The sequence below is a fragment of the Ranitomeya imitator genome, chromosome 8 (assembly GCF_032444005.1).
Source record: "Ranitomeya imitator isolate aRanImi1 chromosome 8, aRanImi1.pri, whole genome shotgun sequence".
Classification (NCBI taxonomy): domain Eukaryota; kingdom Metazoa; phylum Chordata; class Amphibia; order Anura; family Dendrobatidae; genus Ranitomeya; species Ranitomeya imitator.
In genome coordinates, this window is record NC_091289.1 from 22616810 (window position 1) to 22688898 (window position 72089).

Here is a 72089-nt window from a genome sequence, read left to right on the forward strand (position 1 = left end):
ATTGTACTAACAGAAAATGTGCAATCTGCATTCAATCAAAATTTGACAGGTGCATAAGTATGGGCACCCCACCAGAAAAGGGACATTAATATTTAGTAGATCCTCCTTTTGCAAAAATAACAGCCTCTAGTCGCTTCCTGTAGCTTTTAATGAGTTCCTGGATCCTGGATGAAGGTATTTTTGACCATTCCTCTTTACAAAACAATTCCAGTTCAGTTGAGTTTGATGGTCGCTGAGCATGGACAGCCCTCTTCAAATGATCCCACAGATGTTCAATGATATTCAGGTCTGGGGACTGGGATGGCCATTCCAGAACAGTGTAATTGTTCCTCTGCATGAATGCCTGAGTAGATTTGGAGCAGTGTTTTGGATCATTGTCTTGCTGAAAGATCCATCCCCTGCGTAACTTCAACTTTGTCACTGATTCATGAACATTATTGTCAAGAATCTGCTGATACTGAGAGGAATTCATACCTCCACCAACTTTTACTGTGGGTAGCAAGTGTTTTTCTTGGAATGCTGTGTTTTTTGGCCGCCATGCATAACGCCTTTTTGTATGATCAAACAACTCAATCTTGGTTTCATCAGTCCACAGGACATTCTTCCCAAAAGAAATTGGCTTCTCCAAATGTACTTTTGCATACCTCAGCCGACTCTGTTTGAGGCGTGCTTGCAGAAACGGCTTCTTTCGCATCACTCTCCCATACAGCTTCTCCTTGTGCAAAGTGCGTTGTATAGTTGACCAATGCACAGTGACACCATCTGCAGCAAGTTGATGCTGCAGCTCTCTGGAGGTGGTCTGAGGATTGTCCTTGACTGATCTCACCATTCTTCTTCTCTGCCTTTCTGATGTTTTTCTTGGCCTGCCACTTCTGGCCTTAACAAGAACTGTACCTGTGTTCTTCCATTTCCTTACTATGTTCTTCACAGTGGAAATTGACAGGTTAAATCTCTGAGACAGCTTTTTTGTATCCTTCCCCTGAACAATTATGTTGAATAATCTTTGTTTTCAGATCATTAGACAGTTGTTTTGAGGAGCCCATGATGCCACTCTTCAGAGGAGATTCAAATAGGAGAACAACTTGCAAGTGGCCACTTTAAGTAGCTTTTCTCATGATTGCATACACCTGGCTATGAAGTTCAAAGCTCAATCAGGTTACAAAACAAAAAAAGTGCTTTAGTAAGTCAGTAAAAAGTAGGTAGGAGTATTTAAAACAAGAAAATGATAAGGGTGCCCATACTTATGCACCTGTCAAATTTTGTTTGAATGCAGATTGCACATTTTCTGTTAGCACAATAAACCTCATTTCAAGGCAGAAACATTACTGTCCAACAGTTATTAGATATATGAAACTGAAATAGCTGTTGCAAAAAACAAACAAACAATTTTTATAAAACATTAAGCTTAAGATTAATAGGGGTGCCCAAACTTTTTCATATAACTGTATATATTCTGGCTGGAGGGAAAGTAGTCAGTCAGTCTGTGAGAGAGACAGAGGAAAGGGGCAGTGCAGACGAGAAGATCTGCAGCTCCTGTGAGGAAAGTGTGGGGCCGTGCAGCCATGTGAGGTGCTGCTGCTCCTGGAAAGGAGAGAGAAAAGGACGGAACAAGCCGTAGGGAGCATGAAGGAGGAAAAGGAGCAAAGGAGAGTGAAGAGCTGGAGAGAAAAGCTGCGACTGAGCTTCCTCCATGCTGAGCACAGATAGACCAAGGTTGTGGGAATAACTCTACGCCCCACGGCAGAAACCAGCTGACAGCAGATTGCAAGTTAAGTGTCCACCATTAACACCAGAAGACACAGTAGCAGATAGAGCACGGGTTGTGATAGAGATCCTGTAAAAAGGCTCGAGTTACCTGTCATGCGGGTCATTGTCCTACCTAAAGGGTGACTGAGAGAATGTGAGTACCTTGTGTGAGGCCTATGGCAGCAAGGGGCTACAACACCGCTCTAGAAGGAAGGCTTCCAACCCCACCTGGTTAGGGGGATTCCAGTCTCGCTTCCAAGCCGACCGGACCTTACCAGCAACTGTGATCCGATACCCTGGACTGTGGCCGTCTACCATCAATAAACCAGGTAAAGAGACTGCCACCCTGTGTCCTCCGTTTATTTTCCGGCACCGCACCATCCTTGCCAAACACACCGGGAGCCGTAGGGACCCAGCTTCACCTGTGGGAAGCCATGCCATCCCTGCTGCCATAACATCACCCCAGATGACCCCTTTAAGCAGCGTCGGTCACCCCTGACCGAGTACCACAGGTGGCATCACAAACTTTTATTATTTCACAAACACTTTTTAAGACCGGGACGGGCACCCAGGGCCACGGACCGGGTCACTGCCACCATGACACATCCCTTTATGTACCAAACCCGGTGCCGAGTACCCTACTGCCCTGGCGGGCGTTCCACAGTCCTTTGCTCTGCTTCTCGTTTCCCCACCCAATGCAACTTGATTGACAGGTAGATAGAAGCTTTACTACATTCTAAAGTGACCGTAATCAGTAGCCCTGACCGAGCTCCTGCCTCCCATCGCCCCATTCGTGTCTCGGTTCCTATGTAACAATCCTAGAAATGTTAGCAACTATGTAGATGCTAAAAAAAAACATGTTAAACATAAATCTAACACTATGTTATACCTGGTTTAGGTGGACCTTGTCACAAAGGTGCGTTCTTTCATGAACTTAACACCTTGTATCATGACCTTGGCATAAGACAAGTTCTTCACCACACAGTGACTATAACGGTTGACTCATGCCATATGGGCAAATGATGAGAATCCAGCGAATAAACCATAAAAATAGGACCCTTTATTGACAATAACATTGTCCTGATTGAGTAGAGAAGATACGATGTGCCATACAAGGCACGTATCCGAAAAGCCCAATATAACATGTGTTCAGTAGGAACACTCAATTATCTAAATGACTTTGACCCTCCCAAAAAATATAGTATTGACCTAGTCTTGGCATCGCTGGCCGGCATAGTGCCAGTTCTCACACTCCTCTACATACTGGTATGTGCTGTAACAACTGGAATCACATCTGTACATTCCATTGCAAGAACATGAGATGTGTCCCAAAAAAAGCCACGAACTACAGACACACATCTATAAATTTCGATAAACTTCTGAATTTTATAGTTGAGCGAGGAAAAACGAAGAATTATGTTGTAATATACCGTCATGGCCTAATGTGTTAGCACCCTTAAATACTTAATTTTCCGGAACAATTTTAAGGTTGCCGAGACTTTTCAGCCATGACTGTATGTATGTGCATCTTTCATGGGCTCAAAAATAAATTATTTCACATTTTCGCGACAATTTTTAGTGCAAATATTTTAGTGTAAAATTATTGATTGTTGTGAAAAATTTTAGTACAATTATTTAGTACTTTCTAGTGCCTTCCATTTACACATTTTTCAAGGTGTTTTTGGAGCTGAAACTGAGCAGAAACTTTCCAAATCTAAAAACTCAGTTAATTTTTGCCCCAAAAACTCAAAGAAAAAGATGTCATGTGCACATATCCCAAAATAGGTAGCATTTAGTGAAGCAGTTTCTACTAGAAAACGCATAATTTTTTGACCAATGGAAATATTCTCAATGTGACCATACCCTAAAAGCGTGGCCTTCTGACCAGTAAGACTATCTGCAGATTGAGTTTTTGAGGGATAAAAAAAGGCCAAGTTTTTCAAGCAGAAATCCCTTCAGTAAATTCTTCATTTTTGGAATTTGGATATTTTCCTGAAGCATTTTGGAAGAGTTTTTTTTTTTTTTTTACGTTAAGCATTTTTTCACTACCTTTGAATTGGACAGTGTCTAATTTTGAGAAGTTTTCTTCAGCCACCAGATGTTTTTCAAAAACTCTTCAGGAAAAAAAAAGGCTTAAAGAAACTCCTCATGTGAACAGCAAAGTGGAGTTCCCGTATAAATCAATTGATACGTTTTCCAAGCGCCTTTGAAACATTTTTTGAAGAGTATTTTGTAGAGGAACGGCTCATAAGAGTTTCTAAAAACCATACTTGCATATGTAGCCTAGGGGTGTGTGCACACAAAGAATTTTTGCTGAGTTTTCAGAACGGAAACTGGTTATGTGCACATGACGTCTTCTTCAAGGAGATACTGCCTGGAATCTGCCTGAAAAAGAGCTGCAAAACCACCTCCAAAAATTCACATAATGTAATGTAAAAACGACATTGCTGTGCACATTTTCAGTCTTTTGACTTCTTTTAAAGGTTTTAGAGTTTGGAACCCATGGAGTGAGTAAAAGAAGTAACATGTTCCTTCTTGAGGTGATTTCTACTCAAAGCCCTGTCATAGTCATAGAGTGACTGCAGACATTTGAATCCTTACAGTGCGCACAATGTATGCTGTCGGGATTCTCCATTTCCGCCAACGAGAAACCGCATGTATGCGATTTGCATACTTCCGGCCACATTCCTACTAGACATGCGTGGTTCTCAAGTCCTCAGACAGTTCTCTTCTTTCTGTTCTCCATGCTTAGTGTGGCACACCCAGACAAGCAATGCAAAGATTGAGTCAACTTCTCCCCTTTTTATTTGGTTTCAGGTGTGATTTTCATATTGTCCACACCTGTTACTTGCTACAGGTAAGTTTGTGTGAGCATCATATACTTGAAACAAAGTTGTTTACCCACAAATTTGAAAACGTGCCAACAATTTTGGGGGTTTGTGTCAAATGAGGTCTAATTTGCCTTTGTTTCTCTGTTTTTTTCCCTCTCAATACAAGTGAATTGACCAAGGCCAAGCACGTCTAGTCGGAATGTGGCCGGAAGTATGAAAATCACACACATGTGATCACGTGGACGCCTTCTCTCGTTGCTGGTGCCGGAGTATCATGGCAGCATGCAGCGTGCATGTTGTGAGGATTCAAAAGGCTTTCACCCCAAACCCGGACAACCCCTTTAAGATTGCGCGTCTCTGGTTTAGAGAGTGCACAACCTAGAAGGAAAATACAATCAAGTATTATGAATAAAATATTCAATTAATATAAATCTAATGGTCACATTGACTTCATATTCTCTTCCTACCCAATAAATATTCAGGTCCATGAAGTTACAGACCGTATTTTCTTAAAATAGACAAAAGAGAAGACACAAAGCAGGCACTTTATCTGCAGCCAGTGAAAATGCAAAGACTCCATTGAAAGACCTTAGTAATCACCTTCCCCATTAGCGCCTGCGCTCCGTAATAGATAGGAACCCATTTAAGACTCCCTATTCAATTCCATCCATCTGGCAGACTTAAATGGTATTTAACATTTCTCATTTTACTGTTTTCATAAATTCATATTAGTTCGTTTTCTCGGCATTCAGCAATCTCCATGGGATTAAAATGTAAAATAAAAGGTAAAAAAAAAAGAAAAGTGAGAAAAAAAGAAAGCAACAATAATTGTGAACACTCACTGGGCACGGCCTACCGGTAAATTGTGCCGGCGTTAATACGCGGACGGTTCTCATTATTCTTCTCTTCCTGGGCTAATTTAAGTATTCCATTAAAAACATGAAAACATAGTCAAATTAAAACATCCGTAAGAAATGAGTAGAAGAGGAAACAATCAGGAGAGAGGCAGAAATGAAGTGTTTTGTTCACATCAACGAAAGTATTTCCTAACAAATTATGACAATCGAAGATAGGATACAAATCTCTGAAGTATAAAGAGGAGGGATGACCTTCTGAGAGCTGGAGATGGCAGTCCGGGTTTATTACCAAAGCTTTTCTAGTTGTAGAGTATTTAATTTAATTACTGCTCGTTGCAACGGAAATTATTTGAGTCTGAAAGGGGTTTTTCGGGAAAAATGTATCAATGTGTCTACATGCAACTAAAACCAACTTTGTAACTTACACCCATCAAAACGGCCAACCGCCGTAGAGATTTTGGTGCCTGTAACTGAAAGTACCAGCTCCCTTCCATTCCTAAGCAGGAACAGAATTGGGCTGCCGAGGTTCTGTGATATTAACTGGCGCCTAGAGGTTTTCTAGTTTTTGGTCCATAGCATTTCGGTTCCTCAATGATTCATAAGGGTGCCTTCACATTGCGTAGATGATCGGTGGCCCCGTTGGGGCATTCGTCCAAACGGGGTTTGGAAATATGCATCTACTACGTCTGAATGTCCACACTCCCGAAAGTGACGCTTGCTCTGTTGGTACCACTACAGGCTATGGTCCCATTGGGGGATATGTCCGAACACCCTCGTAAAACGGGATTCAGACATATGCATGTACTATGTCTGAATGTCCGCCTGTTGTAAGTGTACACTCCCGAAAGTGACATTTGCTCTGTCGGCACCACTACAGTCTATGGTCCCATTGGGGCAGTCGTCCAAACACCCCCGTAAAACGGGATTCAGACATACGCATCTACTGTGTCTGAGTGTCCGCCTTTAGCGCCTTTAGTAAGTGTACACTCTCAAAAATTCTGCACGACAAAGCGCAAATTCGCACCATTACTGTCTATGGCCCCATAGGCGTATACGTTCAAATCCCGTTTTGCTGGGGGTTCAGACACAAGCCCCAATGGAGCCAAGGAATGGGTGCCTGAACGCAATGTGAAAGCACCCTAAGCTATAAGTGTCCACACCCTTTTTACAGGACACACTCCTTCCACACTCCTCCATTTCCCATTTCTCAGCCCTTAATGTGCAATTGGACTCTGTCTGAGCGACCCAGCATCATGTACAAAATATCTTCCATTGCTCTTTTCTGGGAGGCTTCACATGAGAGATTAGCCAGCTCTCCTAGGAGTCTGATAGATCTCCCTTTTTTCCAAGAATCTTCCGGGTGGCCTGGAAGAGGTATAGGGGGCATTTATACCAGTAAGAGGTCCAGGATGGGGGACATATATATCAAGAAGGGACCCTGGATGTGGGGGGCATAAATACTAGGAAGAGGCCCAGTATGGGGGGACATATATACCAGGAAGGGGCCCAGGATGGGGGGCATATACACCTAGAAGGGGGCCCTGGATTGGGGGCATATACAGTGGGGCAAAAAAGTATTTAGTCAGTCAGCAATAGTGCAAGTTCCACCACTTAAAAAGATGAGAGGCGTCTGTAATTTACATCATAGGTAGACCTCAACTATGGGAGACAAACTGAGAAAAAAAAATCCAGAAAATCACATTGTCTGTTTTTTTAACATTTTATTTGCATATTATGGTGGAAAATAAGTATTTGGTCAGAAACAAAATTTCATCTCAATACTTTGTAATATATCCTTTGTTGGCAATGACAGAGGTCAAACGTTTTCTGTAAGTCTTCACAAGGTTGCCACACACTGTTGTTGGTATGTTGGCCCATTCCTCCATGCAGATCTCCTCTAGAGCAGTGATGTTTTTGGCTTTTCGCTTGGCAACACGGACTTTCAACTCCCTCCATAGGTTTTCTATAGGGTTGAGATCTGGAGACTAGCTAGGCCACTCCAGGACCTTGAAATGCTTCTTACGAAGCCACTCCTTCGTTGCCCTGGCGGTGTGCTTTGGATCATTGTCATGTTGAAAGACCCAGCCACGTTTCATCTTCAATGCCCTTGCTGATGGAAGGAGGTTTGCACTCAAAATCTCACGATACATGGCCCCATTCATTCTTTCATGTACCCGGATGAGTCGTCCTGGCCCCTTTGCAGAGAAACAGCCCCAAAGCATGATGTTTCCACCACCATGCTTTACAGTAGGTATGGTGTTTGATGGATGCAACTCAGTATTCTTTTTCCTCCAAACACGACAAGTTGTTTTTCTACAAAACAGTTCCAGTTTGGTTTCATCAGACCATAGGACATTCTCCCAAAACTCCTCTGGATCATCCAAATGCTCTCTAGCAAACTTCAGACGAGCCCGGACATGTACTGGCTTAAGCAGTGGGACACGTCTGGCACTGCAGGATCTGAGTCCATGGTGGCGTAGTGTGTTACTTATGGTAGGCCTTGTTACATTGGTCCCAGCTCTCTGCAGTTCATTCACTAGGTCCCCCCGTGTGGTTCTGGGATTTTTGCTCACCGTTCTTGTGATCATTCTGACCCCACGGGGTGGGATATTGCGTGGAGCCCCAGATCGAGGGAGATTATCAGTGGTCTTGTATGTCTTCCATTTTCTAATTATTGCTCCCACTGTTGATTTCTTCACTCCAAGCTGGTTGGCTATTGCAGATTCAGTCTTCCCAGCCTGGTGCAGGGCTACAATTTTGTTTCTGGTGTCCTTTGACAGCTCTTTGGTCTTCACCATAGTGGAGTTTGGAGTCAGACTGTTTGAGGGTGTGCACAGGTGTCTTTTTATACTGATAACAAGTTTAAACAGGTGCCATTACTACAGGTAATGAGTGGAGGAAAGAGGAGACTCTTAAAGAAGAAGTTACAGGTCTGTGAGAGCCAGAAATCTTGATTGTTTGTTTCTGACCAAATACTTATTTTCCACCATAATATGCAAAAAAAATGTTAAAAAAACAGACAATGTGATTTTCTGGATTTTTTTTTCTCAGTTTGTCTCCCATAGTTGAGGTCTACCTATGATGTAAATTACAGACGCCTCTCATCTTTTTAAGTGGTGGAACTTGCACTATTGCTGACTGACTAAATACTTTTTTGCCCCACTGTATACCTAGAAGGGGCCCCGGATGGGAGTCATATATACCAGGAAGGGGCCCTGGATGGGGTGCATATATACCTATAGGAGGTCCAGGATGGGGGGCATATATACCTAGAAGGGGCCCAGGATGGGGGACATATATACCTAGAAGGGGCCCAGGATGGGGGACATATATACCAGGAAGGGTCCCAGGATGGGTTACATTATTACGGGATGGGGGACATTACTGCATAATGGGGGGAGGAGGAACACATATCCTTATAGGATTTAGAACACAACAAAGGCCCTTACATCTGACCAACATGAGGGAGGATGGGCAGGTTGGACTCTAGTTACACCACCGGCAACAGCACCTAATCCAACCTTCAGTACCATTTCCTTCTAGACTTTCCTGGTAGACTGGGGCCCCCTAGAGAGTGGAGGCTAAAATAACCTGGTCCTGCATAGATTTACTCTTTGCTCTTGCTCTTTTATAATTATGATCTATGAGTTTTAGACGTACAGTGTGAGAAATAAAGTAGCTGAACTTCTTAACTAACGATAATGAAATCTCAACGTGACTGTAGAGAATGGCATTATTACCACGGGTGATACAATTATGGAGCACCTCTCTGACATATTGTGTATTAGTTGCCCCCATCCCGTCAGTATGCCAACATTGGGCTATTTTTAAAGTAAATATCCTATGTCACTGGGGCAAAGTCTCTTCAGATTCAGATTCTCTCCCGTAAAGGTCATTGTAGACACTCCATTATTATGCATAGATGCAGAGACTGATTATCTAGAGCTCCGTAATTTGCACTGGCATACTTTCCCATAGCCAGCTTGGCTTGAAAATCAAAATCTGCTTGAGCAGCTGTCACTAGAGCGGTTTACTCCTGAAATATCAACACCTGGCTTCCCACAGAAGAGATTTCCAGAAATGACGGCCCTGACACAAACATGATGTGTTATACTACTGTGAGCATGTGACTTTTACGACCATGTACTGCAGGGGCCACTAGGCGCCGAGGAGGGGACTTTAAAAACAACGTTTGTCATCTATCCATATATCATGGTTTTAATAATTGATATTTATGCAGTAACTGTATGAAATATATCGCTTATAAGGCTGGTTTCACACAGTTGTAATGTGCCTGTTATGATACCTCACCGCTATGACCGCTGACAATGTCTTCCTCTGTTCTTCCTGCTCGCCTCCTGTGGTGGGGTGGCCATTTTCATCCTCCTATATCTGTACTTCTAGGGCTGTCTCTGGGCCATTCACACTCACTATTGGTCAATTAAAGGGTCTGTCCAATTCCTGATTGCTATTCCTCAACCATTGTCCAATGGACTCAGGATACTTAATGCCCCTTCCCTTTTCTGAGCCTTAAGTTTCAATAGCTGCTGTCTGCGCAAAAGTGTTTTCTTGTCCTTGATTCTTGTCTGCCACCTGCCCTGACCTTCTGCAATCTTTCATTTTGAATGACTCTACCAGCATGACCTCAGCTAGTTTGACTATGCTTCTTTAAACTCGTTTGCACCTCTTTGGCCACTGTCTTATGGGCAGAGGAGAGCCAAAGAATGGGGGCCCCTGCGCTAGGACTTAAGCCCTCATACACATTAGATAGCTGTCCAACATTTGGCCGATTGGTTGGCTGGCAACCACCTTGGCCAGTTCTCTCATACACATGAGTGCTTGCTCTACGAGAGAATCTGCCAGATATCTCTGGCAGCACCTTATCTCAGGAAGAACAAAAGGATCGTTAGTCCAAAATCGGTGATACCAGATCCTTAACTTCCCTGACCACTATCTGTCCAGGATTCCCATACACATTAGACTGTTGGCCAAACCCATTGATATCGGCGGGTTCAGATGATGTTAGGCTAATGTGTATTGGGGCTTTACTCTGATCTAGCAGTTATCACCTATGCAGTGCAGAGGTGAGAACTTATTTCGACTGGAACATCCCTTTAAGCCCTTATCGACATCTGCCATACATGTACGGTGCAAGTTGGCAGTGGGTGTAGAGAGCAGGCTCACGGGATGAGTTCGCCCCATACCCGGCAGGTAATAGCTGTGTGTTCCAGCCAGGATCTGAATCCAACAATCGCGGGTGGCATTAGTAATGTGCCGGCATGGGGTCGCATCATTCAATGCAACCATCGGCGTGCCCGTTACTTGATCACGGGTCGCCGATAAGTTCTAAGACAACAGGGGTTCTACTGAAGCCCCGTAGCCAGGCTTCAAAGAAGACTATCATTTTCACTATATGCAGTAATGTGACATTGCTGTATATAGCACAATTGACCAGAAGATCACAGGCTAAAGTCCACAAAAGAACCTAACAAGTAAAGTAAAAAGTTTTAAAAAAGTTTAAAAAACTTAAAAAAATAAAAGTTAAAATCATCCCCATTTCCCCCCATTAAAAAGAAAGATAAAAAAAATACACAAATGTGGTATCACCACGTTCAGAAAAGTCTGACAACAAACATAGTTTTGATAAATAAGGCCTACTAAATTAGATTTATTGAAGACCGTTCAAACGTAAAAATGGTCTTTATTGCCATAGCAACCAATCAAAGTGCAGCTTTAATTTTGTATTCTGCTTTGGTAAAATGGAAGCTCAGCTCTGATTGGTTGCTATGGACAACAAACATAGCTTTGATAAAAGAGACCTACTAAATTTGATTTATTGAAGACAGTCGAAAAGTAAAAATCGTCTGATTGGTTGCTATGGACAACAAACATAGCTTTGATAAATGAGGCCTACTAAATTTGATTTATTGAAGACAGTCCAAAAGTAAAAATGGTCTTTATTGCCATAGCAACCAATCAAAGTGCAGCTTTAATTTTGTATTCTGCTTTTGGTAAAATTGAAGCTCAGCTTTGATTGGTTGCTATGGACAATGAACATAGTTTTGATAAATGAGGCCTACTAAATTAGATTTATTGAAGACCGTCCAAACGTAAAAATGGTCTTTATTGCCATAGCAACCAATCAAAGTGCAGCTTTAATTTTGTATTCTGCTTTGGTAAAATGGAAGCTCAGCTCTGATTGGTTGCTATGGACAACAAACATAGCTTTGATAAATGAGGCCTACTAAATTAGATTTATTGAAGACAGTCCAAAAGTAAAAATGGTCTTTATTGCCATAGCAACCAATCAAAGTGCAGCTTTAATTTTGTATTCTGCTTTTGGTAAAATGGAAGCTCAGCTCTGATTGGTTGCTACGGACAATGAACATAGTTTTGATAAATGAGGCCTACTAAATTAGATTTATTGAAGGCCGCTCAGCTGTGAGTGGTTGCTACGGACAAGAAAGACATTTCTTTTTTACTTTTTAGACAGTTTGATAAATGTACCCCGATGTTTAATCCACATCTGGCTTGTACTTTTGTCTTGCTTTTTTTCCCCATACTCTGAAGCCTTTGGCTCCTTTGCATCCCCTCCAAATGATAATTAGAAATTAAAAGTGGTGAAAGTATAATTTTATTAAACAAGAAGAGAAGCAGAAGCTCAGGAAAGAAACCAAGAGCCATCAATTTAATTACAAAGTTTTAATTTGTAGGTGGCAGTATCACTTTCTCAAGCATCTAAGTTAATCAGGCTTTTCTGACAGTAGTAATCAATTGTTCGGCGGTCTACTTTTCCTTAATTACTGTTGCACTACATTACATTTTCAAAATGTCAAGCATCCTCTTTCGGAGACGCAATAAATCATCTCAGCGTTACACCAGGAGAGAGTCGAAAACGCGGGAGCCCATTATTCCATCACATGTGACCTTGAGTGTACAAAGTAGAAATTGATCGTCGCAAAGGCCGAACTAACGATATCTAATATTTGTTCTGTAACCTGAGCGCGTCGGCTTTATTTACTCGACAATTAAATAGTTTTTTTAAAAAATGCATCATGGAGGAAAAAGGTGGTAGTCAAACAAAAGGGCGGTGTGAGGTAAAAGTGGACCTAGATGGGGCGTAGTTCTAAAAACGGCGTCGGGAACGGAGCACGGCGCAGGCCGCCAGCCATGAAACCGCTCACGATTTACTCAATAGCCTTCGCATCTGAACAAAAAGGAAAATAAAATGGAACTGGAAGCCATATTGGTCTCCCTGAATTGCGCCCCCATGTGTGGTGGAGCAATAATGCCCTTGTGCTGTCTCAGATTTGCAGGACAGAGGGGTTTTTGCTTTATTTCAGGTGGCACAGCACCTTTTCATCCTGTTTTTTATTTATTCAGGGGGCACAGTTCACATTTATTCATATATTCAGGGGGCAATGTGTATATTATTGAGATATATTCAGGACGCGGTGTATTTTTTTAATTCACTTGCGTAGTTTGTATTGTTTTTATATTCCATGGACATGTACATTTTTTAATCTTCAGAGGGCACAATGTATTTTTTTTTATATTTAGGGGGCACAGTATACTTTTTATATTTAGGGGGCACGGTATATTTTTTATATTTAGGGGGTATTATGTATTTTTTATATTTAGGGGGCACAGTATACTTTTTATATTTAGGGGGCACAGTATATTTTTATATTTAGGGGGTAGTATGTATTTTTTATATTTAGGAGGCACAGTGTATTTTTTATATTTAGAGGCACGGTATATTTTTTAGATTTAGGGGACACTGTATTTTTTATATTTAGGGGGCACGGTATACTTTTTATATTTAGGAGGCACTATGTATTTTTTATATTTAGGGGGCACAGTATACTTTTTATATTTAGGAGGCACAGTGTATTTTTTATATTTAGGGGCACGGTATATTTTTTAGATTTAGGGCACACTGTATTTTTTATATTTAGGGGGCACGGTATACTTTTTATATTTAGGAGGCACTATGTATTTTTTATATTTTAGGGGGCACGGTATACTTTTTATATTTAGGGGCAGGTATACTTTTTATATTTAGGAGGCACTATGTATTTTTTATATTTAGCGGGCACAGTATACTTTTTATATTTAGGAGGCACCGTGTATTTTTTATATTTAGGCGGCACTGTGTATTTTTTATATTTAGGGGCACGGTATATTTTTTGTATTTAGGAGGCACAGCATATTTTTTATCTTCAGGTGGCATGATACATTTTTTCTATTCAGGGGGCGCGGTACATTTTTTATATTCAGGAGCACGGTATTTTTTTTATATTTAGGAGGCACAGTGTGTTTTTTAATATATTTAGGAGGCACAGTATATTTTTTTATATTCAAGGGGCACAGTAGTTTTTTTATACTCGGGAGGCACAGTACATTTTTTTTATATTCAATGACAGATTGTATATTTTTTATAATCACGTGGTTCAGTGTATTTTTTACGTATATTGAAAGAAGTGGCAAAGTGTATTTTTTACACTCTTCAACACTGAAATTACAACACCAAAAGTTGTGAAATTATGGAAATCACAGAATGGATAGACATGTTATTAATCTGCAAATGAAGAAAAATTAGAAGTAAAACTCAATTTTTTCAGCCAAGTGCAGACATCCCTGCGCTTACAGTCTTGGCTGCTATCATTGAGGTTAATTAATGTTCTGCCACGCTGAATGCACTTGGACAAATCATCAAAATCCTCCATTGGCAGCTCCCTTTGCAATTCCTGACCACTGATGTCCCTGATGTGCTCGATGGCAGACAAGTCTGGAGATGATGCCACAATGGTAGCACGTTTAGCTCCTGCAGGATCCTTACAGTAGAACGAGCAACATGAAATGGCCGCACCACTGGTTACGTGACCAAATCAATGTGACACCGAGCTGTGAGTGCACCAGGAAGAAAAACGTAACATTTTGACTGTTATTAGATTTCGGTTCTGTTATTTTTCTGTTACTTTTTACCATCAGCCCCTGCTTTTCTTTATTAGCAGAAGCCGTTCTAACTCATTTAATTATACAATCTCTAGCGGCTGTGCGCTTGTACTGAGAGGGAACGTCTGCGAGTTGTGTAACCCGATTTATCACATTTATAGTACAAGTTCCATAACAGCCCTCATTAACCCCCCTTGTAACACCAGATACTGAGCCATTATGAACTCTTCAATATAAATTGTCGAGATCTCAATCTATTTCACACATGATGTAACTCCCTATTCTCTTTATCAGCTGTGTTACTCTTCAGGAAAGTATCTAAAATGTTGTCACATCCCTCACCCCCAGTGTATAACATCCGGCCCCTCACCTCCAGTGTATAACATCCAGCCCCACGCCCCCAGTGTATAACATCCGGCCCCTCACCCCCAGTGTATAACATCTGGCCCCTCACCCCCAGTGTATAACATCTGGCCCCTCACCTCCAGTGTATAACATCCAGCCCCACGCCCCCAGTGTATAACATCCGGCCCCTCACCCCCCAGTGTATAACATCCAGCCCCTCACCCCCAGTGTATAACATCTGGCCCCTCACCCCCAGTGTATAACATCTGGCCCCTCACCCCCAGTGTATAACATCCGGCCCCTCACCCCCAGTGTATAACATCTGGCCCCTCACCCCCAGTGTATAACATCTGGCCCCTCACCCCCAGTGTATAACATCTGGCCCCTTGCCCCCAGTGTATAACATCCGGCCCCTCACCTCCAGTGTATAACATCCGGCCCTTACCCCCAGTGTATAACATCTGGCCCCTCACCCCCAGTGTATAACATCTGGCCCCTCACCCCCAGTGTATAACATTCGGCCCCTCTCCCCAGTGTATAACATCCGGCCCCTCACCCCCAGTGTATAACATCCGGCCCCTCACCCCCAGTGTATAACATCTGGCCCCTCGCCCCCAGTGTATAACATCCGGCCCCTCACCCCCAGTGTAAAACATCTGGCCCCTCTCCCCCAGTATATAACATCCGGCCCCTCTCCCCCAGTGTATAACATCTGGCCCCTCGCCCCCAGTGTATAACATCTGGCCCCTCGCTCCCAGTGTATAACATCCGGCCACTCGCCCCAGTGTATAACATCTGGCCCCTCACCTCCAGTGTATAAAATAGGGCCCATCACCGACAGTGTATAACATCTGGCCCCTCACCCCCAGTGTATAACATCTGGCCCCTCGCCCCCAGTGTATAACATCTGGCCCCTCGCCCCCAGTGTATAACATCCGGCCATTCGCCCCAGTGTATAACATCTGGCACCTCACCCCCAGTGTATAACATCTGGCCCCTCACCTCCAGTGTATAAAATAGGGCCCCTCACCCCCAGTGTATAACATCTGGCCTCTCCCCCCCCCCAGTGTATAACATCTGGCCCCTCGCCCCCAGTGTATAACATCTGGCCCCTCGCCCCCAGTGTATAACATCCGGCCACTCGCCCCCAGTGTATAGCATCCGGCCACTCGCCCCAGTGTACAACATCTGGCCCCTCACCTCCAGTGTATAACATCTGGCCCCTCACCCCAGTGTATAACATCTGGCCCCTCGCCCCCAGTGTATAACATCTGGCCCCTCGCCCCCAGTGTATAACATCCGGCCATTCGCCCTAGTGTATAACATCTGGCACCTCACCCCCAGTGTATAACATCTGGCCCCTCACCTCCAGTGTATAAAATAGGGCCCCTCACCCCCAGTGTATAACATCTGGCCCCTCCCCCCAGTGTATAACATCTGGCCCCTCGCCCCCAGTGTATAACATCTGGCCCCTCGCCCCCAGTGTATAACATCCGGCCACTCGCCCCCAGTGTATAGCATCCGGCCACTCGCCCCAGTGTACAACATCTGGCCCCTCACCTCCAGTGTATAAAATAGGGCCCCTCACCCCCAGTGTATAACATCTGGCCCCTCGCCCCCAGTGTATAACATCCAGCCCCTCACCCCCAGTGTATAACATCTGGCCCCTCGCCCCCAGTGTATAACATCCAGCCCCTCACCCCAGTGTATAACATCTGGCCCCTCACCCCCAGTGTATAACATCTGGCCCCTCGCCCCCAGTGTATAACATCTGGCCCCTCACCTCCAGTGTATAACATCCAGCCCCTCACCCCCAGTGTATAACATCTAGCCCCTCGCCCCCAGTGTATAACATCCAGCCCCTCACCCCCAGTGTATAGTATCCGGCCACTCGCCCCAGTGTATAGCATCTGGCCCCTCGCCTGCAGTGTATAGCATCCGGCCCCCCGCCATGCCACCTGCCTTTACTAACATGTGACAGAACAGCTGGTGGTACAGAGCTCCCTGATACCAGCGCGGTCCTGTAATAGGAGCCACCGGGTTAACAAGTCCGTCCATGACATTTCTTCCTCATAAATCTTCCCCCATCACCTGTGAGTGATATTATTGAGAGGTGGAAGGAACTGCAGTAAATGAGCCACAAAGTGGAGGCTCAATAATGTTACAGAACAGGGGGCCAAATACTGAGGAGCAGAGAGCTGAAAAATCACCAACACTCTGCTGACCCCAAAACTGCAGAGTCCAGACCTCCCCTTGTATTAACATCATTCATCACAAACACTGCGCTCCCGCCAGGAGCTTCATGGCCGAGCAGCTGCATGCAGACGTATATCACCAAGCACAATGCCGAGCGTCGGATGGAATGGTGTAAAGCCAACAACACTCGACTCTGAAGGAAATGTATTCTGTGCAGTGACGGATCACACTTCTCTGGTGTCTGATGGAGGAGTCTGGGTTTGGGGAATGGCCTTCCCCCCAACATTAGGGTCTGACCTCACAAATGTTCATGTCTAAAGTAAAGTCTCCCCATCATTGTATGCAAGGATTCTTTACTGTAAGAGCAGTAGGAATATGTCTCTGGCATGCCATGTTGTGATGCTTCATTCATGAAGATCAAGCAGGACCTGGATGCCTTTCTTGAAACATGTAATATTACAGGTTATGGACGGGTTCTACATTCTGTAGATAGAGCGCTAATCCAGAAATTTATTCTGCCATATTTGAAGTCACAAGTTTTTTTTTCCCCAGTGTTCAGCCAAACTAAGATTTGCCCCCAATTTTTTGTGTGTTTTTTACCTTATAGGACGGACTTGATGGAACTCTTACAACCCGCTGTCATTACTACCACCATTGTATAGTGCTGCTCAATGGATCCATCCTGCTCATACAATGATGGGGGTGGTTGTTTGTCACCTTGTTGTGATCGATAATAACATTAGATCGGTATCATTTGTCACTAAGGGCAGGAAACTAATGTCTCATAGTAGAATTACCCTTGAATGTTCCGCTTCCCGCTGGTCAGGACTTAACCCACTGAATACTGATATCACTAGATGTGATTATACCGGTTAAAACTCAAGTTTCCAGCAGATTTTTTTTAAAGAATTAATTGGCTTTACTCTGCACCATCATACAATATATTATAAAAAATATCACAGCCGTCATACAGCCGCCTTTTACACACATCCACTCAGATCACACGCAGTGACTAAAGTATGTGTTTGCTGGAAAAGCCACTAGAGGGCAGTGTATTCACATTCGTAAAACCTGCGCCATGGGCTGAAAACTACAGAGGGGAAAGTTGTGGACTGGACGCAGGATCGGCCGGGCTCAGTGAGAAGCGTCCGCACCTCAGGGGCAATACGGAAAAAAAACGAGCTTGTATTGGAGCAGATGATGATGATGATGATGATGATGATGATGATTACAGCTCTCCCCAGTTATTCACTACACTGAGCCAACAGCCCCTTATGGTGTGATGACCCCATTTCTGCATCTCTTGACAGGTAAAACACAGCAGCCAATACGCGCCATTTTGCAGGGTTTTGGTGCGAGTTGACACGCTGCAGATTATTTTCTGCAAGTAATAAATAAGCACCGCGTGCATGACACTTAAGATTCCTCATTCACTTTGCTGGTATCAGGATTGCTTCTGGTTTTGCTAGCAAATTTCCATGCAAAAACGCACGAAGTCTGCAACGTGTGCACAAGCCCTTACACTAATCACCTGTGTGTAGAAATGGCTGAAAAGCCGGCATCTTACACCACCAGAGGTCACAGACATTTGTGATGCCTGACACTGCAGGACGCCACAGATAGATAAATATGGGATAGGATAGATAGATAATAGATAGATGATAGATAGATAGATAGATAATAGATAGATAGATAGATAGATAGATAGATAGATAGATAGATAATAGATAGATAGATAATAGATAGATGATAGATAGATGATAGATAATAGATAGATAGATAGATGATAATAGATAGATAGATAGATAGATAGATAGATAGATAGATAGATAGATAGATAGATAGATAGATGATAGATAGATAATAGATAGATAGATAGATAGATAGATGATAATAGATAGATAGATAATAGATAATAGATAGATAATAGATAATAGATAGATAGATAGATAGATAGATAGATAGATAGATGATAATAGATAGATGATAGATAGATAATAGATAATAGATAGAAGATAGATAGATGATAGATAATAGATAGATAATAGATAGATAGATAGATAGATAGATAGATAGATAGATAGATGATAGATAGATAATAGATAGAAGATAGATAGATGATAGATAATAGATAGATAATAGATAGATAGATAGATAGATAGATAATAGATAGATAATAGATGATAGATAGATAGATAGATAGATAGATAGATAGATAGATAGATAGATAGATAGATAGATAGATAGATAACATAGTAACATAGTTGTTAAGGTTGAAGGAAGACTTTAAGTCCATCTAGTTCAACCCATAGCCTAACCTAACATGCCGTAACTTATTGATCCAGAGGAAGGCAAAAAAAACATGTGGCAAACAGTAAGCTCCACATTGGGGAGCTAGATAATAGATATATAAATAAATAGATAGATGATAGATAGATAGATAATAGACAATAGATAGTTTTATGATAGATAATAGATATATGATAGATAGATAGATAGATACCACATAGATAGATAATAGATAGATAGATAGATAGATAGATAGATAGATAGATAGATAGATAGATAGATAATAGATAGATAGATAATAGATAGATACATAATAGATAGATAGATATATAGATAGATGATAGATAGATAGATAGATAGATAGATAGATAGATAATAGATAGATAGATGATAGATGATAGATAGATAGATAGATAGATAGATAGATAGATAGATAGATAGATAGATAGATAGATAGATAGATAGATAGATAGATAGAGTTAGGTCAGACAACTGTTCTTAACTAATTTTTGGATGCTGAATCCAGAAATGATCTCAGTTTTTCTCTATCACGTCAAGTTTTTGAACTATAAGACTTTTGTCTTCTCAAAAATATGTAAACTACTGTACCTAAAAAGTGTTTTTTTTTTTTTAAATAGTACAAATAGGCATTTACGACGAGAGGAAGAAGGAGCAGACATGATCTGAAACAAAGGAAATATGTATATATGTAAATAAAACACTGAGATGGAAAGTTACAAGCTTTGAAAACTAACAAAGAAAAAAATCATAAAAGATATATAAATTACAACTAAGCGCCCAATGTAAAGAGAAAAGCTATCACAAATCCTATTTCTTCCTACTATGATAAATTTTTTGTGTAAAGATATTGATAATTATGACATATTGGGAGCCGCACACACCTCTCACCACACTGTCTCAGTTGTGACTACTCTTACAAGTTGCCACGTAGCTCTATATGAGTCGAATTGTAATCAGATAACAAGTCTTATTACAGATATCAGTGCAATTGTGCTTCTCTGGCAGGTAAGTTGTGGAGGAAAAACTTGACGTGCTAGAAAAAAACTGACTACATTTTTGGAATCAGCATGCCAATTTTAGTATAAATCAGCTCAAAAACCTAACTCAACAGAAATTTTTTTTCAAATTGTTCCCCAGTGTAATATATAGATACATAGATAGATATGTGATAGGATAGAGATAGATAATATTTAATTGGTATTAAGTGCAGATAGATGGAAGCAGATTACTTCTAAGTAGTTTTCCACCTGGGTGACAGCGTTTGGGGGACAGGTAAATACTCTGATGGCCACTTGGCACAGGGAGAAAGTGAGGAGCCTGGGGCTGGTGAATAAGGAGTACATAGTTTATCTGGAGTCGAACCTCTAGGATGGAGAGAACAGATCAGTCTTGTGAAGTTAAAAATTTTGTGACAAGTGGACGCATTAGTTGGACCCCCCACGATTTGTAAGTTTTCCTCTCTCCTATGACTTGGGAATAACTTTAGAACTTGACACAAACTCTATATGTCAGTATAAGGGTCAATAAGCACTTATACGGTCCTTATAATCACCCAGATGTTCACAGCCAAAAATAAAATATGTTCTGCGTGATTGGAGAGCAGTCATAGAATCCTAGAATGTTAGATTTGGAAGGGACCTCCAGGGTTATCGTGTCCAACCCCCTGCTCAATGCAGGAGTCACTAAACTATCTGATGTCTGTCCAGCCTCTGTTTGAAGACTTCCATTGAACTCACCACTTCTCGTGGCCGCCTGTTCCACTCATTGATCCCCCTCACTGTCAAAAAGTTTTTTCTAATATCTAATCTGTATCTTCTCCCTTTCAGTTTCGTTCCATTGCTTCTCGTGTTTCAATGTACAAAAAGAATAATGATGATCTCTCTACACTGACAGCCCTTCAGATATTTGTAGACAGCTATTTAGTCTCCTCTTAGCCTTCTTTTTTGGAAGCTAAACATTCCCAGATCCTTTAACTGTTCCTCGTAGGACATACTTTGCCGTCTGCTCACCATCCTGGCAGCTCTTCTCTGAACTTGCTCCAGTTTTTCAGTGTCTTTTTTAAATGTGGTTCCCAGAACTCGACACAGTATTCCAGATGAGGCCTGACCAAGGAGGAGTAGAGGGGATAATTGCTTCACGTGATCTAGACTTTATGTCTCTCTTAAGGCCTCTTTCACACTTCTGTCGGTATGGGTCCGTTGCAATGCGTCGGGCCGACGTACCGACGGATGTTGTGAAAGTTTTGCACTACGTGGGCAGCGGATGCAGTTTTTCGACGCATCCGCTGCCCATTCTGCAGTCCGGGGAGGAGGGGGCGGAGTTTCCACCGTGCATGCGCGGTCGAAAATGGCGGACACAACGTACAAAAAAAATTATATTGAACTTTTTTTGTGACAACGGTCCGCCAAAACAGGATGATCCATCGCATGATGGATGCGACGTGTGGCAATCCGTCGCGATCCGTTGCTACTACAAGTTTATGGGCAAAAAACGCATCCTGCGAGCACATTTGCAGGATCCGTTTTTTGCCCAAAATGACGGATTGCGATGGATTGCAAAAAACGGAAGTGTGAAAGAGGCCTAATACATTCTAAAACTGTGTTTTCCATTTTTTGCTGCTGCATCACACTGCTGACTCATGTGCAGTCTGTAATCTATTAGCACCCAAGTCTTTTTCACATGTACTGTTGCTTAGTTCTATTCCTCCCTTAAGAAGATTTTCAGGGGTTAAAAGGTCGTCTTATACACCGGAAAATACGGTACATGCTTTTTAATAATTTGTTCAATAATTCATCTCAGTCCCTGAATAGGATATGGCTTGTTTACAAGCTGCTTTTTTCTTGTTTGTAAAAAAAACAGCATTTTACAATAGCACCAAAGGGAATGAGATTTCTGAAATCTCCTGCAAATGTTGCTTGTTTTTCCCTTGCAGATTTCAACTATCAAATTGTTTTTTTTCACATTGGCAGTGTCATGCTGTGGCTATGCAGGTAACTGCAACTTCCACTAGATGGCAAAAGAGTGGAAGGCTAGTAACAAGTCTGCAAGAGCAGACCTGCAGTGCTGCAGCGAAGCTACCACAAGGTGGCAGCAGAATAGTCAAACAAGCCGAGTCAAAACCTAGACCGTCATGCAGTACAAAGGTAAAAAACAAGCACAGTCAGTGGAGAGCCAAAGGCAGAAGTACCAGGGACCAGAGGCAAAGTCAAGTCAGAGTCAAACACCGGGAAATCCAAAAGCAAGGAAACACTAAGACAGGACAGCAGGGAAGGAGAAATAGACACGGGCAAGGTCAGAAAGCGCAGCAGGACCGATCAGGGTAATACCAGAGTCAGATACACTTGCCATAGGCAGAAAATATAACTGACATCACCTGCAGGATGCAGCGGAGCTAAATAGCAAACCTGAACCCAGAGTGAGGCAGAGCAAAGTTGACCCTTGACATGATCAGCCAGGAAAAAGGGTAGACAGGACTCAGAACCTGGACTGGATCATGACAGGCAGTGTGTGAATTCTTTCTGCAGCGTTTATCACCCATTGAAATGAATGGGGAAAAAAGGTAAGTAAAAATGCACTTAAAAAAGCTTGAAAAACAACATTTTATGCTGTTTTTCAAACTGTTTTTCGGTGCACATACTCAGCATGTAGCAAGCAGTCGGTTATAGAGGCCACATAAGAAAACAACATTGGAAATGTTAAAGACCCTGCACTAGGAGCCATGAGTTTCCCGTGGGTCCTCCTGGGGTCTGCAAGTATTTAGAAGTCTCTGAATCTAAAGATCTCTGGATTTTTCGCTCGCTGATTTATATTTATTGCATGTGATTTTCATATAAATTAATATTGGAGACTCTGTAAGTTGAAACGCTGTGTAAAGTATGGTGGAAAGCACAATAAGTAAAATCCCTTTAAACTGTTTATCCCCATAGTCTGTTGACCTGTGGATCCACCACTGCTGGCATCCGGCCACCGGCACAGCAATGCTCCCAGGCAGATTACATGTGGGAAGATTTCAGTCCAAGTATGTCACTATGTAAGCCGGATTTCATTGCATTGTAGTAAATAATAACAGAGCTCAGACAGCGAGGAATGCTCCGATTTTGGAAATATTCTTTATGGCCGTTGCACATGATTGTAAATAGAATGCGGCCAAAAATAACTGCGCAAATTAAATACTTTTCATTCTTCTGTAGCTTACAAATGACTAAACCCTTCCATACAATGTCGCTTTATAGTGATTCTGGAGAATTACTCATCTCTGAGCACAAACAGAAATCATAGCCCCGTCGGCCATGCGACACATGAAGTTTGGGGCTTGCTATATTTTCTGCAAGGGGGATGGGGAGGACATATAATTACCAAATGGACTTTTAAAATTAATTTTCATTTTTTACACAATTACATTTTTAGATCCTGCATCTAGTTCTGACGCAGAGCTCCAAATCTCCTGCATAGAGATAAATTCAATGGTAATATTCTGGCTGCCTGAAACTGCCACTAGGGGGAGCGTGGGAGCTTAATGCATACTGTGTTATTCCAGAGTGTAATCAGTAAGCTCCAGGGTTAAAGGGGTTGTCTGGGACTTTAACATTGATGGCTTATCCTTAGAATAGGTCACGAATGGCTGTTCAGTGATGGGGGGGGTGCAACATCCGGAAGCCCAGATGTTCCAGGGTGCTGCATTCATATCAATAGGGGTGGATATGAAGTACCCGGCTGCGCCAACTTTACCGTCAGTTGACGGAGCTGTGCAACAGAGCAGTAGCAGATGCCACTAATACTGGAAACTGTTGATCAGCAGGGGTACCGGGTGTCACAACCCACCGATCAGATATTTACGACCAATCCTGAGGATAGGCTATCAATGTTAAAGTCCCAGACAACCCCTTTAACTAAGGCAACCTCTGATGATTGACTTGCTGTTGGCTTGGCGCATGCGCAGAACGTTTTCACTTTTATTGTCACAGTGATCAATTTTGTTTTATGGCGCACGTGCCAGTCCTGACTTCCCATTCATTCAACTTTATTAGTCTGCCCATGCAAAGGTAAACACTATACATACGCCATTTTTCAGCTCTGCCGCACAAGCTTAAAGAATAACCGTCGTTTTAATTCTTATTTCATAAATCGATAGTAAAATAAGTAACTTTGTAATATATCTTACAATTCTATGTGGATGAGAGGAGGGAGGAGCTCTGCCTCTAGCTCCTCCCTCCTGACATAGAATTCTAAAAGCACCAACTGTCATCTTCTATCTGACAAAATATAGAGAAGGTGGAGAAACTTTTTTTTCCTCTCCATCTCCGAGAAAATCGAATCTCACTCTGATCAGACCTCTGAACAGAGTGTAATTAGCATACCTGGACCAATTTTTCAGGTGGAGAGAATACGGTCGTGTGACCCAAGTCTAATGGTGCACATGACATGTCTTTTTCAGATGGGTCCGCTACGAAACCGCGTCAGGTTTACAAAGATGCCAAGAAGTTAGAATAAGTGATCTGAGCATTCCTCAGGCATTTTCTGCTCTGAAAATTCTCTTTTGCTTTGGAAAACCAAAAAAACAATAAAAAAGTGCTAAGCAAAAAAAAAAAAAACAACAAAAAATAAGTTTCAGGAAGGAAAAATGTAGAAATCTTCCTTTGCTTCTTGGAGTACTCAACGCTGTGACAAAGTCACTGATATAGTGTTGGAGGGGAGAAATGTGTCACTATGCTTAATGGCGTCAGTGATATTAAACCCATTCTCCAGCACACTAAGTGCTGTGAGGGTTTAAGCTAATTTATATAATGGGCTAGCCTTGATGTGGACATCCATAGAGTGGGTGGGAGGATGTCCACCTTATCTCCACCCCAGGGTGTGATCTGGGGCTTAAATAGCTGGCCTCCAGAATCAGTCAGGTTCAGCAGGACTGGAGAGAGGATCTCCAGTGGTTTGTGTCCTGAGGAGGAAAGACTGAACCTGTGAGCGGACAGCTCCCTGCAAATGTATGGACTGTGTACAACATTTTTTTGTTTTCTTTATTGTCTTCTTGTTTTTGCCTGAAGGGCTGTGTTTTGCTTTCCCCTTCTTGTTGGTTTATGCCACCATATAATAAAGATTTTTTCAGAGACAGTATTCCTGTTTTCTACCTCTCTGTACCCCTGAGGGAGTTGAACTGCCACAACGGGTTCGCAAACATAAAAAAACACAGTGTGCATGTACCCTAAAAGGGGTCAATCCTGCCAACAGGTTCACTTTATCAGGAACTATGCACTATATATATATATTAAAAAAATTGACTCAGTGCAACATTTTGGAACAATTTAGCGTAAAAGCATTTTGCACAATATTAGATGTAATGAAATAAGGAGTATTATGATATTGGTCGATTAATACATTAAAGTTGTGCAGATTTCAGCCTGGGCGTAGCAGGGCATTGACAGATTTTCATTATTTTAGAGAGTTTATTCAGCAATCTCCATCTTGTGCGACAAGTGAATCCGAGGCGCCACAATGAGCTCTTTGTTCCTCCGGGCATTTTTCAACAAACTGTGGCCCTGGGACCGTATGAAACTTTTCTTAGAGGCTGTTGTCTTGGTCCTTCCCCGACACTTGTGCTGCATATTTCACACGTAGATGCCAGCCTACTCACTTCCATTCATAAATTCCTTCGCTATCAAATGCTAGAGTTAAGTCTTTTGTTGAAAGAATTATTGGAAATCCGAATGGCGATGCGCGGGGCAGAAATGTGAAGGCGCACAATCGTGTTTTGTGAGTCTTCTGTTTGATCTGTAATGGCAGGAATTAATCATTTAATTTCAGAGAATTGCGCATTGTTATGTAAAGGAAACCCCCGCTGACCCCATTCATTGACGCACATAATACTAAAAAGTCCTATAATTCAGTGGGCCTGTATAGGTGACAGGGTAACGCATGGGACCTAATTTTCCTGTGACACACAGATCAGATTAGACCAGACGATGCATCAATGTATGGTATTTGCTCCGTCAGGTTATTATGTCTGCATTTGTTTTCAAGGGGGTCGTTTCTTAGAAAATTAATGGGGGTCTCTTATTCATAAGCTATAGCAGCTCTATTCAAGTATTGCATGGACCACCCATGCATTTCAATGGATGGGTGTAATGCCTCATTTCTGCTGTAGAGGTGCTGTTCTGGCCTGCAGGCAGTATAAAGCTTTGGGCTGTGGTCTATATCTTTATTTAGGAGGTCTGGTGTGTGGTCTGTATTGAATTTTGGGTGTGATGAAGAGGTCACATCAAATATTTGTGATTCAAATGCTGTTGGTTGTGGGGCATTACGCAATGTTTTGGAGGGCATCATACTGTTTGTGAGGAGTTCATACTGTGTGGGAGGGATGTGGGGCCATCATACCGTGTGGAAGGCAACATATAGTGTGGCAAGAATGTACTGTGGTAGCATCATACTTTGTGTCAGGAGCTGTGGGGGCTTCGTGCTATGTGCAGAGGAAGGTGAAATGGGGGCATCATACTGTGTGGGGATGATATGGAGGCGTCATACTGTATGGAGACATCTTACTGTGTGGAGGTGGCTGTGGGGGCATCATACTGTGTGGGAGGGATGTGAGGGCATCATGCTGTGTGGGAGGGATGTGAGGGCATCATACTGTGTGGGAGGGATGTGGGGGCATCATACTGTGTGTAGGGCATCATGCTGTGTGGGAGGGATGTGGGGGCATCATACTGTGTGTAGGGCATCATGCTGTGTGGGAGGGATGTGAGGGCATCATACTGTGTGGGAGGGATGTGGGGGCATCATACTGTGTGGGAGGAATGTGGGGGCATCATACTGTGTGTAGGGCATCATGCTGTGTGGGAGGGATGTGAGGGCATCATACTGTGTGGGAGGGATGTGGGGGCATCATACTGTGTGGGAGGAATGTGGGGGCATCATACTGTGTGGAGGGCATCATACTGTGTGCGAGGGATGTGGGGGCATCATACTGTGTGGAGGGCATCATACTGTGTGGGAGGGATGTGGGGGCATCATACTGTGTGGGAGGGATGTAGGGGCATCATACTGTGTGGAGGGCATCATACTCTGAGAAGAATGTACTTTGGTAGCATCATACTTTGTGTCAGGAGCTGTGGGGGCTTCGTACTGTGGGCGGTGGAAGGTACTGGGGGGCATCATACTGTGTGGGGGTGATGTGGGGGCACTATACTGTATGGATACATCTTACTGTCTGGGGGTGGCTTTGGGGGCATCATACTGTGTGTGGGGAATGTACTGTTAGGTCATCACACTGTGCGGGTTGTGGGTATATCATATAGTGTGTGGGGTACTTTGAGGGCGAAAAAAAGGGTACGATACTGTGTTGCAACACTAAGGGATTGTCCTGAAAACAAGAGTGTGGGGGGTGATGTGGGGGCATGATATTCTATGGGGAGATCTTACTGTGTGGGGGTAGCTGTGGGGGCATCATACTGTGTGCATGGAATGTACTACGAGGTCATCACACTGTGTACGGACTCTGGGGATATTATACAATGTGTGGGGCACTGAGAGCTCTAAAAAGGGTAAGATACTATATGGGAACACTAAAGATTTTACTAAGAGCAATATTTTTCTGCAAACCCATATAAAGTACTGGGTGAGGTTAGTGTAAAAGCTGTGTCTCTTTTTCTTTTTAAAGTTATGGGGTATGCTAAAGCAACCTTGCTCTATAGAGGTAACATTCACCACCGGGTCCTGGTATCTGAAGGGACCCAAATGCCACGCTGCCATATACGAAGGCATAAAGAAGTATAAATAACACAATGTAAATGGGAAGTAATGGTTGCTATTGGGACCAAGGAGCCCTAAATAACGCCTTTCCAGGGGTCGCTATATCTCAACTCCATGTTAGTCCTTGTATTGCAGTGACGTGATCTCACCAAAAGGTGGCAGTAAATCATTTGTAGAATCGCTGTGATAGGACACCGCTCAGCAGTACAAAGTGTATCATTTCCGCCAGTCCTTCTTATCTGTGTGAGTGCCCAATTAATGAACTGAACATCATAAACACCACAGATAGGAGAAAAATGTATTATGACTGATTAGTCGCTGACAATGTCTGTAAAGCGCTGCGGAATAAGATAGCGCTGTATAAGCAAAGCGTAATAAGTAAAATGTTCAAGAATCGCAATTAGAAAATATTTATTTACTAAAAAATGGGAAACCGTAGACTGTACAAATAACCATGCCAAGTCCTCCAGTGCACCAAGCGGGGGCGCCATCCCTAGGTTCATAGCCCCTGCTGGATGTGAACTCCCATATCCAATACATACCTGTCTATGGGACCTTAATTAGAAACTGAGAACAAGGAGAACAATGATGTCCAAAATATATATATATATATATATATCTGTCAATCAGCATGATGTTGACAGTCACGTCCTGTCGACAGAGCAGCCCAAAAGAAGAAAAGCCGCTCTGTTGACAGGGAGCAGCTGAATCGCTGGCAGGAGCTTAAGCTGGATAGAACAGACAGTTAATTGCCTCTGTTAGGCCCATAGTAAAAAAAAAAAAATAGTTCACACATTTGGACTTTACCAAAGACAAATCCGAAAATGACACTTGGATTTCTTCTGCCGATCTTCACTAGGAATATCTCCCATGGTGTTTGTCAGAGAGACTAATCCTCGTTTTCTAAGACTTGGCAAATTTTTGGCAAATTTTAGGCAAAAAGTTGCAAGTGTGGCCTGACCCTTTATGTAAAATCTGCCCCTCCCCCAATAGATATTAATGCCATTTATTATTCTGGTGTCTTCATAGGTGTCGGAAAATCTTTCTCTTAGGCAATTGCTGCTTCGGCGCCCCCTACAGCTACATCCCTGCATATAGTGTGATTTTTAAAAAGGAGGCACTTTCTCTTTAAATGATTTACTTGCGCTCAGCTCCTGCTCTGAGTCATACACCCTCGATATGCCATCATTGTAATGGCGCTTTTCTCCACCTAATTAAGTCTAAGTCATTGGGCAAACTTCCCCTTTAATGCATTAGTCACGGCCCAGACAAGAATGATCCATTCTGAGCAAACTTGCAGCTGTTCTGGGGAAAGATTTTTGTTTTTCCCCCTTTTGCTTTTTTTTTTGTACTTTGAGGGATTGTGATTGAACGCTTCAGACTTCCTTTAAAGTCGTATGAGAAAAGCAGCATATTTCATCCGGCAAATGTGAAACACATCTGAGGAAGGATCCCAGCAGATGCCCCGCGCTGCATCACCGCGTGGAAGGCTGCAATTCATTCTCCGAGATGCAAACACTAAATAAATCACAACTTTTATGTCTTTTTTTTAAAAACTATTTTATGTTAATTATGGAAGTTTGTGAAAGGGACATGCAGAGCCTACGGCGGTATAGTGAAAAGTGGCCGTCACATCCAGGTTCCCGCAGCTTTGGGAGAAACGTGGCCAAGTGCCTTCTCCATCATCAATAAATACAACATAAGAAGTCATCAGCGGTGGTGGAAGATGCGGGCAGCAGAGGAGTGTTGGGGGATCTGCACTCATTGGGGGAGTATTACTATTATATGGGAACTATGGGACGATATTATGTGGTTTGTTTATAGTAGTATTATCTTGGCATTATATAATTAGTATTACCGTATATGATTTTATGTAGTAATAATGTATTGGCACTATATGGCAGTATTTATGTGGTTTTTATACAGTTATATTTTCTTGGCACTATATGGTAGTATTGTGGTTTGTATACAGTTATATTGTCTTGGCACTATATGGTAGCATTATAGGCACTATATGGTAGTATTATGTTTTTTGTATACAGTAATATTATGTTGATGTTGGCACTATATGGTAGTATTATGTGGTTTGTATACAGTAATATTATGTTGGCACTACATGGTAGTATTATGTGGTTTGTATATAGTAATAGTGTATTGGCAATATATATGGTAGTATTATGTGAACTATATGGCAGTATTATGTGGTTTGTATACAGTAATATTATATTGGCACTATATGGTAGTATTATGTGGTTTGAATACAGTAATATTATTTTGGCACTATATGGTAGTATTATGTGGTTTGTATACAGTAATATTATGTTGGCACTATATGGTAGTATTATGCGGTTTGTATACAGTAATATGTTGGCACTATATGGTAGTATTATGTGGTTTATATATAGTAATAGTGTATTGGCAATATATGATAGTATTATGTGAACTATATGGTAGTATGATGTGGTTTGTATATAGTAATAGTGTATTGGCAATATATATATGGTAGTATTTTGTGAACCATATAATCTTAATTAGATTATTACTTACACACATTATCATTGCTGTCCCCGATGGAGCTCACAATCTAAATTCCCTATCAGCTCTTCAGTGTCCTTCCTCCCTGCTGCTGCTGAATCTCCCCCATCTAGCCTGATTGACAGCTCTTCAGTGTCCTTCCTCCCTGCTGCTGCTGAATCTCCCCCATCTAGCCTGATTGACAGCTCTTCAGTGTCCTCCCTCTCTGCTGCTGCTGAATCTCCCCCATCTAGCCTGATTGACAGCTCTTCAGTGTCCTTCCTCTCTGCTGCTGCTGAATCTCCCCCATCTAGCCTGATTGACAGCTCTTCAGTGTCCTTCCTCTCTGCTGCTGCTGAATCTCCCCCATCTAGCCTGATTGACAGCTCTTCAGTGTCCTTCCTCTCTGCTGCTGCTGAATCTCCCCCATCTAGCCTGATTGACAGCTCTTCAGTGTCCTTCCTCTCTGCTGCTGCTGAATCTCCCCCATCTAGCCTGATTGACAGCTCTTCAGTGTCCCTCCTCTCTGCTGCTGCTGAATCTCCCCCATCTAGCCTGATTGACAGCTCTTCAGTGTCCTTCCTCCCTGCTGCTGCTGAATCTCCCCCATCTAGCCTGATTGACAGCTCTTCAGTGTCCTTCCTCTCTGCTGCTGCTGAATCTCCCCCATCTAGCCTGATTGACAGCTCTTCAGTGTCCTTCCTCTCTGCTGCTGCTGAATCTCCCCCATCTAGCCTGATTGACAGCTCTTCAGTGTCCTTCCTCTCTGCTGCTGCTGAATCTCCCCCATCTAGCCTGATTGACAGCTCTTCAGTGTCCCTCCTCTCTGCTGCTGCTGAATCTCCCCCATCTAGCCTGATTGACAGCTCTTCAGTGTCCTTCCTCTCTGCTGCTGCTGAATCTCCCCCATCTAGCCTGATTGACAGCTCTTCAGTGTCCTTCCTCTCTGCTGCTGCTGAATCTCCCCCATCTAGCCTGATTGACAGCTCTTCAGTGTCCTTCCTCTCTGCTGCTGCTGAATCTCCCCCCATCTAGCCTGATTGACAGCTGAGCTCACTAACAATGTGACAATGCGGACACCGGAAGCAGGGCTGGAAACCCACACATAGACCCATGGAGGGCGAGATAATGACATTTTTTTCTATAATTTTTTTTTAAGGCCGTGGGAGTTTATAACAAACTGCCCCCCGGGCTAAAATTTTCTGAAAGGGGACAATCCTTGTAAGAGAGTATTATTATTATTTCTCCATATACATTGTGCCATTAAGTCCAGCAACAAATAGATATACTGTATAAGCAGATTATACAGGGCTGCCACTAGACATTTCGGGGCCCCATACTGGCAACATTTTCGGGGCCCCCTTGAGACTCCGCCCAGGCTCCACCCCAGCCCCGCCTCCACGCTCCACCCCTTGAACTGTCCACAGTCCCACCGCTCTCTCTTGGAAAAACTCCACTTCTCACCTATCACACATTAATAGTTCCCATCACCAGATCACATACATAGCCAGCAGCTTTTGTTTTGAACAAAAGATTTTTTAAGCCGCTACCATAACACGGTAGACACTTTTGGCCGGGCCCTACTCTACTGTAACCTATTAAATATTTGTTAAAATATGCAATACAACTTAGATATATTTTTATTTATTTTTAAATTTTTTAAATGACCAATAATATCACATACAAAGTACAAATACCACCGCACTATGACCAGATGACATATTACCACCACAGTGATCGAATAATATCATATACAAAGAACAAATACCGCTACACCATGACCAGACCGCATATTACCACCACAGTGATCGAATAATATTGCAGCGCCCCAAAGACCTGGTCGTTGCAGTAGTATCGCTCTGCCACTAAGGGGAGTGATGGTACGTCTGATGTCACTAAAGGAGTTCATCTGACCAGGTATCACCAGCACACATTACACTTCACACTCCGGCCACTAGGGGGAGCAAAAGGTTTTATTTATTAGGCCACTCCTCACACTGGTAAAACTAGGGGTTGGATAGGAAGTTAGAGAGAATCTGACTGGGTTTTGTTCAGGCAACATCCGGTGGCAGGGGGTGTTGTGGGGGAAGATTCAGGGGGGTCCCTGTAAGGTTTGGGAACCTGGCAGGCACCTAGCGACAAGGATAGAACGTTACAGAGCCACGCCTGCGCTATCTGCGGCGGCATCCAAAGAAAGGACACGAAGCGAGGGATATTGTGGACAGTGAGAAACGAGATCAAAGCACAAAGGAGAGCCAGTAGGAGTCGTGCCCGGAGAACGGCAACATCCTACTGAGGCGCGTAGCCGGTGCCCGGAACACCGAGGAAGTAACTGACTTTATGCCTTACTTCAAATACCTCAGGACAGTTAATTATAGGTTGGCTGTCTACCTTACATCACCTAAGTAGACATAGGGGGCAACGCGTGGAGAGGGGCATCTCTAGGGTCCCGGAAGAGCTCTGAGCCCTCCCGTCAAACGGGTGCATCCTAGCCATAACAAACCTGGGGGACAGAGAATAGAAAGAACGAGAAAGAACTAGAAAGAACGAGAACAGAAGTTGTGAGGACTATCCTGAATGCTCAGCAGGGAAGCACTACAACACATAGGCGCTAGTGGTAGGCAACGATTTCCACCTGCAAAGGGAACTCTGGATGTGCCTTCGGACCGGCCGGTCTCAGACAGCCCTGTTAACTGTGCTCTGGATTGAGGATCCCAAAGTCACCAGTAAAGAGGTAAAGAGACTGCAATCCTGTGTCCTCGTTATTGTCTGCACCTCACACCATCACCATCCACCTTACTGGGAAGCCCTGGGGACCTACTTCACCTGTGGGAAGGTATACCATCTAGCTGCCATCACCTCACCCCAGTGGGCCCCAAGCAGCGTCGGTCACCCTGACCGAATACCACAGGTGGCGTCACAAAACCTTGACAGACTCGTATCACCTTTCATTGGACGCCCCTTAGCAGGGTCACGGACCGGGTCCAGCCACCGTGACAACCCCAAAACTGAGACAGAGAGGACCGGTACCGAGTAACCTGTGGCCCTGTGTCTGGGGGCGCTCCAATATCACATACAAGGAACAAATACCACAACACCATGTCCAGACCACATATTACCACCACATAGTGACTGATTACTTCAATTCTGATCAGTAATTAAAAAAAAGCACCATACTATCACCATAAGCGCCATTATACACAGGAAATCTGTACTTAGTATGCAGTGTCTGTGTACACATAATACAGTGATCACTAGTGAAATTATACACAGGAGCTCTGTGTACAGTATACAGTATATAGTGTCAGTGTATAGGTAAAACACTGACTCACCAGTGACGTCTCTAGGTGAAGTCCTTCATCTTTCATCCAGCACAGACCGCCATCATTTCATCCAGCCAGGACTTCTCTCTGCAGGAAATAACACAGTTACCTCGAGCTCCGCTTGTAGAATACATTACTTAATTTTTCCCAACTTCTACATTACACCACATGAAGAAAAAGAGGCGACATAGTGTCACTCTACACAGTAACAGGACCGCCCCCCCATTTAAAACCGTGTCCTCAAAAAATAAAATAAATACATCACTGCAGTAATAATATCCCTAAATTAGCCCCTATGGTAATAATATTCCCCATCCTGGCCACAGTGTGTCTCATTCCTGGCGTCAGCCATATGTTCTCCCATCCTGCCCTCATGAGTATCCATTCTGCCCCATATGATCTCCCCATCCTGCCCCATATGATCGCCCCATGTGATCTCTCCATCCTGCCCCATCTGTCTCCATCATATCCATCCTGCCCCATGATCCTGCACGATCTGTCTCCAATTCTGCCCCCAGTGTCTCCAATCATGCCTCCATTCATGTCTCCATTCTGCCCCCTATGTCTCCAACCATGCCCCCATGTCTGCAATCCTGACACTTGTCTCCAATCATGCCCCCTGTGTCTCCATTCTGCCCCATCTGTCTCCAATCCTGCCCCATCTGTCTCCATCATATCCATCCTGCCCCATGATCCTGCACGATCTGTCTCCAATTCTGCCCCCAGTGTCTCCAATCATGCCCCATGTCTCCATTCTGCCCCCTATGTCTCCAACCATGCCCCCATGTCTGAAATCCTGCGACTTGTCTCCAATCATGCCCCCTGTGTCTACATTCTGCCCCATCTGTCTCCAATCCTCCCCCATCTTTCATCCTGCCCCGTGTCTCCAATCATGCCCCGTATCTCCATTCTGCCCCGTGTCTCGCATTCTGCCCCAATGTCCAGCATTCTGCCCCTGTCACTGTGTCCAGCATTCTGCCCCTGTCACTGTGTCCAGCATTCTGCCCCAGTGTGTCCAGCATTCTGCCCCAGTGTGTCCAGCATTCTGCCCCAGTGTGTCCAGCATTCTGCCCCAGTGTGTCCAGCATTCTGCCCCTGTATGTCCAGCATTCTGCCCCTGTGTGTCCAGCATTCTGCCCCAGTGTGTCCAGCATTCTGCCCCTGTGTGTCCAGCATTGTGCCCCTGTGTGTCCTGCATTCTGCCCCCCGGACCCCCCTGGATCGCTGCTCTCAAAGAAAAAAACATGAGTTCTTACCTGGCCATGCTCCTGCGCCGGGCGAAGCTCCCTCTAGGCTCCACGCAGACGCACTCGCCGGGCCCGGCGGCTTAGAATGACGTCAGACGCCGGCGAGTGCGCACTGCGGCCCTATTCAGCTGCCAGCCTCAAACTGGCTGGCGGCTGTTAACTATTGACGTGCGGGCGCTGGCCCGCACGTCAATAGCGTGCCGCAGCACCTGCAGGGGGGGACCGGTGAGCAGATGAGACTGAGCTCGATGCGGGCCCCCTCTGCTCACCGGGCCCCATACGCCAGTCACGGCTGTAATGCCCTGATGGCGGCCCTGAGATTATAGTATAAAAATGCAAATTAGCAATGGCATTACCTTATAGGATTAAAAAAAGGTAAAAAAAATATATAAAATAATAAAAGAGAAAGTACAAGGGCTGTCAAAAAATAGAAGGAGGATCTGCAATACACCCTGGAAGACACGTAGAAGAGGGCCTCAGAAAACATTTTGTCCCCCGTTTTTAAGGAGTTCGTCTCCTAGACTGTAAAGCCCATGCACTAAGGGCCCCTTTCCACTTGTGAGAAAAACGGACGAGTGCAATCGATAAAAAATCGGATTGCACTCGGACCAATGTTAATCAATAGGTGACATTCCATTTGCGATTTTTTTCTCAGCTGAAATCGGACTGAGAAAAAAATCGCAGCATGCTGCGATTTGCTGCGATTCTCGGACGAGACTCGCCAATGCAAGTCGAGAAAAAAAAAACGCATGGAATACGGACCATCCGTATTCCATCCGTTTTTTACGGATACTTTACCATTCTGTGGCACAGAACACTGTAAATAGTCCTGTAAATGACTGTATAAAAATAGTTGCAGAGAAAAAAAACGGATTGCATATGGATGTCATACGGATGTAAAAACGGATGATGCGATTAAAAATCGCATTACACTCACATGACACTCGCATGACAATCACACACGTTACATCCGTTTTTTCGGTCCATAAATCGGACCGTTTTTTTCTCACACAAGTGGAAAGGGGCCCTAAGTGCAAGGGCTGCCAAACATTAGGAGGGATTGCAATACACATTGGAAGACATGCGAAGGAGGGCCTCAAAATACATTTTTTTTCCCATTTTTAAGGAGTAGGACTCCTAGACTGGTAAAGGCCAAGTGCAAGAGATGAAAAACATTTGCCCCTGGGGGGTATATACAGCTCTGGCAAAAATTAAGAGACCAGTGCAACATTTTCGGTTTGTCTGATTTTTCTCTTTATAGGTATATTTTTGAGTGAAATGTAAATTGTTCTTTTATTCTTTAAACTTCTGACAACATGTCCCCGAACTTCCAAGCAATACATTTTGTATTTATTTTCTGAAAATGAGAAATGGTCAAAAAAACAAAAAAATGCATTGCTTGCAGACCTCAAATAATGCAAAAATAAACCAAGTTCAAAATCATTTAGAAACAACAATACTAATGTTTTAACTCAGGAAGAGTTCAGAAATCAATATTTTGTGGAATAACCATGATTTTTAATTACAGCTTTCATGCGTCTTGGCAGCTTTCCACTAGTCTTTCACACTGCTTTCGGGTGACCTTATGCCACTCCTGGTCCAAAAATGTAAGCAGTTATTTTTTGTTTGATGGCTTGTGACTATCCATCTTCCAGCTTGTGAGCATCCCCAGATCAACACCTGGTTGTCTAATAGTTAGATGGAGACCTGGAGAGGCATACAAGCCACAGTGTCTTGCAATCACTGTGAAATTTGGTGGAGGATCGGTGATGATCTGGGGATGCTCCAGCAAGGCTGGAATTGGGCAGGTTGTTCTTTGTGAAGGACGTATGAACCAAGCCGCATACAAGGTTATCCTGGAAAAACAGTTGATTCCTTCTGCTCAGGCACTGTTCCCCAACTCTGAGGACTGTTTTTTCCAGCAGGACAATGCGCCATGCCACACAACTAAGTCAATCAAGGTGTGGATGAAGGAGGACCACATCAAATCCCTGTCATGGGCAGCCCAATCTCCAGACCTGAACCCCATTGAAAACCTCTGGAATCTAATCAAGATGAAAATTGATAGTCACAAGCCATCAAACAAAGAAGAACTGCTTACATTATTGTACCAGGAGTGGCATAAGGTCACCCAGAAGCAGTGTGAAAGACTGGTGGAAACCATGCCAAGACGTACAAAAGCTGGGATTAAAAAGTCATGGTTATTCCACAAAATATTGATTTCTGAACTCTTCCTGAGTTAAAACGTTAGTATTATTGTTTCTAAATGATTATGAACTTATTTTTTATTTTTTTGCATTATTTGAGGTCTGCAAGTGTGGCGCCCCAGTGTCCTGTTCGTCGCAGTGATGTCGTTATCCTTTCAGGGGAGAAATGATGTCATGTTTGAAGGCAATGAAAGACAACCACGTTAAGGTATCACACACATGCAACATGTTCACACTCCAGACCAGAAGGAGGAGCTCTAAGCCTGTTTAGGGTGAGCTCCCCGACTTACATCCTGATCTGGAGGGAAAAGGAGTTCAGTTCCTGTCAGGCAGTGAGAAGGAGAGGAGCCCTGCTGGCATGACATACTGCAACTCCTGGGAAAAGACACTAAAAGGTGACCATACTGCAGAGAGTTTGCAGGAAAGCAGAGCACAGGAGAGAAATACCAGAGGGAGGTCATCCAGGAACAAAATGCTCCTTTCTGAGGTGCAGAAGCCGATAGCCAGTAACACCAAGGGAGCAACTGTCCCTAAGCCTTGCTCCAGAGACCAGCAGGACAGTCAATTCCAGGTTGGCTGCCCGAGCTTAATACCTAAGAAGACACGGTGGCAACTTGTGGGGGTCGGGGCGTCTCTAGGGTCCCTATAAACAAGCCCCAGGCCATCAGTCATACGGGTTTGTCCTATCCACACCACCTGGGGGACAGAGAGGAAGAAATAACATATAGAACATCTACAAGAGCTGTGAGGACCTTACCGAGAAGCTCAGCAGGGAGGTACTACAACACACAGGCGCTAGAAGGAAGGCCACTGATTTCCACCTGGATAAGGGAACTCTGGAATTGCCTTCAGACTGACCCTGCCAGGACTCTGCCTGCCCTGTGATCTGGCGCTCTGGGTTGAGGATACTATCTGAAGTCTGCAGTAAACAAGGTAAAAGACTGCAAACCTGTCTCCTCGTTCTTTACTGCACCTTGCCCATATATAAACTCTTTTACTGGACACCCCTGAGGGCCACGGACCGGGTCAGCCACCATTACATCCGCCCCCCCTCGAACCGCAGGACCCGGAGCCGAGTACCCCATTGCCTTACTCTGGGGGCGATCCAAATTGGCGTCACGAACAGGATTCTGCATGGCCAGGAGGTGCAGTTGGGCCCTTTGGTGATTGCACAGGAGCCCCTCGATGAACCGCTCCTTTAAGAGTTTATCCTCATCCTGCATGCCGTTTGGATCATCCTGCTTGATTGCCCGCAGTGCCTCCTGGAGATTAAGGGCATAGTCCCGTAAGCTATCCTGCGGCCTCTGCTTGCACCCATAGAACGTTAATTTAATTTCTGTAGCGGTGCAGGTGTCAAAGGTGGTTTTAAGCTTTGCAAAGACCTGCTGCACGGTCCCTTTATCCGCAGCGGGCCAGGACTTCACTTCTCTCCGAGCTGCTCCAAACAATTGGCCCGTTACCATGTGAACCTTCTGGGGCTCTGTCAGGTGATAGAACTCGAACAGGCTGCATATCCCTTCTTTAAAGTCAGTTAATGTATGCGATTCTCCAGAGTATCGCGGGAGCCAGGCCGCTCCAGGTATGTACGGCATGGAGAAGGGCATTATGGCTGCTGTAGCCGTGGCGGTGTCCGGCTGGCTGATGGAAGCGGCAAGCTCTGCGGGACCCGGCGGCAGTACCAGGCCTGCGGCTGCGCCTATTGCAGGGTCAGGAGGCGCCTCTAGGTCTGCGGCTGCGACCGCCGCTACTTCTCTTCCCGGATCGGACATGGCCGATCCTCCCCTCTGCTAACCTGGTGGAACTTGGAGCTCCTCTCCGGAATCGGCACTTTGCAGTGTCTCTCCTGGCGGCTCTGCTGCGCGGCATCTCCACTTCCGGCTTTTCAGGCAGCAGCACGGCAACCGTTTTCTTGCTTCGCGCTCTTTTTGGCTGGCTCCGCCCACTAAGGTATGACCCCTCGCGTTCCATACGGCGCGGCAATGGCAGATTTTGGTGGCAAATCGCAACACACAGTCTTTAAGCAAATCACAAATACAGTTCTTAGGCGCACATGACCCGATTTTCAGGCTTAAGTAGATCCTGTTCGTGACGCCAATTTGGATCGCCCCCAGAGTAAGGCAATGGGGTACTCGGCACCGGGTCCTGCGGTTCGGGGGGGGATGTCACGGTGGCTGACCCGGTCCGTGGCCCTCAGGGGTGTCCAGTAAAAGAGTTTATATATGGGCAAGGTGCAATAAAGAACGAGGAGACAGGTTTGCAGTCTTTTACCTTGTTTACTGCAGACTTCAGATAGTATCCTCAGCCCAGAGCGCCAGATCACAGGGCAGGCAGACTCCGGTCAGTCTGAAGGCAATTCCAGAGTCCCCTTATCCAGGTGGAAATCAGTGGCCTTCCTTCTAGCGCCTGTGTGTTGTAGTACCTCCCTGCTGAGCTTCTCGGTAAAAGGTCCTCATAGCTCTTGTAGATGTTCTATATGTTATTTCTTCCTCTCTGTCCCCCAGATGGTGTGGATAGGATAAACCCGTATGACTGATGGCCTGGGGCTTGTTTATAGGGACCCTAGAGACGGCCCGACCCCCACAAGTTGCCACCGTGTCTTCTTAGGTATTAAGCTCGGGCAGCCAACCTGGAATTGACTGTCCTGCCGGTCTCTGGAGCAAGGCTTAGAGACAGTTGCCCCCTCGGTGTTACTGGCTACCGAAGCCGAGTTTGCATCTCGGCTTCAAGAAAATGGCCGCCGCGATCTCCATCTGCGCACGCGCGGCATCCCGCGGCCATTTTCCTGAAGCCCCGTACAGCAGAGCACTCCATCTGCGCACGCGCAGCCCCAGGAAGATGGCCGCCCCAACCGATGACAGGGGTAATAGCGCAGATCGCGCGCTGTTTCTTCACGTGCGCGCAGTGGATTCGGAACTTGGACATGCGCACACCACTACGCCACCAACGGAAAGCTGGGGAAGAAAAGAGCGATGTCACCACGCCCACCTGACCTGACCAGCCTGATTGACAGGCGAAAACGGCGACTTTGGTAATGTATTTCGCAGCATAGGTGGGGAATCAGGGTACACTACATACACTATTGTAATGCACAGCGCAGGCCCTATTTAACAGTATTTTTTTCTCAATCTGAAAAAACGGGGTGACAGGTTCCCTTTAAACCCTGCCTATGTGCCTGCTCTAATCTAAGCTCTCCCTCCTAGATCAACTCTCCCAGAACTGCTTACAGAGGAGAGCGTACCCAAGCTCCCTGAAGCTTGATCGAGTATCGAGCAGTGGCGAGCACACTCACTCATCACTAATGTCTGGCTTGATTTGTTCCAAAATTGATTTGTTTGTTCTTCTGGCCATCCATGGTATTAATAACCTCCTTCTCCAGCACTACGTTTCTAAGGCGTCGATTCTTCTTCTGTCTTGTTTCTTTACTGTCCATGTGATGGTGAGTCCTGTAAAGCGCTTATGCACACCTATTTAGTGTCACTCTTCCCTATATTTTTGATAAATGCAAAGTAGATTTTTTAAAAATACAAATATTTACATCCATTTTTTTTTCATTTCCTGCATATCGGAAATTAATTGCTAATTTCTATCTATACAAAATGGCTCCTATGGCAGAAGTATATAACTGAGAAATACAGCTCCATAAAGAACAATCGTGTTCGAAATGCACTTGTTCCATGTCCACCATATTTTTTTTAATTGTTTTTTGATGGAATAAAGATTACTCTGAAAATTTTACGAGAAGCTGGAACTTTTTTCTTTTGAAAAATACAATTCCTGGAATTCAAGAGGCAAAAGTAAAAAAAAAAAATGTTTGCTTCAAGGTCAAGAAAAAATAATTTGTGACCGTAAGGAGTTAATTTCTAAAAATCTATATCCAGCCTCAGCATTGTGCTCCTTGTCTGGTAAATTCTACATATCTATCATAGCTTTCCCACGTTGTGCCACCTCTGCCTTGCTGACTCCCTAGCTACTGGAGGAAGACACAGTGTTTCAATGCCGCCCTTGTTATCTGATCGAGCTTCACTCGAATTTGAAATTTTAATGAAAATCAGACACCTGCCCTGCAACCGATCGGCACTCAGAGGATTAGACCAAATATCATCCACCTTATCTAAGGGGAACTGCAGCTCCTGGTATAGGGTTACTGCAGCCGAGCTTGTGATTTTAGATGTTACTGGGAAGAATAAGACCCTTTATCCTACATCGGACAGAGACCTTCTCAGAGAACAATCGGGAATGCGGGTGTCTGCTGTAATGTTAGATCCAGCTCTGAAGAAACTCCAGGGAACTATGACCTAGCGGTGATCTGCCCGTGAGATTGAGATGCCTTACCTGATGGCTAACAATGTGACCTTTAAAGTTTACACAAGTCTCTGTCCAGATATCGTCTACATTGGCCAACCCATGATTTTATCTGGTCTGTGAACTTCAAGGTGTCATGATTGACAGGTTAGGTTTAGAGTAGGTGTTAGAATAGGGTTATGGTAGGGTTATGAGAGGGTTAGGATAGGGTTAGCATAGTGGTAGGGTTAGGGTAGCGTTACGGTACGGTCAGGGTTTCTGTAGGGTTAGGTTTAACGTAGAGATAGGATAGGGTTAGGGAAGGGTTAAGTTAGGCTTAGGGTAGAGTTAGGATTGGGTTAGAGTAGGGTTATAGTCCAATACAAAAGAAAAACAGTTGGGCTGCACAGCCTTACTCCTTTCGGTAGATCAACAGCGGTGAGTGATGACAGGCTGACTTCAGTGCAGGGGGTGCTCGCATGGAAAGCAGATGCAAACGTATAAATAGGAAGAGAAAATGCGGCAGCACTCACCCATCTGTGGTCCAAAACTTTATTCAATACATGAAAAGGTACAGCTTTGCGGTCCGAGGGAGTGCAGGTGGACGGGAAGTGAGCAGGTAAACGACGACGGCCGTTTCGCGCTGATCCAAGCGCTTCTACGGGTCTTACATAGTACTAGCCTTCTCAAATTGGCCAAAGGGACCTTTTGGCCCCACTAGGCTCAGAATGCCACTGAACCCCCTGCACCTACTACAGGGGTTGTGACTATAGTTGGTGCAAATCGAGTTAAACACCTTACTTCATCGACCACAACAGTGGTCTGTGGCTCCTGGAATGGACAAGAAGGACCACCTCATACCTGCGGGTATCGGCAACTATTTGTTTGGTTAGCTAGCCAGCCTGGCGTGACATTTGCGTTATCATGTCACACCGGGTTGGCTAATCATAAAAAGAGTCACATATGCTGTCGTGAGAGAGGCAGCACTCTCCCATTCTAGACCACTGTCATGGCCGATGGAGTAGGATGTGCGAATAAATTCACAACAACTCTAGTCGTGATGGTGCCTTTTATATATTGGGTGTACAGTATATGTTAAAAACAAATTATGGTACTTTTTAAAATGATTATGTAAATAGGTGAGTGTGAAACATACACTCACTCTGATGCCTCACACCACGAGGGAACTCAAAGTCGCTGCCAGGCCTTCTTCTCCCGAATTCAGTCTTAGAATTTTCTGTAACATAGAAAATAAAAAGTGAAGGAAAGTGATTGACGGATACAAGTGGTTTACTGCAGCTGAAAGAAGTACGTGAATTCATCGTTGCAGTAGCATCCGGTATAGAGAAGGGCAACGTTACTTATTATTATTTTAGTTTCTTCCTGCTCCCAGACCATTTTTGTTAAGTGTCAAACAACCCCTACAAAAGGTTTTTGCTATCTAATCTGAGATCAGCATAATGAAGGGGAAGACAGCCTGATTCTAGCAATGTATCACTTACTGGGCTGCTTGGTGTAGTTTTACTAGACTCCTTGTTTTATCTGCTGTTGATGTAGCACTGGTCGGAATGCTGAGCTATGTCTAACCCCGCCCACACCACTGATTGGCAACTTCATGTGCACAGTGTCAACAAGCTGCCAATCAGTGGTGGGGGGCGGAGTTACAAAGATTAGTTGGACTAGCTTGCATGTGACACCTAGTCTTGCAGTGATCTCCTGCTGATAAAACACTGACTGCACTGAAACTACAGCACACAGCCTAATAAATGGCACATCACATGAATCAGGGTCTCTGTTCCTACATTATGCTGCTCTCAGATTAAATGGCAAGAACCTGCTGACAGATTCCCTTTAAGAAACTAGTGAATTTTCGAAAGCAGGTTTGATGAATACTGTAGTGATTTAGTGGCGTTTTCTAGATTAGTCCAAGTGAATTTCAGATCTGGTATTTTTCTTTCCCATTCCTGCACGCTGCCTTGCTGCCTTGATGTCTGCAACCGGGACCTTTAACATTCCAGATCTGTTTAACTCAACTGACGTGTAAGCTAAATAAATTGTACCGCGAGTGCCTTGCCGGAGTCTCCATGGCATATAAAGCGGTGGGTGGCAGCCTTCCTATCATCCACTGGTTTATCCTTCCAGATCTCCTCGGTTTATGACGTGAAGACGCTCCCTTCAGCGACACTAATAATTGTCTGTATATCGTGCAACGAGTGGTCATTACAATAAAACTTCCAGATCTGTTCTTTTTGTTTTTAGAATTTTCTATCCTGGTAGGACACTTAAACAAACACAGTGGAGCCAGCGTCACCTCTATTGTTTATATGGGATATATAGAAGCCGCGGAGGAAGACGGAAGCTTCCGACTCTTCTGACTTTGTAATGTATCCTGTTACTATGAGAGCCAGATCGTTAAATCAGTCCGTGCAATATAACTAAAGCTTTATATCCCATTTAAACATTGCCGTAATTATGGCCGGGTGACATGTTCATTGAGAATAATTTACAGTTCACATTAAATAGGCCTCTACATCATGTAACAGATAAAAAAAATAAGCTCAGGATCCAGATATAATCATCACATTACATTGTGTAACTTCATGTTCAATTGTTAAAGACTCCTGGACTGATCCTTCACTATCGATTCATGGGTAAAATCTGTATTCAGTAATGACAAAACTTCCTAGTGTTAAGATAAGAGATGACAGTTGGTGCTTTTACAATTCTATGGAGAGGGGAGGAGCTAGAGGCTGACATAGACATTCTGGGGAGGAGCTAGAGACAGACATAGACATTCAGGGGAGGAGCTAGAGACAGACACAGACATTCTGGGGAGGAGCTATAGGCAGACCCAAACATTCTGGGGAGGAGCTAGAGGCAGACACAGACATTCTAGGGAGGAGCTATAGGCAGACCCAAACGTTCTGGGGAGGAGCTAGAGGCAGACACAGACATTCTGAGGAGGAGCTATAGGCAGACCCAAACATTCTGGGGAGGAGCTAGAGGCAGACACAGACATTCTGAGGAGGAGCTATAGGCAGACCCAAACATTCTGGGGAGGAGCTAGAGGCAGACACAGACATTCTAGGGAGGAGCTATAGGCAGAGCCAAACGATCTGGGGAGGAGCTAGAGGCAGACCCAAACATTCTGGGGAGGAGCTAGAGACAGACACAGACATTCTGGGGAGGAGCTATAGGCAGACCCAAACATTCTGGGGAGGAGCTAGAGGCAGACCCAAACATTCTGGGGAGGAGCTAGAGACAGACACAGACATTCTGGGGAGGAGCTATAGGCAGACCCAAACATTCTGGGGAGGAGCTAGAGGCAGACACAGACATTCTAGGGAGGAGCTATAGGCAGACCCAAACGTTCTGGGGAGGAGCTAGAGGCAGACCCAAACATTCTGGGGAGGAGCTAGAGACAGACACAGACATTCTGAGGAGGAGCTATAGGCAGACCCAAACATTCTGGGGAGGAGCTAGAGGCAGACACAGACATTCTAGGGAGGAGCTATAGGCAGAGCCAAACGATCTGGGGAGGAGCTAGAGGCAGACCCAAACATTCTGGGGAGGAGCTAGAGACAGACACAGACATTCTGGGGAGGAGCTATAGGCAGACCCAAACATTCTGGGGAGGAGCTAGAGGCAGACCCAAACATTCTGGGGAGGAGCTAGAGACAGACACAGACATTCTGGGGAGGAGCTATAGGCAGACCCAAACATTCTGGGGAGGAGCTAGAGGGAGACCCAAACATTCTGGGGAGGAGCTAGAGACAGACACAGACATTCTGGGGAGGAGCTATAGGCAGACCCAAACATTCTGGGGAGGAACTAAAGGAAGACACAGACATTCCGCTGTAAGTTCTCCTGAAACAACAGTTACAGTTCTCCAGAGAACTTTGAGCACCAACCATCACCTCCTGTCTCAGTAATGGGGAAGTCTGTAGTCACTGAAGACCGATTTTACCCCTTAATTCAGAATGTTGAGAATGAAAGCTTAGTAGTCCAGGAGGAGAAAGAAGCAGATTTCTCTGATAAGATTCTTACTTTTACTCTTTAACCTTTATTTCTCATCTCCTTAGAGTTCTCCGCTGAATCAGTGTCTGTATTGGTCATTTTCCGGTATCTATTTTAGGAAATAAAACCACAATATTTGCTAAAAATAAAAATCCAAAATGCAATGGGCGGTTGCGGAAAGCCCGACTCACATGTTTGTTCCATGAGTTTTAGCCTTTACTTAGTTCCATTGATCCTGAGAATAGGGATCCCAAAGTCTCCTTTGAGTATGGATGGTAGTCAACATGTGCGACCAGTACTCCTATAGACAGTGAACTGAGTGGTGGCTGCACATGCCCATTACAGCTGCATGGATTGTACCATAAAGAACATTTATTTATATCCACAGAATAGATTATAAATGTATGATCACAGGACAGCAACTGAAACCCAGCTGATCCCATAAACTGGAAGCCCCAAAAGGCATTGTGTGTAAGAAACAGAAGTGAACATGTACGACCACCACTCCTATAGACAATGAATGGAGCAGTGGTCACACATGCTCACTACTGCTTCATTAACACAGAGGCATCTGGGACCCTGTTCTTGTGATAAATGGGAGTCCTACTGGCTGACTGTGGAAAGTGTTGTGAATTCTGTGGCAAAGCTCCCTCCTGTGGTCACAAGTGATACTTCGGCTGATTCTCTCTGTGAGCTTCTGTTGGTGGAGGGAAGTGGTACTGCGGCTTCTGAGTTTCCTCCCTCAGGTGATCTGGTGAGGTCGTTAGGTGCTTCTCTACTTAACTCCACCTAATGCTTTGATCCATGCTTCCTGTCAATGTTCCAGTGTTGGACTTGCTTTTCCCTGGATCATTCCTGTGGCCTGCTGCTCTGCATAGCTAAGTTCTTCTTTGCTATTTGTTTGCTATTTTTTCTGTCCAGCTTGTCTAATTTTTTGCTGGAAGCTCTGGGACGCAAAGGGTGTACCTCCGTGCCGTTAGTTCGGTACGGAGGGTCTTTTTGCCCCCTTTGCGTGGTTTTCTTTAGGGTTTTGTGTAGACCGCAAAGTTACCTTTTCTGTCCTCGCTCTGTTAGGAAAGTCGGGCCTCACTTTGCTGAATCTATTTCATCTCTACGTTTGTCTTTTCATCTTAACTCACAGTCATTGTATGTGGGGGGCTGCCTTTTCCTTTGGGGTATTTCTCTGAGGCAAGGTAGGCTTATTTTCTATCTTCAGGCTAGTTAGTTTCTCAGGCTGTGCCGAGTTGCATAGGCAGAGTTAGGCGCAATCCACGGCTGCCTCTAGTGTTGTTTGGAGAGGATTAGGGATTGCGGTCTGCAGAGTTCCCACGTCTCAGAGCTCGTTCTATGATTTTGGGTTATTGTCAGATCACTGTATGTGCTCTGACCGCTATGTCCATTGTGGTACTGAATTGCCTTTCATAACAGTACAGGAAGCCAAAAGTACTAATGATTCTCAATAGAGGGAAAAAAGAAGTTCTGAGACCATTTTTTTTTCTTTGCACTGTGTTTTGCCTTTTTGTTCCCCTAGACATTTGGGTGGTTCAGTACACAGGTGTAGCGATGGACACTAGAAGTCTGTCTTCATCTGTGGATCAGCTCTCGGCAAGAGTACAAAAGATTCAAGACACTATTGATCAGAAATCTATGTTAGAACCAAGAATTCCTATTCCTGATTTGTTTTTTGGAGATAGAACTAAGTTTCTGAGTTTCAAAAATAATTGTAAATTATTTCTGGCCTTGAAACCTCGCTCCTCTGGTGATCCAGTTCAACAGGTTTTGATTGTTATTTCTTTTTTGCGCGGCGACCCTCAGGACTGGGCATTTTCTCTTGCGCCAGGAGATCCTGCATTGAGTAATATCGATGCGTTTTTCCTGGCGCTCGGATTGCTGTACGATGAACCTAATTCAGTGGATCAGGCAGAGAAAAATTTGCTGGCTCTTTGTCAGGGTCAGGATGAGATAGAGGTATATTGTCAGAAATTTAGAAAGTGGTCCGTGCTCACTCAATGGAATGAATCTGCGCTGGCAGCTATGTTCAGAAAGGGTCTCTCTGAAGCCCTTAAGGATGTCATGGTGGGATTTCCTATGCCTGCTGGTTTGAATTTTTAGTAACATAGTTAGTAAGGCCGAAAAAAGACATTTGTCCATCCAGTTCAGCCTATATTCCATCATAATAAATCCCCAGATCTACGTCCTTCTACAGAACCTAATTGTATGATACAATATTGTTCTGCTCCAGGAAGACATCCAGGCCTCTCTTGAACCCCTCGACTGAGTTCGCCATCACCACCTCCTCAGGCAAGCAATTCCAGATTCTCACTGCCCTAACAGTAAAGAATCCTCTTCTATGTTGGTGGAAAAACCTTCTCTCTTCCAGACGCAAAGAATGCCCCCTTGTGCCCGTCACCTTCCTTGGTATAAACAGATCCTCAGCGAGATATTTGTATTGTCCCCTTATATACTTATACATGGTTATTAGATCGCCCCTCAGTCGTCTTTTTTCTAGACTAAATAATCCTAATTTCGCTAATCTATCTGGGTATTGTAGTTCTCCCATCCCCTTTATTAATTTTGTTGCCCTCCTTTGTACTCTCTCTAGTTCCATTATATCCTTCCTGAGCACCGGTGCCCAAAACTGGACACAGTACTCCATGTGCGGTCTAACTAGGGATTTGTACAGAGGCAGTATAATGCTCTCATCATGTGTATCCAGACCTCTTTTAATGCACCCCATGATCCTGTTTGCCTTGGCAGCTGCTGCCTGGCACTGGCTGCTCCAGGTAAGTTTATCATTAACTAGGATCCCCAAGTCCTTCTCCCTGTCAGATTTACCCAGTGGTTTCCCATTCAGTGTGTAATGGTGACATTGATTCCTTCTTCCCATGTGTATAACCTTACATTTATCATTGTTAAACCTCATCTGCCACCTTTCAGCCCAAGTTTCCAACTTATCCAGATCCATCTGTAGCAGAATACTATCTTCTCTTGTATTAACTGCTTTACATAGTTTTGTATCATCTGCAAATATCGATATTTTACTGTGTAAACCTTCTACCAGATCATTAATGAATATGTTGAAGAGAACAGGTCCCAATACTGACCCCTGCGGTACCCCACTGGTCACAGCGACCCAGTTAGAGACTATACCATTTATAACCACCCTCTGCTTTCTATCACTAAGCCAGTTACTAACCCATTTACACACAATTTCCCCCAGACCAAGCATTCTCATTTTGTGTACCAACCTCTTGTGCGGCACGGTATCAAACGCTTTGGAAAAATCGAGATATACCACGTCCAATGACTCACCGTGGTCCAGCCTATAGCTTACCTCTTCATAAAAACTGATTAGATTGGTTTGACAGGAGCGATTTCTCATAAACCCATGCTGATATGGAGTTAAACAGTTATTCTCATTGAGATAATCCAGAATAACATCCCTCAGAAACCCTTCAAATATTTTACCAACAATAGAGGTTAGACTTACTGGCCTATAATTTCCAAGTTCACTTTTAGAGCCCTTTTTGAATATTGGCACCACATTTGCTATGCGCCAATCCTGCGGAACAGACCCTGTCGCTATAGAGTCCCTAAAAATAAGAAATAATGGTTTATCTATTACATTACTTAGTTCTCTTAGTACTCGTGGGTGTATGCCATCCGGACCCGGAGATTTATCTATTTTAATCTTACTTAGCCGGTTTCGCACCTCTTCTTGGGTTAGATTGGTGACCCTTAATAAAGGGTTTTCATTGTTTCTTGGGATTTCACCTAGCATTTCATTTTCCACCGTGAATACCGTGGAGAAGAAGGTGTTTAATATGTTAGCTTTTTCCTTGTCATCTACAACCATTCTTTCCTCACTATTTTTTAAGGGGCCTACATGAGTCTATGTCTTTGGCCATTCAGATCGGTCGACGCTTGCGTGAGCGTAAATCTGTGCACCATTTGGCGGTATTACCTGAGCTTAAACCTGAGCCTATGCAGTGCGATAGGACTTTGACCAGAGTTGAACGGCAAGAACACAGACGTCTGAATGGGCTGTGTTTCTACTGTGGTGATTCCACTCATGCTATCTCTGATTGTCCTAAGCGCACTAAGCGGTTAGGTCTGCCACCATTGGTACGGTACAGTCAAAATTTCTTCTGTCTGTTACCTTGATATGCTCTTTGTCATCGTATTCTGTCATGGCATTTGTGGATTCAGGCGCTGCCCTGAATTTGATGGACTTGGAGTATGCTAAGCATTGTGGGTTTCTCTTAGAGCCCTTGCAGTGTCCTATTCCATTGAGAGGAATTGATTCCACGCCTTTGGCCAAGAATAAGCCTCAATACTGGACCCAGCTGACCATGTGCATGGCTCCTGCACATCAGGAGGTTATTCGCTTTCTGGTGTTGCATAATCTGCATGATGTGGTCGTGTTGGGGTTGCCATGGCTACAAGCCCATAACCCAGTATTAGATTGGAAATCCATGTCGGTGTCCAGCTGGGGTTGTCAGGGGGTACATGGTGATGTTCCATTTCTGTCAATTTCGTCATCCACCCCTTCTGAGGTTCCAGAGTTCTTGTCTGATTACCGGGATGTATTTGATGAGCCCAAGTCCGATGCCCTACCTCCGCATAGGGGGGGCAGCACGGTGGCGCAGTGGTTAGCACTACAGCCTTGCAGCGCTGGGGTCCTGGGTTCTAATCCCACCCAGGACAACATCTGCAAAGAGTTTGTATGTTCTCTCCGTGTTTGCGTGGGTTTCCTCCGGGCACTCCGGTTTCCTCCCACATTCCAAAGACATACTGATAGGAATTCTAGATTGTGAGCCCAATCGGGGACAGTGATGATAATGTGTGCAAACTGTAAAGCGCTGCGGAATATGTTAGCGCTATATAAAAATAAAGATTATTATTATTAAAAATAAAGATTGTGATTGTGCTATCAATTTGATTCCTGGTAGTAAATTCCCAAAAGGTCGACTGTTTAATTTATCCGTGCCTGAGCACGCCGCTATGCGCAGTTATGTGAAAGAATCCCTGGAGAAGGGGCATATTCGCCCGTCATCGTCACCATTAGGAGCAGGGTTCTTTTTTGTAGCCAAGAAGGATGGTTCGCTGAGACCTTGTATAGATTACCGCCTTCTAAATAAGATCACGGTTAAATTTCAGTACCCCTTGCCATTGTTATCTGATTTGTTTGCTCGGATTAAGGGGGCTAGTTGGTTCACCAAGATAGATCTTCGTGGTGCGTATAATCTGGTGCGAATCAGGCGAGGAGATGAATGGAAAACTGCATTTAATACGCCCGAGAGTCATTTTGAGTATCTAGTGATGCCATTCGGACTTGCCAATGCTCCATCAGTGTTTCAGTCCTTTATGCATGACATCTTCCGAGAGTACCTGGATAAATTCCTGATTGTGTTCTTGGATGACATTTTGATCTTCTCGGATGATTGGGAGTCTCATGTGAAGCAGGTCAGAACAGTTTTTCAGGTCCTGCGTGCTAATTCTTTGTTTGTGAAGGGATCAAAGTGTCTCTTTGGTGTGCAGAAGGTTTCATTTTTGGGGTTCATCTTTTCCCCTTCTACTATCGAGATGGATCCTGTTAAAGTCCAAGCCATCCATGATTGGACTCAGCCGACATCTCTGAAAAGTCGGCAAAAGTTCCTGGGCTTTGCTAATTTTTATCGTCGCTTCATCTGCAATTTTTCTAGTATTGCCAAACCATTGACCGATTTGACCAAGAAGGGTGCTGATTTGGTCAATTGGTCTTCTGCTGCTGTGGAAGCTTTTCAAGAGTTGAAGCGTCGTTTTTCTTCTGCCCCTGTGTTGTGTCAACCAGATGTTTCTCTTCCGTTCCAGGTCGAGGTTGATGCTTCTGAGATTGGAGCAGGGGCTGTTTTGTCGCAGAGAGGTTCTGATTGCTCAGTGATGAAACCATGCGCTTTTTTTTCCAGGAAGTTTTTGCCTGCTGAGCGAAATTATGATGTGGGCAACCGAGAGTTGCTGGCCATGAAGTGGGCATTCGAGGAGTGGCGTCAGTGGCTTGAAGGAGCTAAGCATCGCGTGGTGGTATTGACTGATCATAAGAACTTGACTTATCTTGAGTCTGCTAAGCGGTTGAATCCTAGACAGGCTCGTTGGTCGCTGTTTTTTGCCCGTTTTGACTTTGTGATTTCGTACCTTCCGGGCTCTAAAAATGTGAAGGCGGATGCTCTGTCTAGGAGTTTTGTGCCCGACTCTCCGGGTTTGTCTGAGCCGGCGGGTATCCTCAAGGAAGGAGTAATTGTGTCTGTCATCTCCCCTGATTTGCGGCGGGTGCTGCAAAAATTTCAGGCTGATAAACCTGATCGTTGTCCAGCGGAGAGACTGTTTGTCCCTGATAAGTGGACCAATAAAGTTATCTCTGAGGTTCATTGTTCGGTGTTGGCTGGTCATCCTGGAATCTTTGGTACCAGAGAGTTAGTGGCTAGATCCTTTTGGTGGCCGTCTCCGTCGCGGGATGTGCGTACTTTTGTGCAGTCCTGTGGGATTTGTGCTCGGGCTAAGCCCTGCTGTTCTCGTGCCAGTGGGTTGCTTTTGCCCTTGCCGGTCCCGAAGAGTCCTTGGACACATATCTCTATGGATTGTATTTCTGATCTTCCCGTTTCTCAAAAGATGTCAGTCATTTGGGTGGTCTGTGATCGCTTTTCTAAGATGGTCCATTTGGTACCCTTGTCTAAATTGCCTTCCTCCTCTGATTTGGTGCCATTGTTCTTCCAGCATGTGGTTCGTTTACATGGCATTCCAGAGAATATCCTTTCTGACAGAGGTTCCCAGTTTGTTTCAAGGTTTTGGCGAGCCTTTTGTGGTAGGATGGGCATTGACTTGTCTTTTTCCTCGGCTTTCCATCCTCAGACTAATGGCCAGACCGAACGAACCAATCAGACCTTGGAAACATATCTGAGATGCTTTGTTTCTGCCGATCAGGATGACTGGGTGTCCTTTTTGCCTTTGGCTGAGTTCGCCCTTAATAATCGGGCCAGCTCGGCTACCTTGGTTTCGCCGTTTTTCTGCAATTCTGGGTTCCATCCTCGTTTCTCTTCAGGACAGGTTGAGTCTTCGGACTGTCCTGGTGTGGATACTGTGGTGGACAGGTTGCAGCAGATTTGGACTCATGTAGTGGACAATTTGACCTTGTCCCAGGAGAAGGCTCAACGTTTCGCTAATCGCAGACGCCGTGTGGGTCCCCGACTTCGTGTTGGGGATCTGGTTTGGTTATCTTCTCGTCATATTCCTATGAAGGTTTCCTCTCCTAAGTTTAAACCTCGTTTCATTGGTCCATATATGATTTCTGAGGTTCTTAATCCTGTGTCTTTTCGTCTGACCCTTCCAGATTCTTTTTCCATACATAACGTATTCCATAGGTCATTGTTGCGGAGATACGTGGCACCTATGGTTCCATCTGTTGATCCTCCTGCCCCGGTTTTGGTGGAGGGGGAATTGGAGTATATTGTGGAGAAGATTTTGGATTCTCGTGTTTCTAGACGGAAACTCCAGTATCTGGTTAAATGGAAGGGTTATGCTCAGGAAGATAATTCCTGGGTTTTTGCCTCTGATGTCCATGCTCCCGATCTTGTTCGTGCCTTTCATGTGGCTCATCCTGGTCGGCCTGGGGGCTCTGGTGAGGGTTCGGTGACCCCTCCTCAAGGGGGGGGGTACTGTTGTGAATTCTGTGGCAAAGCTCCCTCCTGTGGTCACAAGTGGTACTTCGGCTGATTCTCTCTGTGAGCTTCTGTTGGTGGAGGGAAGTGGTACTGCGGCTTCTGAGTTTCCTCCCTCAGGTGATCTGGTGAGGTCGTTAGGTGCTTCTCTACTTAACTCCACCTAATGCTTTGATCCTGGCTTCCTGTCAATGTTCCAGTGTTGGACTTGCTTTTCCCTGGATCATTCCTGTGGCCTGCTGCTCTGCATAGCTAAGTTCTTCTTTGCTATTTGTTTGCTATTTTTTCTGTCCAGCTTGTCTAATTTTTTGCTGGAAGCTCTGGGACGCAAAGGGTGTACCTCCGTGCCGTTAGTTCGGTACGGAGGGTCTTTTTGCCCCCTTTGCGTGGTTTTCTTTAGGGTTTTGTGTAGACCGCAAAGTTACCTTTTCTGTCCTCGCTCTGTTAGGAAAGTCGCGCCTCACTTTGCTGAATCTATTTCATCTCTACGTTTGTCTTTTCATCTTAACTCACAGTCATTGTATGTGGGGGGCTGCCTTTTCCTTTGGGGTATTTCTCTGAGGCAAGGTAGGCTTATTTTCTATCTTCAGGCTAGTTAGTTTCTCAGGCTGTGCCGAGTTGCATAGGCAGAGTTAGGCGCAATCCACGGCTGCCTCTAGTGTTGTTTGGAGAGGATTAGGGATTGCGGTCTGCAGAGTTCCCACGTCTCAGAGCTCGTTCTATGATTTTGGGTTATTGTCAGATCACTGTATGTGCTCTGACCGCTATGTCCATTGTGGTACTGAATTGCCTTTCATAACAGGAAAGCTGATATATGCTGTTCTTGGGACCACCCGGTATTAGCCTCCACTGATCTCAAGAGTAAGGATACCCAATCATCTGGCCTCTATGTTGATTATAGGGTTTTTTCCAAACTTTAAATAGACTCAGAGTAGGGCAATAAAAATTCTACTCACTTCTCAGACATGCACCACTCCTACACCATCACTACCAGACATCAACATTCGGAGGAGACATCATAACAAGATTAGCAGCTGCTGATTGGCTGCAGCCTTCACATTCTGTACAAGTAACCAGCTAGAACAGAATGTGAAGGCTGCAGCTGATCACTGGTTTCTGATTGGCTGCAGTGGTCACATCGTGTCCTTTCCTGAAGTGAATACTCCGTGGTCGGTGGAGGACACAGTAGTGAGTGGGGAGAAGCGGTGCCAATCTAGTAGGTCATTATAGGATTTTTTTGTTGTTGGGAGGGGAACCCCTCTAAGCTATGAACCCTGAAGCTTTTAATACCAGTATGTGTCAGAGGGGTCCTCCGATACCAGAGCCCTTATGTATCCGCTAACGTTGTCCCTGAATCACAAAGTCACAACACTTCTGAACTCAAGCCTGGACAATTTTGTTCCCATAGTTCATTATTTTTCAATCATAGATTTAAAAAATTACTGAATCAGTAAATGCCTCTGTTTGTGTATCTTCCATAGGGTCAATGGAGAAGGACCACATTTCTACCAGGTACAAGAGAACCAGATATTCTCAATCTCAGAATTAGTAGGTGTCCAAATAGTCTGATTCTTCCCCAAGAAGAAAGAATATGACATATCATAGTTATCGTTAAAAAAAAAGCCTTAAAGCAAATATAAAACTTTTCCTTGCAACTTATCATTTCTGATCCTCATCTGGATTTCTGCCCTAGTTCTTTGAAGGCCTTTTCATGACTTCCAATTTGTAAAGATGCTTTGGTCCTTTAGATTTGGTTTACTCTCTATTTACAAGACCCTTTCTTACCCCAGATGCAGATCTTTTGTTGGTGGACAAAGGGGTCTTGGGAGGCTCTGAAGAGGTTACTTATCTTCTTGGATTCACTAGAAGAAGACACCGGACATAAAGGATATGGGTTGGATTATCTAGTTACACCCACTTTTATCAAATAAAACTACGGTACTTTTTATCTTTGAACTCAACTGTTGGGCCAATACTCTCTTTCATCGAGCCGACTATGAATTACAATAGGATTTCAAATAACATCCGAGAATCTTTCTGGAATATCTTACAAGCACTAAATCCCTTTCATTTAGAGATAGTTGTCCGGTAAGAGCTTTGTTATGTGCAATGAATATCACTGTGCTTAAGTTTTCAAAGACTTCAACAAGTTGGGGAAAAAAGGGCAAAAGTTCTCGAATGCAAATCTGAGACTTTCTCTAAAACCATCAGCCGTGTTCGACACGACAGATTGTTTTCAACCGTGACCTCTATCCAGGTGCAACTGGGTTAAAGGCTTCTTGTGCTTCCTATTGATTGAGCGTTCCATTAAAGATAAGCGGCTTGTGTGTAGCTCACTGTTAAAAATTAATGAAAAATTGCTGTGTAGGCTACCGTCCAAGGAAGGCTGGACTGCACGGAGATTAAGCCTGGACTTTCCGACAGTGTCTGAGCTAATTGTATCAGCTGCTCTCATCTTGGATTCATTACAGACTGACTTGAACCAAGAGTAAATTAAGGAAATGGTCAGGTGGAGGAAAATTTAGCAGAAATTGATAGCGATATGCAGGAAAAGTCTAAGGTTTTCAAAATGAGGGAGGAAAAAAAATGTGGAAAATCGGGGATCAGCCTAGAATTTTAATTTACCTTTTGCGCAACTTGAAATTTATTGAACCCACATTAGTATAGCCCCCATTAGCAAATTTTAAAATAAAGGGGTATTTCCACTTATGATATTTAGGACATATCCACCGGATAATCCATAAAAGTCTGATAAATGCCCACCTCTCCATTCATTCTCCACGTAGCTGGAGCAGCCTCCATTCTAGAGTTTGGTGCATGTCCTCAGAGGTGGGATCTGAATCTTTTATGTATTTTTTTTTTGCCGTATACTGGATATGCCATAAATGTCTGAAATAGGAATAACCCTTTAATTAAAAAAAGGGTCCCTCATTTGCAACCTTCACTAATTAAGTGGAAGGAGAAAGGCGACAAATAGTATTTATATCTCTGGAGGACCCAAGCTGTCCCTGCATTATGCTGACCTCCCATGGGCACCATGCAATGCTTAATTTGCTCTGTGGTGGCGCTGTAAGCAAATTGATCACTACCAAAATGAGAACAACTGATTGCTCTGGATTCTAGCAGCAGGATGCTAAACTTATTGTCATGAGACCCTTCTAATAAGGAGGGATTATCCTGCGTAGACAACACCTTTGAGTTTTTGCTACATAAAGCGTATTCTATAGTGTGTGTGTATATATATACAGTATATATTCTCATCAAATACTTTTTTGTCCAACTAACTCGTCAATAAAGTTCTTTTATCATCCCGGTATACATCAGAGACCAGTTTGGAAAAATTATCACCTTAATGGGTTAACCCTCCCTATAGACCCTGATTTGTTGGCTATTTGCCTGTTAATGTTTCCAGCAGTCACACCCCAGAGAAAATGGCATTAAACATCAAATAGTAGCTGTCAGCATTTCCTGCATTCGCCTCTACTACCCACATTTGCAGCTGAATTCTTTCTTTGTTCGAAGCTACAAAGTGTGACCTAAACTTTGCGAGTTTACTTTAGATTTCTATAAAGAGGCATCTCCAATATAAGCCAGAAATCCAAAATACTACGATGTACGTGGACTTATTGTCAGCGCTGTAGTCCAGAAATGGGATTGAATTATTCATGTCTGAACATTGTTATCAAAACATCCAATGCATGTTCAGTGACTGTGGCTTTCTTTTTTATCGACCTAGTGGTAAATTGCTCAAAAGTCTCCTCCAAATGGAGTTGTCTATTGCTGAACTATGGGGGAGCAGTAGGGGAAGGGATCATGCACACATCAGTGATTTTCTCGTGCAAGAAAATCGGTGTTTTATTGGCGTTTTTGATCAAAGTTTCATCAGTTTTTATCTGATGAGAAAAAAAAATTCTCCAGTTTCTTCTGTCTGTCTATCAGGTCTTGGATGGCATCTAAGTGCAGTGCAATTTTTTTCACGGACCCATAGACATTTTGACCCGACACTCGGGTCAACATTGGACATGTGTCCGCAATTTCAGACATATTGGCTGCCCCCTAGACTTTAGTAGGCATGAATTCTACCCATGAAAAGCATGGATAGCACTCGTATACGGAAAACTGATGAGTGAATGGATTCATAGATTTGCATTCACTAGCTTGATCCAACCCTCGGAACAATATTGGGCAAGTCTCTGTGATTTTGTGCCGACCCCTCGAATCAGGGAAAAGATCGGCTTTCCTTTTAAAGGTGACAAAAGGGTTTATTTAATACCCGAACTTGCAAATTTTGCTGCAGATTTGCTAGTATTCTACTTTAAAAAAAATTATATTGCTTACAATGAGAATTTCACCTACCCTTTGAAACAAATGGTGAAAATCCCTAATAAATCTGCGCAAAATCTACAACAGAATTGACATCATACAGATTTAAAAATTCAGAAAGCGAGGCAAATTCCACATGTAAAATGCCTTGAAAAGTCTCGCTCATTTGCCTATTACTGTAATCTCCAGTTACTCTCAAAGCCTAAAAGAAGGCAAGAACCAGAGGTGTCATTAGCAGGGGCGTAACGATCGTTGTCACAAAGGGTGTGACCATGACCGGGACCGTGTGGGAAGGGAGCCAGCTGAAGTCAATTTCAACTAGATGTGCGTCCTCGGATGCATATTAAAGTGAAATGTAATGCGGCACAACGACCCGCCAGGTCCCTGCGCTGCATTACATGTAACCGCCCAATCAGAGGCTGGCAGCTGACGTCGTCTTGCCAGTGATGCGTGATGGATGGTGGTGACATCATGCGCTGCCCATGCTGTCAAGGTAAAGTTGTCTGCCAGCTCCTGTGCCAGCTACAGAATAGGATGCCGCATGGTGTGGGAGCGGAGGAAGGAGAGTAGAATTGTTTGTTTCCTTTTAAAAGGTGCTGGAGAACAATTTAAGGACCCAGCATGGGGACATTATACCAGGAAGGGGCCCAGGATGGGGATATTATTACTGGAAGGGGCCTGGATGGGGACATTATTGCTGGAAGGGGCCAGGATAAGGACATAATTACTGGAAGGGCCTAGGATGAGGGGATTATTACAAGGAGCCAGGATGGGGGATATTATTAAATGGGAGGACACGTATGTCTTTATAGGATCTAGAACACTACAGGGGCCCATACACCTTACCAACAGTGCATCTAACCAAATTTTGCACTGGGTCCCATCGGACTCTAGTTATGCCACTGGTAGTTAGGCTTTCCTTTACCTGAGACAAATATTCAGTTTCTTAGCTCGGTATCTAAATATCATGGCCAAACCAAAATAGATTGTTGGCCTTGGGCCTGGAAATCGTAATTAGTAACATAGTAACATAGTAACATAGTAACATACATAGTAACATAGTTAGAAAGCCCGAAAAAAGACATTTGTCCATCCAGTTCAGCCTATATTCCATCATAATAAATCCCCAGATTTACGTCCTTCTACAGAACCTAATAATTGTATGATATAATATTGTTCTGCTCCAGGAAGACATCCAGGCCTCTCTTGAACCCCTCGACTGAGTTCGCCATCACCACCTCCTCAGGCAAGCAATTCCAGATTCTCACTGCCCTAACAGTAAAGAATCCTCTTCTATGTTGGTGGAAAAACCTTCTCTCCTCCAGACGCAAAGAATGCCCCCTTGTGCCCGTCACCTTCCTTGGTATAAACAAATCCTCAAGTTTATACAATTAGTTTATTCTACACCTCTAAATATATACTTGACCAACTCTGGAAAAAGTTTGGAACTTATTTCTTGGATAGAAAACTGTAAGAGTATCTATTGGTGGCTGCAGATAAAAACTGTACCTCTGAGGGGATCTGTACGATGAATTGTGTCCTCAGTAGTACTTGGTTCCCGGACTGGTACCCAAGCAATGCCAATAGGATCTAGTTGAGGGTAGTGTAAGGTTTCGGGAGAACAGCATTTCCCAACCAATTTTTGCTATAGTCCATAACGTCGAAAATACTTTTTTGGAGACCCTTTTAGAACCAAGATGGTTAGCCAATATGATTACTAAGGGACAATACCCAGCAGCAGATTGTACGTGTGAACTATTACATACGCAAGAAGGTCAAAAGGAGCCTTTTCACGATTAGGAAACGACACTTAGCGTCTGTTAAGGCTCCATTTTCCATGAACATACAGACTGGATGAAGAACACTGTGTGCCGGAGACTTGTCTAGTAGCCAGTGGACGGATTTGTTACTTAGCTATAATTTCAGAAGAATTACACTTTTAGCTATTTTTGGTCGTGGGACAAGAATATCGTGAATAATTTAGAAGGTTAGAAGTGACTTTCAGAGACTGCAGTTTTGTAATCATATCTGTGTTTGTCACAAATTGTAATGGAAGGCTTAGGGACAAGACACAACAATATCTAATGAAATTATCCGAAAAGGAGCTCTTATTATTTCCCAGTAACGGTAATGGATGTATGGCTGTATTTTATACATTATAGACTCTCAAGCAGATTTAAATTTTGCAATATAGACAGGTTTGTATCTCTAATGTTTGCTGGCCCGGGGCGCACCACTTTGTATGTAAGTGCAGCCTAAACTTTATGAATAAGTAGCAAAGAGATATAATTTATTATTATTATTTATTATTATTATTTAACCTCCTTCGGATCGATCATTCTTGATAGATGAATGTTCTGTAGGGAGATCGATCTTGTGCAAACATAGAAAGGTCCACCAGTGTCTTCTCCACTGTTATCTTGATAGTATCAGGCCATCGGGTTGCTGGTCTTCCTCTTCGACTTTTTCCTTCTATTCTTCGGGCCATGATGTTCTTCTCCAGTGATTGCTCTCTTTGTAAGTAGGAAAGTCGGAGCTTGGTGATCCATGCTTTGAGGGATAGATCTGGCTTGATTTGTACCAAAATCAAAAGTGGAATAAATTGATCATTTTCTTTTATTTTTTTTTGACCCAGAGGACATACCTTAAAGGTCCTCATACACATTAGACTAATTTTGTCTGAAGCCGCCAATGTCAATATGTTCGCCCGATACTCTAATGTGTATAGGAGTGCTAGCTGACTGATCGTCAGACCCTAAAGCACAATAAATAGAGTGAAATGAAGGAGTTAAAATAAGAATAAAAGATTATGATCACCTGTTATTGGCTTGTCTCTTACCGGTCCTGCCCCCGCAGATCTCTGCCCGTTCCATTGATTTTTTACTTAAGATCTACCGATCTTTGGCTCTTCCTGGCTTTGTTCTTAGGGTCTTTTGATGATGAGTAATACTCACGGAGGGTGACGGTGACAGTTAAGTATAAAATGTTATTGATTTTTAATCATTTTCTGACTTTATAAGTATTGCCTGGTACATTAATATTGATGGCTTACTCTTACTAGGGGAAATATAATATAGAAAATATAGAAAAAAATTGCTGATGGATTTTTTGTTTATTCTGTGTGCTCTACTTTCAATTGCCTACAGCCCTATCTATAGAGATCTTCATATCCAATGCAAAAGGAAAGAAAATATGCGGCACTCACCCAGCTTGCGTGGTACTGAAGTCTTTAATAAGCCAATAAACTGGTTACAGCCATTGCATTAAGTTCGGCAGGGGAAGGTGAGGGTCGGGGAGTGTGGATGGGATGACAGCCGTTTTGCGCGAGTTGTGCTTCTACGGGTCCATGGACCCGTAGAAGCGCAACTTGCGCGAAATGGCCATCGTCCCATCCACACTCCCCGCACCCTCACCTTCCCCTGCCAAACTTAATGCAATGGCTGTAACCAGTTTATTGGCTTATTAAAGACTTCAGTACCACGCAAGCTGGGTGAGTGCCGCATATTTTCTTTCCTTTTGCTTTGGATATGAAGATTGAATAATTATACATATATATGCTGAGCACCAACTAACCAGTGGGGCGTCATACCGCATGTCAATAGGAAAATCAAGCTAAAGGGCGTGAGAGAAAGTTTCCTCTATTATCGGCCGTATTCCTAGTGCCATTCAGCCTATCGCTATCTATAGAGATTACTATAACACTTCTGAGTGAAAATCCACTTAGCTGCCCTGGTAGTTATGATCTTGATAACTGACACTAGTTAAGCTTTTGGTTATGAGTAGGGATGAGCAGATATGTGGAAGTTCGGGTTCGTAGGGCTCAGCCAAACTTTTGTCCGAAGTTCGATTCCGCTACCAGAACTGTATGCGAACTTGAATGTTAACCCGAAACCCATAGAAATTAATGGTGGCCCTAACTTTGGAGCTTGAAAATCTCTCTATCCCCCCGGACTCCCGAAGTGTAAAACAGACCTCCAGGAGAAGTTTATTTTCGAAGTTCAGCACCCGGTACAAACCCTGAAGTTTACAGTGCGGGTTCACTAATCTGTAGTTATGAGCATTAGCTCGAGGATAGGTGGAAACTTTGGCCACAACATAGGTTGAGCAGCCAAACATCGCTATGTGCCACTTCTAAGAATAATACAGATTAAGGGTACGGTGACCGAGACAAGAAAGTTTCAAAAAGTCATCCCAATGTAAATTATCTCACCTCCCGAAGGACAGAAGTGGATTCTCTAGTGCTACCTACAGCTGACACAAGAACAATAGTTTTCATCTTTCTAGCTGAGAGGCCATTTGCATACTTTTCCAAGACAGCATTGCAGAATCTCCCCAAGAAGCAACAGGAACTTCGAAGAAAGACACTCAAAAACTTGAAACTATACAAATCTACCACCCAAAGACTACTACAAGTAAATACAAACGAATCCTGAGTTGCACCCGGGATGTAATCATGTGATTACCTGTCCAATTTATTACATGTTAGTATGAGATTATCCTGACACGTGAGCTGTGCAGGATACAGGGCTAAGCTGACACCAAAATGACAAGTCAGTAAAGTCTGAAAAGCCTAAAAAACCAAACAACAAATACCTCTGAGTCACCGCATGGTCATGGCTCAAAGGCGTTCAGGAAAGAGAAGCTTAGCGATCACATCTGAGGCCTCACGTAAGCCCTCAGACAACAGGTATAATCTGCACTGAATAAAGAGAAATTTTGCAAGACGTAGAAGAAAATGTTGGACAAAAACACGGAACAAAACTGACAGAACGGGTGACTGGCTGGAATAAATGGCAGTCAATCACCGGTGATACGTCACAGTCGCAGAATAACCGAACTGTGACTGTAACACAAATCAGACTGTTTCCAACCTAGAATAAAACACCTAAGTTTAGTCCAAATACAGACGGGGAAAGCGAATAACCCAGACTGTCTGCCCGGGGTGAAAGCGGCTGACGTAGCCCTGACCCGGACTGTTAGCGCTCCCAGAATCCATTCCACCAGTCCAATATTGAGCCCTTTATTCCTCAGAAATGTTTCTAATATCTTAATAAAATAATGTAATTTTTCTTTATGTTTTGGCCCTCCAGATTGTCCTTTTTTTGTTCATATCTAAGCTAAAAATTTTAAAACAAAAAAATTCACATGGCTATATATTTTTTTTACGTTATATTTTATATTACATTTTTGTGTATTTTTTGTACTATTTTATTAACCTAGCCTCCAGAAAACTTGGCACCCAAAGGAACCGCCCCTGTGCCCTGCCAATGCTAACCTACTGATTCCGTTAATTCTATAATATGTTCTTATGACTTCCATCATGTTCCATCTATAATATGTTCTTATGACTTCCATCATGACTCCAGGAAGAATTTGGGTCATGATTCCTGTCCCACATCCAGCGTGGTGGATGGAGGAGTAACAGGGGACAGACATCAATCTCATGGATGGGTGGGAGAGAGCTTCAAAAGAGTTCATTTTTCTGACTTAAAGAAAATTATCAAAAGGTCAAAGATTGTTTATTTCATGTGCATTGTTCCCCTGAGTATGCCATTTTTGTTTTTTGAAAATCTGCCTGACGGTTTCTCAGATATGGACCTTTTTATCTTGTGGTTCTTTTTCTCATCTTTATCAACAGGGTGTGGCTCACAGGATAAATACACAGAGGAGACTAAAGATGCGCCCCTAGAGAATCCTGCGAGCCCCTCCCCAGTGGTAAATACCATAAATATTAAAACTTAAAGTCCCATATTTCTGGAACCGTATGATGAATTTAAAAAAAACGCACACAAAAAAAAACCCTGAAAAATACTCCCTTGAGTGTTACGTTTTTTATTTTTTCAAAAATCTACCATATGGATTCACAGATATGGGCTTTCTTATTTAATGCTGATTTTTGTGGTCTTTGTAAAGGGACGTGGCTCAAATGGGAATAATTAAGAGTTGTCTGAAGACACGCCCCGGAGGATCCTGTAAGCCACACACCCCTTAGTAAATAACATACAAATTTGCACTAAAATTAAAAGGCACATATCTCAGGAATCACAAGGAGATTTGAAAAAAAAACAAAGAGCCAAATACTCAGGGGAACGGTGGGAATAAAATAAGAGCAAAAACTGGTCATTTATGACCTGGTGACAGCTCCTTTTTAGGGTGTTCTTGAAGAATCCTCTATTAAATACACAAATAAATTGTTAAAAAATGTTATCCTGTGTTATTTCCACTAATACGTCGGCGGGTGGATCCGCCCTTATATGTCAGAGGGGACATGTAACCAAAGCTGAATCTCACACGTGAAGAGTAACAGATTTTTTGTTCCACTTTTAGATTTTACGTTCATGGCCTAAATGTTTAATGTGTATTTAATATGGGCCACAGTTGTCCTTTTTGGACAATATATTGGCTGTTACTTTCGATTTTTCCACGGCAACCTGGCCTGTCCCAACACACATGAAAATATTTTATGCTGACTGCTCATGAATTACTGTAATAGATTTTTTTTTTTTCTTTTGTATTTTTGCTAAAAAACATAATAAAGTGACTTTTGGGGAAAACTTCACACAGGAAATGTCTCATAACAACTAATTCGACTTCACTTTTCGGCCAAAATTATACACCGTATGAATGTATTATTTTTTTTTAAAGGGCCATCATTAGACAGTGGAACTTTAAAAAGCCCCCAAAAATGTTAAACATAAAAAAAGGAAATTATCATTTTAACCCTTTTTGGTATTTTAAAAGTGACAATTTAAAGTGATACATTGATTTTTTTTTTTTTAAGGAATTTGTACAAGAGAGTCGATTTTTTTCAATATCCAATTAAAATATCAATCACGGGAAAATATTATCATTTTAGACATATTTCAGAAAAAAAACCAGAATATATATAATAAATATATTTAAGTAAAAAATGTATATATATAATATATTATATAAGTATATCAAAAAAATGTCCAAGTGTGTTTAAGTTCAGTGGGGACCATTGATGAGCTTGTACTTCCAGAAAACTGGTGAACTTACAAATTGAGACCACAGTGTAAAGCATGGGGGAAGGAAAACAACAATAATCTGAGACTCTGATGAGACGGGGAGTAGATTAGGCTCCCTTGAATTAATAGACATTGGAGGAAAACTATATGGTCTATGTAATGGATTGGCATTGGTGCAAGCAGAGAAACATATGAGTGCGTGACTGATCATCGATAACTTTCTTCAAGAAAGCTTTTTTTGCTGTTGGTTCCACGAAAAAATGTACACCGTAAGGTAAGTCAATGGGAAACAGATGTTCGGAGATTCTAAGTATGTCTTAGGCTACGTTCACACTAGCGTTCGGCTAGTGTGCGTCGCGCTAGCGTCGGGCGACGCAGCGGCGACGCACGCGTCATGCGCCCCTATGTTTAACATGGGGGACGCATGCGTTTTTGCTTGTTGCGTTTTCCGACACGTGCGTCTTTTTTGACGCTAGCGTCGGACCAAGAAAACGCAACAAGTTGCATTTTTCTTGCGTCCGATTTTCGTCAAAAAACGACGCACGCGTCGAAAAACGCAGCGCTTTTGCGTGCGTTTGCACGCGTTTTTCGGTGCACAACGCTAGTGTGAACGTAGCCTTAGCCATTGAGCCCCTTACTTACCATTAGTGATGAGCGAGTATACTCGTTGCTTGGGTTTTCCCAAGCATGCTCGGGTAACCTCCGAGTATTTGTAAGTGTTCGGAGATTAAGTTTTCATCGCCGCAGCTGAATGATTTACAGCTACTAGCCTGTTGATTACATGTGAGGATTCCCTAGCAACCAGGCAACCCTCACATGTACTCAGCCTAGCTAGTAGCTGTAAATCATTCAGCTGAGGTGATGAAAACTTAATCTCCGAACACTAACAAATACTCAGAGATCACCCGAACGTCCTCGGGAAAACCCGAACAATGAGTACACTCTCTCATCACTACTTACCATCATTAACAAGCTCACTGTATGGGTGCAGTCAGACGACTGTATAAATCGGACCACAATGCTCGGACTGGCCAGCGGATCTCCCTTCCGATCATATCTTTCTATGCAGATGACACACACGGAACACGAGAGCCGTTGCCAATCCAATCATTGGAGTCCAATTACATGTCCGTCTGATGGCGCCATATATACTGTAGAATGAAGACGCTCTCTTGCCCAGATTGAGCACTACCAGAACTTACAAATCCTCCATGTGCGCTTACACTACTGCATGAGCTGAGCGGGCGCAGCAAACATTCCTCTCTCAACCAATTGGCTCCTCGACGGACGCTGCGTGCAACCGAATCCAGAACTGTCAATGTCCGATTGCACACATGTCCGAATTTTCAGTTTACGCAGCCTCACCCTATGAACATTGACGCCCTCACTTGTCCAGATCGAGCGCTGCCTAAATTGCCAATGGTGGTGTGCTCAGACATTGACATTCCCGGATCCGTGCACACAACAGTGTCAATTTAGGGGACACGTGGAGAGAAAGATGCCCTCCGCGCTCACTGCAACATCAGCGTATATGTCCCTACATAGGGTGAGGCTGTGAGGGCTGGTAATTTAGGGGTGCTTGGCCACTCCAAAAGGTACACCAAGCAACCTCACATGATCACTTTCTGCACAAAGAAGTCAAGTTTCATTTTTATAGGCACCAAGTCCCCTATTTGATTAGTTTTGGGAGTGACTGACTTCTGGTGAAAGTTATCACCAGGATCAGACCAGTGGGACCACCACCGATCCCAAGAACCGGGCTCTAAAATGCGCTCTTCGGAATGCCACCCTCACTTCTTCACTTGTCATGGGAAAGCCAAAGATGCCGAATACATAGATAATAAATGGAGAGCTGCCACCGCTATGTTCCGAGGGGTCAATGCCGGGATCAATTAGAAGTAAGACCTCAACTGGCCAGAAGGTGATCAACTTTCAAATTTGGAAATAACACTTAGACAAATTAGGAATGGAGGAGACCAAGACTATATGGTATGAGAAGAGCACAAATGGAATCCCACAGTTCTCATCACCTGCCTTCCCAGAAAATACGGACCTTCATCCCAGAGGTAGGATTTGCCACAACTAATTATCATGTTAGTGATCATTTAATATTTACTATCTGCCAGACTGGTTAAACAAGCCGTCTTGCGATTTATTTTTCCTCGAGTCTGTAATGGCTGCTAATGACACTTGGAAAATATATGTTGTGGTTTTAGCAAATATTTGTTAGGATCTTTTCTTAAATGGAGTGAAATACTGAAGCAACGGCTGTATTCTCGACTTAATGATGTATGTGAAAATTTGGGCACATTTCCCCTTCTCAGTCCAATGAAATGTGTTACAAGCCGCGGCCTTTCCAACAATAATAAATAAAAGCTCTGTGTTAAGTATTCTGAAGCAGATTTCCTGGCACTGGACCGTACCTGGCCAATTGAAATATATCAAGGCACAAACTAATGATGTGTGCCACTTTATCTATAGGAAAATGCACTATCTACGGTTCCTGGCGTAAAGGTTTAACGAAAATGTCATGTTATACACAGAAATGTAAGGGCCATATGTTCGGTCTCAGTGCGATCCAAAACACTCGGACCAATGTTAGTCTTTGGGGCCATGCACAACATGCCCAATTTTTTTCTTTGGATAGAGCATGTCCGAAGAAAAAAATCGCAGCATGTCTGAGTTTAATCCAGTATTCGGATCGCAAGTCAATACGTCAGTGGAAAACATCGGAATGCACTCTGATGACATCCGCAGACTGATGGAAGGAGAAGATTGAGGCTTTTTTTTCTCCGTCTTCTCAACCGAGAGAATGGGATCACACTGTGATCAAACTCTAATTATAGTGTGATTTGGGTAATCAACCGGATTTCCTCGAAGGAGAGAATACACACCTGTCTGACCCCAGCCTTACAGTGAGGTCAAGCAGCTATGCGATATATTGTGAAATTCTGCCACCAAATGGACAAATCATTGGAAAAAATTCAAAGCTTCTTTCTTATTAGGCCTTATAGGCATCTTATTCTGCCAGCCAAACCCTGCTCTTCACTGATGAGGGTCATGTACCCCGAAACAGCTGTCTGTAGGTTGGCGTTTGTCTATGAAAATATCACTGGTCATGTTGAAAGAAAGGGTCAAACATTAACACTACTTCTATTCCATACTCAGCTAGTCTCCTTACTCCCAAAGCTGCGTGTGTTATTCAGCCACTACTGTACACTGATGAAAGGGGCATACCCAGAAACAGCTGTTTGTAGGTGGGCGTTTGCCTTGGCTAGTATGGATGGTCATGTTGCAAGACAGTGTCAGACATTGACTTATAGGGTAACTACTTCTACTCCACACTCAATTATTCTCCTTACCTCCGAAGCTGCATCAAGTATGTAATATACAGCCACTACTGTGCCCTGATGAAGGGGACATACCCTGAAACAGCTGTCCGTAGATGGGCGTTTGTCTTGGCAAGTATTGTTGGTCATTTTGCAAGATAGGGTCAAACATTAATGCTACTTCTACTCCATACTCAGCTAGTCTCTTTACCCCCAAAGCTGCATGTCGTATTCAGCCACTACTGTACACTGATGAAAGGGACATACCCCGAAACAGCTATCTGTAGGTGGGCATTTGTCTTGGCAAAAATCACTTTGTCCCCTTACCCTCAAACCTGCATCATGTAAGTAATATGCAGCCACTACTTCGCCCTGATGAAGGGGAAATAACCCGAAACAGCTGTCTGTAAAGAGTTGTCTAGCTTGGCCAACATCTTTAGTTATGTTGCAAGGATCGTTCCCTAGTCAGCAGCCTCATATTTGCCTGTTCGGACATTGTGGGTCCTTCAATGAATGTTGAACGTGAGAAACCAGCTCTCACTATTTCTTCCCATGGCTTTCTGTGTAGACTTGTGTATGTAGAAACACACTAGAAGGCCATACCTATATCATAGCTCAAGGGCAGAACCAGTGTAGGCGTACTAGACCTGTCTAAATAAAAATCTGTCTTTGTTGACCAAAGCGACTGTAAGTGAAATCAGTGGTGAAAGAAGTTTTCCAAAAGCATCCAAATACCGCCATATAGAATACAAACTAACACCACAATGCTGAAATAAGAGTTTGCTCATAACCTACACATTGGTGTGTGTGTGGGACGTTGTAGAAAAAGCTGTTAGCTGAACGATCAGCCGAACCTATATTTGTTTGACAATGTATCCAGTGTGTATGGGAGGCTTAAGAACACATGTACGCTTAGCTAAGGCTACTTTCACACTAGCGTTGGAATCTCCCCGTCGCAATGCGTCGGGCAGATTCCGACGCTAGCGTTTAACGCATTGCACAACGGAGGCAGCGGATGCATTTCTCCAGCGCATCCGCTGCCCCATTGTGAGGTGCTGGGAGGTGGGGGCGGAGTTCCGGCCGCGCATGCGCGGTCGGAAAAAGCGGTCCGTCAGGAGCAAAAAACGTTACATGTAGCGTTTTTTGCTCCGGACGGTCCACCAAAGCATGACGTATCCGTCGCACGACGGATGCGACGTGTGGCAATCCGTCGCAATGCGTCGTCAATACAAGTCTATGGGGAAAAAATGCATCCTGCAAGCACTTTTGCAGGATGTGTTTTTTCTGCAAAACGACGCATTGTGACGGATTGCAGTTAACGCTAGTGTGAAAGTAGCCTAAACCCAACATGTGTATTGAAGGGAGTCATTTACATGTCCCAGGCTTGGTGTGGTTTTTTTTTGGGGGGGGGGTTGCAGTAATTGCAATAAAAGTGCAACGATTGTGCTGAGATTTTTGAAAATTGCAGCAATAACGTTGCGGTTATAGCAAAGAAATTTATCGTGGCCACAACACTCGAATGCACATTTATATTGGGCTAAGCAAGTTTTTGTCAGTTTTTCTTTTTTAACTGTATAAAATATTGAAGTTTGCAATCCTATTGTGACAAAAGCTAGAGAGAGAGATATACAACCCCTGGCAAAAATTATGGAATCACCGGCCTTGGACGATGTTCATTCAGTTGTTTAATTTTGTAGAAAAAAAGCAGATCACAGACATGGCACAAAACTAAAGTAATTTCAAATGACAACTTTCTGGCTTTAAGAAACACTAAAAGAAATCAAGAACAAAAAATGTGGTAGTCAGTAATGGTTACTTTTTTAACCAAGAACAGGGAAAAAATTATGGAATCACTCAATTCTGAGGAAAAAATTATGGATTCACCCTGTAAATTTTCATACCCAAAAATAACACCTGCATCAAATTAGATCTGCTCGTTAGTCTGCATCTAAAAAGGAGTGATCACACCTTGGAGAGCTGTTACACCAAGTGGACTGACATGAATCATGGCTCCAACACGAGAGATGTCAATTGAAACAAAGGAGAGGATTATCAAACTCTTAAAAGAGGGTAAATCATCACACAATGTTGCAAAAGATGTTGGTTGCTCACAGACAGCTGTGTCTAAAATCTGGACCAAATACAAACAACATGGGAAGGTTGTTAAAGGCAAACATACTGGTAGACCAAGGAAGATATCAAAGCATCAAGACCGGAAACTTAAAGCAATATGTCTCCAAAACAAGAAATGCACAACAAAACAAATGAGGAACGAATGGTAGGAAACTGGAGTCAACGTCTGTGACCGAACTGTAAGAAAACGCCTAAAGGAAATGGGATTTACATACAGAAAAGCTAAACGAAAGCCATCATTAACACCTAAACAGAAAAAACAAGGTTACAATGGGCTAAGGAAAAGCAATCGTGGACTGTGGATGACTGGATGAAAGTCATATTCAGTGATGAATCGCGAATCTGCGTTGGGCAAGGTGATGATGCTGGAACCTTTGTTTGGTGCCGTTCCAATGAGATTTATAAAGATGACTGCCTGAAGAGAACATGCACATTTCCACAGTCATTGATGATATGGGGCTGCATGTCAGGTAAAGGCACTGGGGAGATGGCTGTCACTACATCTTCAATAAATGCAAAAGTTTATGTTGATATTTTGGACACTTTTCTTATCCCATCAATTGAAAGGATGTTTGGGGAAGATGAAATCATTTTTCAAGATGATAATGCATCCTGCCATAGAGCAAAAACTGAAAACATTCCTTGAAAAAAGACACATAAGGTCAATGTCATGGCTGCAAATAGTCCGGATCTCAATCCAATTGAAAATCTTTGGTGGAAGGTGAAGAAAATGGTCGATGACAAGAATCCAACCTGCAAAGCTGATCTGGCAACAGCAATCAGAGAAGGTTGGAGCCAGATTGATACAGAGTCCTGTGTGACCCTCATTAAGTCCGTGTCTCAGAGACTGCAAGCTGCTATAAAAGCCAGAGGTGGTGCAACAAAATACTAGTGATGACTGTGTTGGAGGGTTTTTTTGTTTGTTTGTTTTTCATGATTTCATATTTTTTTCCCTATGCTTGGTTAAAAAAAGTAACCATTACTGACTGCCACATTTTTTGTTCTTGATTTCTTTTAGTGTTTCTTAAAGCCAGAAAGTTGCCATTTGAAATGACTTTAGTTTTGTGCCTTGTCTGCGATCTGCTTTTCTTCTACAAAATTAAACAACTGAATGAACATCCTCCAAGGCCGGAGATTCCATAATTTTTGCCAGGGGTTGTACTATACACAACAAATAATGCCATGTAATGCACTAACACCACCGCCATATACTTCCTAAAATGCAAAAGTTCTAATTTTTGCTAAACAACAGTCTAGCAGCCAAAATCTGTTGTGTTCTGAATCCAGTGGTGGAGACCAAAGAACAATTTCCAATTTTGTTTTTTGTCCTAACTATAGTCTACATTCTGTATATATATATATATATATATATATATATATATATATATATATATGGAGGGAAAATGGAAATTGCTCCGAGGTCTCCACAAACATGCACATGACTCAGCAGGTTTTGGCTACTAGACTGATGCTTAGCAAAAATTAGAACTTTTGCATTTTAGAAAGCGTATGGCGGTGGCATAGTTGCACAGCATGGCATTATTTATTATGTATTATGTATAGTATATCTCTCACAAGTTATATATATATATATATATATATATATATACATATATACACTGTATATTTCCTGTATATATATATATATATATATATATATATATACATATATATATATATATATATATATATATATATATGTATATATATATATATATATATATATATATATATATAATACATGGTATCACACAGTGTCAAAATATTGCGATCCACAGGCCGCTGTTCCAGCATCATGGCTGCAGTTATACTTGATCTATAATGGATCTTTTTTACTTTTCATTCTTTTTGTTAGTTATATAAATATATATATATATATATATATATATATATATATATATATATATATCACTATATGTATACAGTATATTCCATATATACAGTATTTATATATGTATATAACTGTCATATATATAGGTGTATATATAAAATATGTATAATAAATATATCTAAAAAAATGTATAGAAAACAAAAAACTAACAAAAAT